Here is a 72,089-nt window from a genome sequence, read left to right on the forward strand (position 1 = left end):
ACTATGTGGAATTAAACCAAATTAGGAGGTTTTGATCTTTCTCATACCAAGATTCGAACGCCAGATTCAGATATCAATTGGGTTAAAGAGACGCCATACAAGGTTCTGTGTCATCGACAATACCAAGAAGGCGATAACGTCAAAGAATTGGGGCAAAGAGAGTGCACCATGGCAGATAATTGGATTTCTTAAGCTTGATCGGCACCATGCTGCCAATGTTTTGGATCGTGAAAGATGTGTTGAGAAGAATTAGGGTTTGAAGTGAAAGGATTGGGCACCAAATTAGAAGACACAGAATGAGACGCCATGAGAGATCAAGAGATACATGACAAGATCAAAGATCGAAGTACAAGAGCGACGAAGAAATCAAGCAAATTACAGAGAAATCAGATAAGCATAACAGAAGAGAAGAGGATCGAGAGAGGTTGTGAGGCGGTTGGTGATGAAACCATATAGAAAACTAAGAACACAATGTTTTCTGAATATTCCTCTTTCATTGAATGAATGATAATTACATCAATAGTCATATATATAGCCTTAGCTATTTACAATATTCTTTCTAACAAACGAAACAAACTTATTACACATGGCAAATTATAATTGGTTAACTAAAACGGAATATATGTCATGATTTGGCATCCTCATATTTATCAAGAAAGGTGATACCATTGATAGGATCCAAATCTCTAAGCCCTATTCAACCTACAAGTATCACAAGAATGACTATGAAGAAGAGGCAAGGAAGACAAAAGGAGCAGAGCATTGTTTCCTGACTTCATAAATAAATACCATTCTGCTTGACTTCATTTGGATCTTCATCCCTTTCATGCTTCTGAAATGCTTTTGAAAAACTACCATTCTGTTTCCTGACTTCAGAATGTCAACGTCTCCCTCGAGCACCATCGGTATTTCGCGTACCTCTTCAATAAGATAATGACACTCAACACTTTGATTTCTTGGTCAAGTTCACTCTATATGTTTTCCCCTCTTTTGAGCCGGTAGTCTATGAACGCGTTGATTCCGTAACATGATATCTGAGTCGAGGGCCAACGATGAAAAAATTGATAGTTTCACCATTCGCATTGTGATCAAGGCATGTGTGAGGTTAAGGGAGCTTACGTATGACAAAATAATACATGGCTTTGTGAAGACACATGACAAGGTTGCATTGGAAATATGGAGAAATGGGCAAGGCTGAAAAAGCGTTTCACGAGCTTTCGCATCCGGTCTGTTTTTGTGGGCTTCTATGATTACTGGATATGAGCAGAATGGTGGTCCTGATGAAGCATTGGAGTTTTTCCCAAGATGGTAATGGTGGGGCACGTTAATCTTGTCCAAGTGACGCTTGTTAGTGTTGTTTCAGCTTGTACTCAGTTATCAAATTTTAGACTTGGAAGTTGTGTTGCTGGTGTTTCTATTAGGAATGGATCCCATGTTGATTTATCTTTAGGTAACGCGTTGCTGAAACTCTATGCAAAGACGAGTTCTGTCAAAACTGCCGCTCGCTTTATTTTGAAGATACCCAAAAAAATGTGGTTTCTTGGAGCTCCATGATTGCATGTTACACTCTGGTAAGTGCATGTAAACTTTATGTGGTTATATAATTAAAACACAAACGAAGGAATTTTAGCTGACCTGATCATGAAGCAATAGCCATTGGAGATCAAACGAAGAAGATGAAGGATGCGGCAACACCAAAGTCTTCTACAAAGCACCTAGCCGGATACAACTACTTTATGGGAAGTGTTTGTTGTGTATCTAGGGTTTGCAGGGACCTTAGTATTTATACTGGCTAAGGCATTAAGGTTCCATCCATAAAGGAATCCCAAATCCCACTTTTTAGCCTATCAGTTAGGTATCATAATCACATAAAATCAAGGACTCCATCAATCTTACTTATATTGCAAGACACCTAATATAAGATTGATATCTTTAGGAAATAAATCACAATATCTACATTAATCTCCAATATTACATTCCTATTATATGTTGTAGACCATTTAAGGTTGATTTACATCGGAATAAATCCAACATTCTCCCACTGGTCTACACATATAATATTTATGTTTATACTTGAAATTGGAGATTAATGTCACTTTAATGGCCATGTAGTTGTGATAACATCCTATCCTTGATACAAGTTTCTGTCAAATAAGTCTTTCAACATGGAACTAACAAGGTTGTAAGGTTGACACAACCAAAAACCTTCATAATCACACATGCTAAAATCCTCATCCACATGAAACACCGTCAAATTATGATTGCAAAGATGAACTTTAATTACCTGAATGTGTCTCAACTTTTATCATCTCAGGTCCTCTTTAATGCAAACTTCTACTGCAGTTGCAAACAAAAACTTCATAAAACACAATTAATTCAACACCTACGAGCAAGATGAATTAACATGTTTTTGACACTAGTTCATATACCATATTAGTTACTTTCGTGAGAAAAAATTTCAACACTTATGAGCAAGATGAAAAAACTCTTACAACTAATACAACATATAAATCATGTCATGCCATTTTAAGTCGAACCAAAAGAATTAATCCACACTTACGAGCAAGTAGACTAACCATTCCTTTATGACTTAAAATGCAATTTGCTTAACTGGATATCAGATATATCGTCATCTGATAATTGACCAACACATAAACATGTGACTACATGAATCCAACCGGAGATTAAACTGAATAAATGGATTCAATCAACCATACATACCTTATAGGTCATCTGCAAATGTAAGGCATTAATTACATGAAACTCAAGCTCCCACTGATTTGCAACATCGTCACTTAATTTGCAAACACTACTTAAAACATACTTTTGAAATATGCTTGTGGGAACACCCTTACTTAGTCAATGAATGCATATCACTACAAAATTGTCTTTCTTTAACCTTTCCTTAACACCTTAAAAAGCATAATCTTAATGAAAGGTAAAACTAAGAGATTCACCGTTGTTTATACAAAACCATGCATTTCACAACCATCTATTTGCATTAATAATTCCATATTTGTGCTAAGTCCCCATGAGCCTCAAAATTCTTTTCTAAAGATTAACAAATAATCAATCAAGGCATCCAAATGATTGCAAGTAAAAATATACACATACACCAAGTACTCATTCTGCAACTTAAACATATTATTGTCATTCGAGTCATGGCATAATTCTAATTTCATCAACCAAAACACATATTCATGGAAGATAGAATAACACTTTATGCAAGTCCACTTAATGCTAAAAACTTTAGAACAACTCCCACTAAACTTTTAGAGTTTATACACTTATTGCAAATAAGTTAATGAGTGTGAAGCCCAATTTTCTTTCACTAATTCTCCCACTTGGGCAAACACTCATTCATATATTCTTTCAAGGATTTACCTAAACAAATTTGCTTCATATTTTAGACATAATTAAATAGACATCACAACCAACATAAAGTTGTCAAACAGAATTTCAGCAATGAGTTACACTTACTTTAGAATTTATCATAATTAATTTACAAGCTTAATTGCTACCAAAATTTTACATATCAAAATAGACATACTATCATAAAATAAAAATATAGGGCCGTTTTAGGTCAAACTAATTGTCTAAAGTGACGTCTCAAAAGACAAAAACAATCTGCCAGCAAAACTGTCTGTACGAGCATGGGTTACTAGTAAATTCACCATAATTACACTACATGGCAAAAATTTACGAAAAGTTGTAGACACATAGTAGACATATATATGTTGAACATATCAAAAATTCAGGTCGTTTGGTGATCATTAGACGTATCATTCACTCAATTTAAATCAAGACATGCAATCTGCCAGAAACAATTATGTGCATCTATCATGAATTTATACATCCATAACAATTCAATTTCATATCATTTCAATTTCGATGTCCAAGGGAAACTCTAGTAGTCAAATTTCATCATCTAAAACGACATCATACTTCAAATTGAAAAGATTTACAAGCATAAGACTTAAATAATGTGTACCTTAGCAATCCTTGATTAACCTTCATGGGTCCAATACTTTGCATCAACAAGTCTCATGAATAGACACAAAATATGTTATGATGCAACCGATTGCCATGCCTTAAAACCACAACCTATTATGGGGCTCATAGTGGGATTTTGTAACTGATGACATGGAACTTTATCCCCAATAAACTTCATGAAACTAGATTAATTTACACCTACGGGCAAGCAAATTAATTAGTTTCTAGTACTGAATTATATGTCACAAGAGTTACCTTCATAAAAAACTTCAACACCTACGGGCAAGATGAAGTTTTCACAAACTCCTGTGAAATAAAACTCATACTATGCCATCTTAATTAAAACAAAAGAAACGATCCACACCTACGGGCAAGAAGATTATCCCTTTTATTCTAATTAAGATGCAACGTTGATCAAAGTAACTTAAAACCATAGTCCCAGCATCAACTAAGCCGCTACGGCTTGCTTAGTTGACAAGACATTGATCATCTCCAGCCTAAAACAATACAAACGTCACATGGATTAATTAGCTGTAAGTGACAAAATTATGATAACATGATTCAAGCTTCGAGTCTTGCCAACAAATGGCCTTAATTTAATAATTTCCTTCATGACTCCCTTCGATATCCAATTAATCTCAAAAAACCTGACAACATACTTGAAAGGAGATTAATCGCATATAGATCAAGTTGTATAAGAGCTATAATATCAATCTTCCACCACAAGGATATCAACACGTATGAGAAAACATGATGGAGCTAATAGATTCAAAATGGAAACACTTTAAACAATATAGTCGCTTTTAATTCAAAAGCCAAATTGTGATATCACTTAAATGCTCTCTTAAGTCAAACGAGTTCCTTTCCTTTTGTACCTTTATTTCTGTAGTACAAGACTCCTAAAACATTAGCATCAAAATCGTGCATTAGCCTTGTAAATACCAAATTAAGTAAAGGAACAACCAAAAATTCTTTTCTTCCAAAAGAAAAAACCCCAATACATGCCATACATTAGCCTTGAATAATTTCTTTTCTTCTCCCCTTATGGCACATAAAATTGACTCATCAAAACATTGTTTAAATTCTTTAGGCATAGGAAAAACTAACAAACCATATACAAGTTTGAAAACTTATGCTTATCAATTTTAGTCATATGCTTTGAATGAAATACATACAGCATGCCTTCATATGTTCACCACTTCTTTATAAACATATATATAATCACATGGCCAACCATAATTCTCATATAAATAGATAAAATACAAATGAGAATTGTCACATAATTACTGCATACCTCATTCATTTGTATAATGTTCTTGTTCTTGTTCTTGCCACTGGATGCTTTATGTCATTCTCAGTCAATCCACAAATTATACATCAAATTTTCATAATTAACTAGTTATGTATAATTTATACAACTATTGAGACAGGAAAGCAAATTATAGATAAACCTGATTGATTAGTCACGCATATTGCCTGTGCTATTAATGGCATAAAAGTTCATTCACATATTGTGAAAATTAGTGGAAACAAAACCACAATTCACTATAGTTCAAAACCCATGACAATATTAAAAATATGTTATCTCATGCTTGAACCAAATTAGCCATACAAGCAACACTATACACGTCATTTGCTTAACAAATGTTGCTAAAATCTGTATGACTATAGGAATTTTATCAAATTCATTAACAGACATGTATATAGTTGACATGTATAAAACTTAGCATATGCTTCCTTGCAACACAATTGTAATATATGTTATTACAATCATAGGCATAACATATCCCAATAGTATTGATAACTTATAGGATATGACTAATTCCATCTCCTACAATTAGAAAGACGTCACGACATGGTTGGATTTTGCGGGAACAATATAACACTTCATGAATCCAACATAACCTTTCCTTATATAATTTATCATGAAGACCAAAAGGAAATATCATACCAGAATTTCATATACCGATGTAATACGAACCTCTTCATTGGGCTTGTTCGACTGAGGGATCTTAAGAAATTCTCCAATGCAAGGTTAGAACAAATGTAAATACATACACATGCTATGCGAACTGTAGATACATAATTGGCTTTAGAAAATTATGTATACTTGCTTGATCAAACAATTGCTGGCACTTATGCAATTGTTTCTTGTCACGTTAACGTATCACCGGTAGTCATTCATATAGAATAAAATTCATGGAAAATAATATTAGTTCTTATTCAATAAGCATATGCCCATTTAGATACGTATTGCCAAAATATATAAAAATTGGATCCATATTCATGACATACTTAACCGATACATGGTAATCAATGTATGTACATGCTCTACAATAATTAGCACATCACTCATGCAATTATATCTTTATCTTATTACCAATTTAAGCTTTCAGGGATCAACCCAAATATATATCAACCAAAATACCATAAACCATTATGGAAATCAAAGTAAATGAAACAAACCATTTTGTTTTGGTAGACGACTTCGTTCTGCTTGCTAATCGGAGGGACCTCTTCAGTAAGGTCAGAACAAATATAGCATGCTTACAAAAATTGAGATCATCAGTGGCACATGGTAAATCAATTCAACCAAAAACATCAGCTTTAAAATAGAAAATCTGAAATATGCTATGGTTTCCAGTCATAGTTAATCCAATAAACTAACTAATCAATTTTCTTTAATATCCCCTTATCAGAACTATTGGTGGTAATCAAATTTGACTAATCAAATTGGCTAAAAAATAAAAATTACATGCGCTTGCTTGATCAAAATACTAGCAATCTCTAGACTTTGGTGGTTCGACCCAAAACATATTTCATGCAATAAAGATGCCTGATAAAAAAAAAAAAACTATCAACTAAACCATATTATCTGCAATTAAAATAGGTATGGTTTAAAAAACTGTTGGGATTTGAAGCTTCTTCCATATTTGGATCATCACCATTATTTTAATTTTATGCTTCAACACGGTTTATAGGATTGATCCATGATTTGCTGCTATACTTGATAAAGTTTCCCATATTCATCATGCCATAAGATTATTAAAATTCTTGACTAAAACCGAATGGTTATATAAAGAAGTAATATTGTTAATAGGTTATATAACCTATTAACAATCATCAATTGTACCGATTGAAACAACATGGTGGTGTTGCCAAGTATATGCAATCATAACATGGATTAAAAACGCAGCACATAAAAATATTATGTAGTCCAACCTAAACCCTAATAGGTTTTAATCATATAACCAGTGGCTCTGATACCACATGTAAACTTTATGTGGTTATATAATTAAAACACAAACGAAGGAATTTTAGCTGACCTGATCATGAAGCAATAGCCATTGGAGATCAAACGAAGAAGATGAAGGATGCGGCAACACCAAAGTCTTCTACAAAGCACCTAGCCGGATACAACTACTTTATGGGAAGTGTTTGTTGTGTATCTAGGGTTTGCAGGGACCTTAGTATTTATACTGGCTAAGGCATTAAGGTTCCATCCATAAAGGAATCCCAAATCCCACTTTTTAGCCTATCAGTTAGGTATCATAATCACATAAAATCAAGGACTCCATCAATCTTACTTATATTGCAAGACACCTAATATAAGATTGATATCTTTAGGAAATAAATCACAATATCTACATTAATCTCCAATATTACATTCCTATTATATGTTGTAGACCATTTAAGGTTGATTTACATCGGAATAAATCCAACAGTGCATTGCAAGCATGCGCAGTGGCAGGCAATTAGAAGAAGGTAAGAAGATCCACGAAATCGCTGCCAGGAATTGTTTCGAGTTGGATGTCAAGGTAGCTACAGCCCTGATTGATGTGTACATTAAGTGCTCCGCACCCGAAGAAACAAATGATTTCTTCGATAGAATGCCAAAATAAGATGCGGTTTCATGGGCTACCTTGTTCAGCCGGTATGCTTGTAACGGAATAGCATACAAGTCGGTGGGGGTCTTTCGCAACATGCTATGAGATGAAACTCAGCCTGATGCCGTTGCTATGGTCAAGCTTCTTGCAGCTTGTCCGGAATTAGGCATTCTTCAACGAGCTCTCTGCCTCCATGCTCGAAATGCGGCGGCATAGACAATGCTGTATGATTATTTGCAGGGATAACGGACAAGGATGTTGTTATCTGGAGCGCGATGATTGCAGGTTATGGAATACTAGATCAAATTCTAGTGAATAAAATACTCATAGTTGATGGATCGATATTCATAAGCATTTGTTACATGCATGCAACTTGAGGAGTTGGTGATCTTGAATCTCCATAACATTTTAACTTGAAACTTGGTGGTGCAAAATCTCCAAAAATTTTAACTTTGGATTTACGAATATATATTTTTCTTTAGTTTAACGTTTGAACAAATACACAATTCTTTTTTTTTTTCTCTCTCTCTTTTGTTTAATATAAGCAATATTGAAAAAACAAAAAATCTATTCAACTTTTAAAAATGAATAAAAATTAGGGAATTTTAACAAAAAGCTCCTGGTACTGTTCATTTTAACGAAAAATCATATTCTTACACTAAAAAGTCAATCATAGTATATTCACTTTATTTTTTATTTTATCCTTATCATTAAAATTTAAAGTTTGAGGTACAAATACTTAACATACTAATTCTTTTTCATTTGTGTGTTCAACTTTTGTCGAAAAGCGACTTTCTACCATTTTAATATATATGCATGTATTTTGGATGTTTGAATTTGACAGAGGACTTCTGATGAATCCTTAAAAAATAAACCTCAAAATTAGATACACAATTTTTGACCGGGAAATAAAAAGAAATTTAGACCAACAACTACTTTTGACTTCTTTAAGCTTTGTCTACACGTAAAGGGATTCTTGTGTGAGGTCATCGTACGTGGCAGGGTATGTGTATTGTGTAAAAGAACATTGGATATAAAATAAAGAATAATGCTATTCATATATTTATTTTTATTTTTTTACACATATGTTGATTTTTTGCATATGAAATTTTCAATTCATTCGATTTGACGATAGATAATTAAAAGAGATTTGTAAGAAGTAAAAATTAATGTGTTGATAATACTAACCAAAATAAAGCTCGGCTGACAAAGTCATGAGGTGAGATAGAGGGTTATTTTTGTCTTTTACGCATGATCAAGCAAAATAGTATCATTATTATCTCGATGGTCGAGTCAGGAGACGAAGATTGTATTAAATAATTTATATTGACATGGTTGTATGCATCCTTATAGAATAATGGTATTAAATAAGAAAACTTTGTTTATACATCACAAAGCAAAAATATTTGATAAAGAAAAAACTAAATACAAATAATTATAAATTAATATTAAAAAATACACAGTAATTTACGACCGAGAACTCAGTCCACACGCGGGAAATCGGATAATTCTACACGGGTTTTAGGCGACGGAATACAACCAAACGACGCCTTCACCAGCGCGCTCACGAGGTGGGACCTACACCTGAGCGGCCGAAGCGGGCTCTTGTGGGCCTTACCACCATCGGCGGCGAAAGCAGCAACCAGCTCGCCTGAGTGGTCTCCCTCGGCGATCTGGAACATGGGCCCCGGTGCCAGCCGGCTCTGCCGCCTCTTGATGTCGCTGAGCTCCATTTTGGGCTGGGGCTTGACCAGCGACCCGATCAGGGCCGTCCTGTGCTTCTTGGACTTGCTGCTTTGGTACCGACAGCTGCCGGCGGCCGGCGAATTCGGCCTGAAGACTGACGATTTTTCGAGATCGACCGGCGATCGGACGCTCTGCGATCGTTTGAAGGAGTTGGTCTTGAAGAGGAAGAGGCCGTTTCGCGGGTCCCTCTGCACCAATTTCGTGTTTTGGGGGAAATCGACGTCGTCGATGGTTTTGCCGCAGAAGACGACGGCGGAGGAGTCGAGCTCGAAATCCGGGTGGTCGATGAAGAACTCGAAGAGGCTGTCGGGGGTATCTGGGTATTTTCGGGGGGAGGGAGAGTAGCTGTCGTAGTCGTCGTTGTAGAGGGAGAAGTCGCAGAAGGAAAGGGTGTCGTCTGCGTCGGACTGGTCCTGCGGGACTGCAGTGTTTTTGGTGTCGTCCATTTTTTGAGAGGGCTTGGTTGTTTGAGGGTTGAGATAGCAAAAGCTGGGATTGGTGTGAGAAGGAGAGTGCGGGGAGTGGGTTTATATATGGCTGATGGTGTTTGAAATTTGGGGTGATTAGCTTAATTAATTAGTGATTAATTGGGGAGGGAGAGTTGGTTTGGTGACAAGGCTTTCTGGAAGGGGAGGAAAATCAAATGCAAATTAGTTGACTAATGACGGGAGAGGAAAGAGTATATGTATATATATAATATATGTGATGGGATGAGCTACTAGAAGAGTGCAAATGAGTCAGCAAGGTAAACATTGGGTTTTTTTTACCAATATTTAAAGGATTAATGTTACAATGTATTCATCAATTTATTTCCTGAATTTGTGATCATTAGCCAATTTGCCCCCCCCTCAACTATCATAATTAACAATTTGCACCCTATTGTTAATTTTTTTAATTTTCCATCTATTATTCCATTAAGTAGGTATCCGCATGATTGCCTTTGAAGGGCAAAAAAAAGTCAATTTGCACCATACTGTCATTTTTTTAATTTGCACCCTACTGTCATTTTCTGTTAAGTAGGTTTCCCTACACCTTAACAGAGGTAGATGAGGCCGAAGGAGGAGGCGACGGGGTATGGGCAGCTGCAAACTGCAAAAGCAGCATATCAAATGGACTGGGCTGTGAACAACGAATGAAGGAGGCATTGGTGGTAGTCACGGGCTCGGCTTGGAGAAAAGGAAGAACAAGAGAAAGTTCGAAGAAAAGGAAGAAGATAGAAGGTGTAGGGAAAATGACTTTTTTGCCCTTTAAAGGTAGTCATGCGGATACCTACTTAACAGAAGAATAGATGTAAAATTAAAAAAATTAACATTCGGGTGCAAATTAACTAATTATGATAGTTGAGGGAAAAAATTGGCCAAAAGTACAGTTGAGAGGGAAAATTGACTAATTATGAGAGTTGAGAGGAGAAATTGGCCAAAATTAAAGTTAAGGGAGGAAATTAGCCAATCTTTACAAGTTCAGGGGCTAAATTGATGAATATCTCTAATGTTATTAATGGTAAATCTGTTTGACTTGATCCTGAGGCCCTTTTTCTTCTAAACACAAACACAAACCCTAACCCTACCCCTTCTTTCTCTTGTCATGGAAATGTGTAGTAACAATGGCTGGCGCCCTACCTGTCTTATTGTCGAATCGCCAATGACTCAACTGGCAATTTTTATTTTAAGATTATCATTCAACAATCAGGGCAACAAAATTAGTGAAACTAAATGTCGACATGTAGTCTTTTAATTATAAATTAATATTTATAAATTGTGTTTGTCTAGTTATTTGTTTGGAAGTGCTTTTAAAATAGTTGAAAGTTCTTTTAAGGAAAATATATTTGGGTTCAAAAATCACTTTTATGTGGTTCTTCTACGAAGCACTTCAAGTGCTTTTTCAGGATTTACTTGCGTTTTTACTAAATAATGGTTTCAAAAATATTTCCACTAATAATATTTTTAATCATTTTAAAAGTATTTCCAAACGACTCCATTAGTTGTGTTTGGGCCTGAAATGACAATTTGCACTGAGAATGGTTGACCCAAGGACCACAAACCTCAGCCAGTTTGCATCATTCAGGCCAATGGGCTTTTAGCCCATAAATAGGATCAGTTCGACCGAGTTCTCATGAAGGAAGAACTATGATGAGATCAAGTGTGGGTGGCTAAGTCGAGTTCTGTACGATTTGAAAATTGCCAGATATCAAATTGAGCATTGGATAAATAGGAATTATCTCAAGGATCAAAATGCATGAGTGATTGGATAAAAGATGAATGAGTCTCATAAATAAGACTAGATTCAAAGAGGCCGAGTCTAGATGGAGATAAAGTTTTGGCCACGAAAGGATAAGGGGAATATTCAAGCAAATGCTGAGTAAATACAAACTCATCATGACTCTGACTCGACATGTTTTTTTTTTAATTTTTTTTTATCACATATGCCTTACCTATAAATAAAGAAGGCTCTGCAATAGTAAAGGCCCCTTCAACTCCAATAAATAACTCAAAACGCTCTACACAAAACTCTTCTCATACCTGATAAAACACACTAATTATCCTAACCCTCACGTCATCTTCAGTTCGAATCGAACAAGTGAACAACACTGTGTTGGCAACTAGTGACACCTCAATTTGGATAAGTGAACATCACTAGAGCCGTATAACCAGGTGATCTAAAGCACCTTCACTTTGGATCAATGAACAATACTACTTTTGGTTGGTTATCTATCCAAGTCTCAGCCGGTGAAGAGTTTTCAACTTTTTCAATGAAAGATGTCACTTCATTAGTTTCTCAGCAAAGTGAAGTGTTCTTTGATTTGTTACTTTCTCAAGTGCATTTTTGCAATTCAGCATCTAGATGACCGAACCACATTCAACATAAAAATGTTTATCTCCTTTTAGTACATGTATCCCTACAGCCTGATACAATTTGGCACACATATATTCATACGAGTATAGTCGAAGTAGCCAAACCTGGTGCAAGAAATCTTGAACTTCGCAGTAGTCTAGGCAACCTTGTCTTCAAGTTCTAGAACTCAAGGCCAAGATGTGCTCTTTCCTTGAGCTGTAATCGCTCGAGAACATAAGTCATCAGCACATTCGACACCATCACCACCACATCTATTCTACTCGAGCAATCAAGCTCGGTTGCAAGTTGGCAAACCCGCATTCACAAAGACGTAGTTAACTCATAATTACTGGGCCTGCGCACCACGTAGGCTTTGTAATTTTAGGGTCAACAAGTTCATATCATTATATTACACCATCATTCTTATGCTGGTGAAAGAAAGAATGTATATCCACATGACTTCAAAATGAAAAGTGTAATTTGTAATTAAGGGATCAAGCACCTTTTAACGGACAAAAAGATGTATTACGCTTCTTCATCGCTTTCTTTATGCATTAAATTTCACTTTCATTAATCGCTTTGCAGTCATATAACAAAATGAGTTGGGGATCTTTTGTAAATTAATCTTTCTTTGTGACTAGATTACGTATGCAATTTTCTTTCGATAATAATTATTTTTTTTAATTGTAGACTAATAGTTTTGTACATGAGGAAGCTACAAAGCAAAAGATAAACAAATTTAAATTAATCAGTTGCTTGATTGCGCTTCCTAGTTCCTAGTCCAAGACTTGGAACCCACTAATCCCACGTCTTAAGTCCAAGTTGTCCAACGACGACCCAACTCAGACACGTGGCATACAACCAAGAGTCGCCTTAGCCAACGCGTTTAACAAGTGGAACCGACACCTCAGAGCCCTCATCAGCCGCCAATGCCCTTTACCGGACCCACTCCTTCCACCGCCTACACTAGCTAGCTCCCCGCCGCTTATCACAGGGAACATCGGCGCCGGAGTGCGCCGACCCTGCCGCTTTCTGATCTCATTCATGTCCATCTCCGGTTGGTACTTCACCAGTCCTATCAGCACCTTGTGCTTCCGTGAATTGCTCGACGGCGAGTGCGACCGGCAGCTCACAAGCTCCGATTCCGACCGGTGCGAGTGAGGGTGGGAGGGAGATGAAAATTTGAATGATTCGGATCGGGAGAAAAATGGGTTTTCGATTTGAGGCTCCTCGTTTCGAAGGTGGATTGGTTTTCCACAGAAAACGACGTCCATGGGGATGTATCCGCGGATCGGGTCTACCGGGAATTCAAAAAAGGCATCTAGGTCGGAAGAATAAGAAGCGGAGGCCATAGGGTTCTCCTCCGACTCCCCAACGTCGTCGTGTAGCGGGAGATCGCAGAAGGACAGTGCGTCTTCTTCGACTTCTTGCCGGTTGAAATCTGAGAAATTTTCCATGTCTGTGAAGCTGTGAACTGGGTGGTGATAAAGTTGATCAGTATGTGTTGCTGGATGTGTTTGGTGATTGGGGATAGGATCTGTGTGTGTATATATATGGAGGGAGGGAGTGAGGGCTTCTAGAAATAGGATATGGGTTGGTGGCGACGTGGCTTCGGTGGTGTTGGTTTTGGTGCTTCTGGAAGAACAACTTGGTGAAAGTGATCGAAAAATTAGGGGAAAAAGGACTAAGTGGAGGTCCACGAGAGCAGTCAAAGGAGGAAAATGGTTAAAACCCGCGAAAGAGAGAGAAGATGTTTGGGAGAGGTGGTTTTTCTAGAAGGACTCGTAAAACTGGTGGCTGCGTGAAAAAACCGAAAGCAGGAAGAAATCAAAAGAATAAAAAAAAAAAAAAAAAAAAAAAAAGAGTAAGGGGCATTCCGAGAATTGAACTCGGGACCTCTCGCACCCTAAGCGAGAATCATACCACTAGACCAAATGCCCGCTGTTGACTGAAAGGTTCACTTGTCTTTATTTCTACATAAAAGGAACATTACTATTACGTGAATCTCTATAATAAGACAACTAAACTTTTTTGTGTAATTGTAAATGTAAAGTAAGTCTTCGTATCCTATTGGTGAAACTAAGGTCATCTCCAAATGAAAGGGTTAAACATTATCCCTTTCAGAATTATAGCACTGCAAAACATTATTTTTTAATAAACAATGTTAGACCATACTTGTGTTTCATCTCCAATCGAATGAGCTAAACATAGTCCCTCTCAATAATTTATTATTGTTAAGTTTATACTTTAAATTTATTGGTAATTTAGTTAAACCACTGTTGGATTTTTTCAAATATAGCCGTAGAATTTGAATCAATTATTGCAACTAATGAGCCGAGTCTCAAAAAAGGGCTAAGACTAAATTTGGCAAACCTGATGGCCTTTTGGCCAAATAATGGCATGGTGGGCTCCACAGAAGTATAGCTCAGCCATCAGTTGGAGATGAGATTTTTGGCAAATCAAGCCAATTTTGGCTTTTGGACCTTTAGCCCTCTCCTTTGGAGATGACCTAAACCTAGAGGGCTAAACATAGTCCATCTCAATAATTTATTAGTTTTAAGTTTATATTTTAAATTTATTGGTAATTTAGTTTAACTACCGTTTGATTTTTTTTCAAATATAACTGTTGAATTTGAATTAATTATTGCAATTGATGAACTGAGTCCTAAAAAGGGGCTAAGAGGTGGCTACATTTGGCCAGATTGGTGGACTCCACATAATTATAGCTTAGTCATCGGTTGGAGATGAGTTTTTTGGCATATCAGGCCATTTTTTTTGGATTTTGGACCTTTAGCCCTCTATTGGAGATAGCCTAACTATTTGAAATTCAGCTGATCATTTGTTTTCGTCTTTTTTTTTTTTTTTTTTTGTGAAATAACTGAGATGAATGAAATTTTTTTTTCCATAAATTGAAATCTTCTCTACCCCTCTTATTATTTTAAGATTTTTTTATTTTTTATTAATAAGTATCTTTATCGATCAGTAATAATAGTGCCCTTAGCTTAGCATTCTTCAAACGGCTGGATCCAATCTCCTAGTCCTTGCGGAAAGGAAAAAGAATTTCACGCTCTTCCTTTCAGGAAGGGAGGTTTTGGAAAATTCTATTGGTTGCAGCTTTCTCCAGACCTTCGAATAAGCATGAAAAAAAGGCTCGAATAGTATGATCTCTTCGTCACCCTATAATGAAAGGGGCGATCTCGTAGTTCTTGGTTTGTGAAGATACGTTGAATTTGCATGACTTGTTGTGGGACTTACTCCAACGGAACTTCAACAATTCAAACTGTCTATTTTTCAAGTTGTACTTCATCTATTATCCTTGAAAAATGTTATCCAAAATCATAAATATTTGAGGTGTCCAAAGAAATTGACGAACATTATGTTCTAAGAAACATTGAAACTTTATCATGATAATCTTTAATATTAGAAAGCCAGAAGGAGAGTTTGGTGTTTTAAGGCTTCACCAAAAAAAAATGGACTATAAAGCCCCTCAAACAAAAAAAATCCACAACTAGCTGAAAATAATAGAAACAAAATAAAAGGGATAATTTTGTCAAAAATATAAAATTTGTTATATTTAGAGAAAAATACAACAACCAACGTGGGGAGAAAAATTATCAGAATTAGCACGTTTAGTTTTCAAACTGCATAGCAGTTTCCGTTCAGTTTTCAAACTCACACAACCTTTTATCATAACTTCTCCATTGCATTTGTTCAGTTACAAAATTATGATATCACTTCATCACCCTTCATTTCCACAGCTAAAGAAGAATTTGCGAAGGGGCAAAAGGTTGGATGCTTTGAATGTTTAATTGGTGGAGAAATGTATGGTAAGTTTTTTCTTTTGGCCTCTAATATTGATAGCTCTCCCTGAAATTTCCAACGTTATTATATTTTCGTTGGTGTTCTATCGATTTGGCTTGGCTTTACTCCAATAGCATTCTATGTGCAGCACTGCAAAGCATCTTTAATTTTGTTTCCTTTCTCCAAGAATCAAAGGTTTTCCATGTTTCGTTGATGATGCAATTGAAAGGTACGGAATTTTCCAAATTAAACGAAATCATGCAAATTCCCAATATTTGTGAAGTTTTAACTTCAATTTCTCTCAAAAAATTCTTTCGTTTTGATATTTTTTTTTTTGCAGGTCGGGAGAGCTGGTTGTATAGGTTGCCGGGATGCCTTCGTCGGTAGAATTAATTAGAGCCATGTATGAAATTTCTGCCACACCATGTGATTGGAATTCTCACAGGTTTTGCTACTTTGTTTAATTTTGGTCCCAATTTTCTAATCAAAATTTCTTCCTCTGGACATCAAGTAGCCTAAAAAAAAGGTAACTTTTAATCCTACTGAATTTCTGTTGTTGGTTATCTAAATCACATCATCCTTCTCTCCCACTACAACCCACGTCAACATAGTGTTGCTAGTGGAGAACTCCAGGAACTCCATTTGGTCTCCAAAGAGGTGAGAAAGGTAGAATTCATCAGATCTCTCTTTTTCATTGAACTTGATAGTATGTTATCGGAGGCTAGCTTTGTGCTACTATTGGCTCTTTTTTTAGTGTTTGCTCGAGTTCGTTTCTGTGGCTCTCGAGGTTCTTATTTTTAATTTTCGTTCTCTCTCAGTTTTGATCGCATATTTGCACTCAATTAATTTTTTTTATTTTTATAATTTTATGGACTTCTTGCAGCAAATTAACTTTCTCTGGAATTTTTTTTACACCATGTCTGAATTCACCTCTCCCAGACCCTGCGTAAAGCGGGAGCCTTGTGCACTGGGTACGACCATGTCTGAATTGTCTGTCATGTTTCAAATGCGACTGGTGCCTCATTTCATTTTATGTGTGTTGCCTCATTTCATTTTATGGTTTTAGTTCATAAGCAACTAATTCACTAATTCAATTACAAATAATGCTAATATTTGATTTTAACCAAACACATTAAATTTTCAACATAACAGAACGATATGAGTTCATGATATGTCTTGCTGTCAAGTGTATCAAGGTCAATTGAAGTTCTTAGATTGTTTTTATACTTTTTATTTAGCTTTTAATTGCAACTAAATTATAAGGATCTTCTCTGTTACTTTTTTTTTTTTTTTTTACATATTCTGGACAAAATACTTTAAATTCTTGTCTGTATTATTAGAGATGATAATTGCTTTTATTTTATATTTCTATATAATGAATCAATATTCGCATATAAATGCATCTAAAATGTGTAAGGCGCGCGTAGCGCCATGATTAAAAAAATGTCTTTTGAGCGCGTGCAGAAAAGCTTGTCAAATGGTAAATGGTTATGGATTGAAATTTTTTTCTTTTCAAAATATCAGAAAAATAAAGTCTAAGGGCCATTTTCGAGCTTGTCAAATGGTAAATGGTTATGGATTGAAATTTTTTTTTTTTCAAAATATCGGAAAAATAAAGTCTAAGGGCCATTTTCGAAAAAAAAAAAGAAAAAAAAAAGAGAGAAAATATTTCCCGATTTTTGGGGCCAGATTTTCTTTGAGGAAATGTTAAACCGCGAAAATTGGTTTTTCTTGGTAGATTAGAAATAGAGTGAAGAGAAGTGGGAGCAAAAATGACGAGGGCGGCTCTCTTTCAGTTGCTGCGATCACACTCCAGACAACTCACACCCTCAAACCTCCGCTCAGGTTCCTCTCACTCTCTCTCTACTCTCTCAAATTTCTCGACCTATTTGGGGTTTAGGGTTTAAGATCTCCCCCACGATTTCATTTTTTTTTCTTCCAATTTAATCGAAATTATTGAAGTATACTAGGAACCCAAAGTTCATGCTCTACCCAATTCACCACTTCACAAGAATCGCACCCCATATTTGTTTCTGATTTCAGAGACCATTTTCTGGATCTTCTTCTGCTAAATTTATATAAAAATTTGGTAAAAAATTACACACTTTTGGTTTTGGAAAATTCCATGTGTAAAATATCGATGTGAAACGTGTTAGTTGGCACCCAATTGAGGTTTCTGCTATTATTCTTCTTGGAAACCATGGTTTGCAAAATCAAGGTACTTTTCGTGTTGTAGACATGTTTTCAAGAAATCGGACCATTTTGTCGGTCTTAAAAGCCGAAAGATGAGGCCTTGCTAGCTTAATTACTATGCTGGAGTGTGTTACTGCTAGGTTCTAACACGGTTTTGGGTATGGTGACTGTAGATGCTGCTCCACCGCCAATCTTCAGTTTCCATTTTAACTTCTTCTACTATTGTATCAACTGGTGGCTTTAGTTTTTGGTTTGTCCTTGATAATTGTCTATATGAAGACTTCCGTGATAATTATATGATCGATCGTAGTTATTAATCTGCTTTTTCTCGTTCAAGTGAAGCTCATGTGTATGTAGGGGATAGGATCCATCTGCTCTCTCTCAAAACATGGAGAGAGGGCACCATAGAAAACAAAAATGGGTCAACATCTTATTAAGATCTGATTGTTGTAAACTTGTATTACTGTGTGATGCTAAAATACTCCCATAGATTCTCGTAGCTAGGTTCCTTGAGTTAGGTGATGTAGTAGTGTCGAAGCCCTCTGTTCTATTAATTAATGCTTAGCCGTTTGCATAGCGACGTTGTAGTTGATATGCTAGAAAAGTGTTAACATCTGTGATCCTTGGAAGCTGGATGGAGTTCAACCCATGAGATTCTGATGTCATTGTTTTAGTAATTTGCTTTGTCTTTAATGCGTGCTCACCTGAAAATCCCACTCACCCTCTCCCGCACTTTTAATTCTTTTGCATGTTCATCACATTTTCTAATCTTTTGCTATCCAAATTTCCGTCTTCCATCTTTTGTTTTTCCCTTCCTTATATCTGTCACTATTGTTGATGATAAAATGTTTTTCTTCAGGTTGTCAGCCATGCAGGTCTGCAGCATGGGCTGCTGGTCTGAACACTAAACTGAGTTTCCACTCTGGCTTCGAGATCAATGCTTCACAGAAAAGATGGGCATCCCATGCCACAACAAGAGAAGATGATGGCAAAATCAGCATTGGACCACGTAGGGGTGGTCAAGTTGGGGAAGATGAAAAGGACTCAGGGGTCGTTTATTATGGCCCAATCTCATCTACCATCAAGAAAGTGAAACTTCTCTCGCTGTCGACCTGCTGCCTTTCTGTATCTCTGGGCCCTGTGATAACCTTTATGACATCTCCTGATATGAATGTGATCCTGAAGGGTGCGGTGGCATCTTCAGTGATATTCTTGAGTGCTTCTACCACAGCCGCCCTTCACTGGTTCGTGACCCCATACATCCACAAGCTTAGGTGGAAGCCTGGTTCAGACAGTTTTGAGGTGGAAATGATGTCATGGCTTGCAACATTCATCCCGAGGACTATTAAGTTTTCTGATATCAAGCCAGCAGAAACTAATCGGCCTTTTGTGACTTTTAAGGCCAATGGAAACTTTTACTTTGTCGACGCTGATCATTGTCATAACAAGGCTTTGTTAGCAAGACTGACCCCGCAGAAAGCAACTCATGAATCGGCTTTTAAGAATTTATGATCATGTGATGCTGAGTCTTGGGAGTTTTGCTCTTTGTGGCTGAATTATGGTATGGATTTCATGTATTGCAATGAGCCTTTGTGGCACGTACCCCTTTTTTTTATTTATGAGACACTGGTTTCGAGTTTTTGTGTCAAACACCATTTGGTCGCAGTATCCTATTTCTTTCCCTTCAATAAAAGAGGTAAGAAACTACATTTCCAATTTACTTGTATTCAACTGAGATTTTTTACCAGTGTAAAGGCTTTACATATTCGTACAATGCTTTGTCGTACATATTCTAATGTTATCATGTCATTTCTTTAAACTAGTTTTTAGGTATTTTCAAAATTCGTTCTGCAACACTTTTTCTTGAAGAGATGAGCAATGTTCAAACTTTTGTGACATTTAAAGCCAATTGAAACTTTTACTTCGTCAAAATTGGCCACATAAACCAACACAAACAGAGCATTGAGCACGTGTGACTGTTAGGTTTCATACGTGGGACATCCGCTTTAATACCATGAAGAAGAAAAAATTGAGGTTACACAATAAAACTAAAGGAAAACTAACGAAAAGTCCAAAAAAAACTTCTATTTTAATGAAAAGTCATTTTTAAAGGTACAGTGAATAGTATTAAAGAAATGTATAAATGTGGTTTTTCGTTAAAAGTGAACAGTACCATGAGTGTTTTGTTAAAACTTCCTAAAACTAATTGGCAATATGGAGAGTTGTCCAATTACTTGTAAGCACATGCAAGATTCTTTATTTCCCAGATGTGAGATTGATACTCTCAACATTTATCACACTTATGCAAATAATGTATTTTCACCGTACATATTTCATACTCCGAATCATTCAAATTTTTAACATTCATTGGATGATCTCAAAATGAAAGTTGAGAGATTATATGTTGGAGTTGTTTTTACCTCTTGAAATTATGTTAACTTGGCTCTTCACGGACATAGGTAGATCTCAAATGAAATCACTGACATCAGCTTGTTCAAAATAATTTTGTTAATTAAAATTTTCATTCAAGAGGATGAAAATTGGTTGGAATTCTATTACAGCTTGTTCAAAATAATTTTGTTAATTAAAATTTTAACCAGTCTAATTTGCAATATATGAGAGTAATAGTTATAATCACCAAGCTGATTAATTTATTATCAAGATCAAATACTTAAATATCAATCATAAAAAATAGTAAAAAGCCACTATCAGGTTTGGGACGAAAACTATTTGGAATTAGAAGTTTTATATAACTTAGGCTTAATTACCTCGTAAAGGTACTATCAGTTCCTAATTAAGGTTTATTAAGTATTAAACTTCAGTTTTATATAATTTAGGCTTAATTTCCCTATAATCTTATACCAGGTGATCGTTATGTTAACTAGTAACTTTTCCTCTTCTTTAAAAAGAGTGACAGCTGGTGGTAAGCAACGATTATCCATTATTTCGGATCCAGAAAGTCTTTGAGGAATTTCACCCTGTCCGTGATCGCCGTTACCTATAATCCTCTCTTCTATGCTAATAAATCTTTGATCACCTTTTTATCCCAACAAAACAAGTCCAGAATTTTTAGTTTTAATACAACTATTACAAACCGGAAGTTCAGCACTAGTACTTACTCAACTAATACAAACCGAAAGTAAAACAGTATTCAGCCCATTCAAAACCTACATTCACTATGTTTAAAAAATAAAAAAATAAAAAAATAAAAAAAATAAAAAAAAAATAAAAAACCAACTGCATTTCAAGAACCGACCTTATATTGTTTTGTAGAAATCCGAATTGAAGAGATCAAGCGCGAGAAAAAATGACAATTGATGCCACATCAAGATAGTAAGGAGATGAAGTTTGAGAGAGAAGCTCAATAGTATTGAATTACAGAATTAGCGAGGAATGATTATAGACTTTATAATAAAAACAAAACTCATCTCTTACTTCCTACTACAAACTACCTTTCTAAGTGTCAAAACTAGCTATGGAGATGAAAAGCTTAAGAAACTAGGGGGAGAGAGAGAGAGTAAACTATGTAACAAACTTTTCTCATTTTAGTTGATGAATTATTTCAAGTGATTTTCACTATAAATACATATCAGCATAACTAATTCAACTCATAACAATCTAGTGACACATGTCACAATCCTAACAACTCATATATGATAACAAACCCCCTCAACCTTATGTCTTAGTAGAACCAAGCATAAGATTGGAACAATGCGTTGTAAACAAAGGGGAAAAGCCTTTTGTGAAAATGTCTACACATTGGTCTGCAGAAGCAGCAAATGGCAGAGAAATGACACCTTGTTGAACGCGTTCTCTCACAAAATGACAGTCCACCTCAATGTGTTTGGCTTTAGAGTGCAAGACAATATTGGTAGCTAAAGTCATGGCTGAGATGTTGTCACAATGTAACAATGGAGGAGAAGAAGTGACAATATGTAGATCTTTCAGAAGTTGTTGAAGCCAAACAATTTGTACAATGGTGGTTGCCATAGCCCTATATTCAGCCTTTGTTGAGGATCGACTAACTGTGTGTTGTGTCTTAGAGCTCCATGAAACTGGATAAGAGCCTAAGAATACAACAAAACCTGTAGTAGAGTGTCTATCATTGGGATCACCAGCCCAATCAGCATCTGTGTATGCTTTTAAGTCCAATGAGCCAGGTCTAAAAAAATGCCACATCCTAAAGTACCTATGAGATATTGTAAAATCGTCTTGATAGCAACATAATGAGATTCCAGATGAGAATGCATAAATTGGCACACTTGATTCACAAAATAAGCAATGTCAGGTCTTGTAAAAGTTAAGTATTATAGGGCTCCTACAATGCTCCTATAATTTGTAGGATCCGAGTAACAAGGGCTTCCATAACTCAAGAGTTTCTGATTAGGATAACATGGAGTGATACAAGGTTTACACTGCATCATATCTGTCTTAAGTACAAATCTTGGACATACTTTAACTAATGTACAAACAACCCCTAAGATGATAATCAATTTGCAAGCCAAGAAAGTAGTGTAAAATCCCCAAATCTTTCATGTCAAATTTTGTGGTTAACTGAGATATAATAGACTGAACACAAGTAGCAATATATCTAGTAAAGATGATATCATCCACATACAAAAGAAACACAATTATGTTTTTGCCATCATGGTTGACAAACAATGACAGATTAGCATAAGAATATTTAAAACCCAATGAAAGTAAGAAAGTAGTGAACCTTTCATTCCAAGCTCTAGGAGCTTGTTTGAGACAATAAAGTGACCTGTCTAATTTGCAAACATACTCTGGGTGAATCTTGTTAACAAAACCTTGAGGCTGGGACATGTATACCTTTTCCTCAAAAAAAACCCATGTAAAAACGCATTCTTGACTTCAAATTGCTTTAGTTTCCTACCCTAAGTTGTTGTTAAAGAAGGTATGAGTCTCACAATGATTGGTTTCACCACTGGACTGAATGTTTCATAATAATCCAATCCAGCCTCCTGAGAGAATCCTTTGGCCACCAATCTGGCCTTATATCTAGCAATGGATCCATCTAGATGTCTTTTGACTTTGTATATCCACTTGTAACCACTAAATTTTGTGTGGAGGTAATAGGACTAGATGCCAAGTTAGTTGATGAACCAATGCATCCATTTCTTCATGCATAGCTGTTTCCACTATGGAGACTTAGAAGCTGCAGTATAAGACTGTGGTTCTTTAATGGAATCAAAATGAACTATAACATGAAAAACCTGCTTCTTCTTAGAAATCCCATATTTAGATCTGGTCTACATTGGATGTAAGTTCTAAGAATGTAATGGCATAAGTTGTAACTCAGTAGCTTGAGAAATAGTAGTATATGGATTCAAGTCTGAACTCATGTAAGAATATGAGGCTGAACCCATAGAAGAGTCTGAACTCATAGAAGAATATGAGTCTGAACTAGAGATGGCAGTGGAGACAGGATCACCTTGGTTGAGAGTAGGGGACTGAGTAACATGACGAGTAATAGGTGTGGATGCAAGTACAAAGACACTTGGCAATGGAATTGGAACTATAGAAGGGTGGTTAAATGTATTGGTATGAGTCACAGAAGATGATGCAACTGGAGACAAAGATGAACTAGACTCTATGTGTTGTAGCTTAGTTGAACCAGGGAATTGACTTTCATCAAATATTACATGCCTTGGCACAATTAATTTGGTATCTTTGACAGAGTAACAAATATAACCCTTGTATTGAGATGCATATCCCAAAAAAAATGTAAATAGTGATCTTGGGATCAAGTTTGGTTGTTCTATAGGGTTTCAGAAATGGGAAACAAGCACAGCCAAAAATTCTTAAGTGATCAAGTTTTGGAGAAGATTGATACAAAGTTTCAAAAGGAGATCTCATGTGTAATGTGGAGGTTGGCATCCTATTTATGAGATATGTGGCAGTTGCATATGCATGATACCAAAACTTAGGTGGTAAGGAAGCTTGATGTAATAGAGCAAGTGCAATTTAAACAATATGCATGTTTTTCCTCTCTGCTAACCCATTCTGATCAGGGTTATAAGGGCAAGATTTTTGGTGTATGATGCTTTCCACCCCTATCACTTTGTAAAACCTTAACTTAAGTAGCAAAAAAGTTAAGTACAAATTATTGAAATTGAACAAAGTGACCAAGCACAACAACTTTATTGATTATTGGAAAAATCCATGTATACCTAGTTTGTCTATGAAAGACACATAATATATATACCCTTCAATTGACATACAAGGTGATTGTACCAACCCGAAAATTTTTATTTGGAAGCAAATACTAAGATAGGCCCAAAATTTATTTTGGAAGATAATCACCAAATTCCTTTTCCTAGACAATTTCCAAGAAAAGATTAAATCTCAGTTATTTTACTATGGCTGCATCTAACCTCGTTAGACTGCCTACGTACCCTACGAAGGGATCAAGCCATTCGTAGTTCACAAATTCAATTTCTAATTCATTTCCAAAAATCATTCAAGTGACTAACAATCACAAATTAGGTTCAAACAAACGAATCACACCAAATGCATTACAAATATGGATTCAGAATGTCGAAATTAGTTTTAAAATGTAGCATCGGCCCTTTGGCCAAGTGCCGCCGTGCGCGGTGGTTTCAGGCGAACGAAAACCCCAAATTCCGACGAACTCTAAAAATTACCTTATTTTACAGGGTTGTAGAGTTCAATGAGAGGAACAACTTTCATACCTGAGCTGAAATCCAATTCGGTCGGGAAACCCCTCAAATTGGCCTCGAACCGCCGGAAACCTTAGAAAATGGTGTTCTCAATTTGCCACCTCCGGTGCCCAGTCGTCCCAACCAAGGCTTGGGCTTTATTCCTAAGGTTGAGAGAAGACTATGGGTGGTAGGGTGGGCATTTGGAACTGAAAACCGAAACTTAAACATGAATCGAATCGGACCGCACCGAACGGTTTGGTTTTGCGGTTTTGAAACGGTTGCGGTTTCGAAATCGAACCACAACAAAGAAAATGGTTTGGTTTCGGTTTTGGGTTTTCAAAACCGCACCGCACCGAAACCGAAACCGCACCATATATTTTGAATGTTATGTTTTAACTTTTAATTAGTTCAACTTCAACTACACTATTCAAGTCACCATATTCATCTATCTTTCTCTGTCTCTCAAAACTCATCTTCATCTCTCTCTCAAAACTCATCTTCATCTCTTAAAGTATCAATTTAAGTTCTAAATTATTAATTTCTTTAGGCAATGCCTTGTGTGCTTGCCTAAATGTAACAAAAACCACGAATGTATCATGATAATTGGAGTTCAACAAATTTGGTATTTATTAGAAGAAAAGCCTCTGATCATTGATGAAGCCAAACAACTGTATAAAAAACACTTGCAACAAAATTCCAGAGTCACGATAGAGGTACTCTCATATGATTTTTGTTCATCAGAAGCATGGCTTGAGTTATGTAATTGAATTAGCAGAGTCACAGATAGAGACCACTTCTCAGGAATTAGCAGAGTCACAGATAGAGACCAGGAATTAGCAATTTTTCTGCAGTTTTTTTTTCCGCAGTTTTTTGTTGTAATTTTGCTGCAATGTTGTTGCTGTTTTTGCTGCATGTTCATTAATTAATATATGAGGAAAATAAAACCGTTTTATGCGTAAATAGGTATATATTTTAAATTGTACATTTTTTTCTCAAAAACCGAACCGAAACCGTTTGAAACCGCACTGCACTGAACCAAACGGTTTGGTTTCATTTCGGTTTTGCCTTCAAAACCGCACCGAACCGCACCATAAAAAGTTTCGGTTTCGGTTGCGATTTCAATCGAAACCGCACCAAACCGTACCGCACCCACCCCTAATGGGTGGTGGTGATGGACGAAATTAGCTTCAGGTTATGATGAATCGAAGCCAAACCCGTGCGCCTCTCCGTACGATTTTATCTCGAAATCCCCCAAAATTTATCAAATTTTCAAATGAAAATGGGAGAGGGATCCATTGGCATTGAGGTAAGGGTCATTTTGATACCAACCCCATCGTCAACGGTGACCAGAGCTGAGAGATGGCACCGAGTCGGGTCACGGATCCTTAAAGGGGTTTGATCTCCATTCCTTTTCTTTTCCTCATTTCCCTTCATTTCTCCCCTTTCTAATTGGGCAACCCCAATCCCCCTCTCTCCTTTCTTTCCTTCCCTTTTCATCTTAGCCACACACGTGGCACTCTCATTGCTCCAGATTTTCTGGAGCCTTCCAAATTAATGGGAAAAATCTCTATTTTGCCCTCGACTTCGATCGTTAATAACTTATTCGTTATAACTCCGTTTCGCAAACGGTTTTCGCCTACGCACTCGTAGGATCAAACTTTATCCAAATATGTCAAGAAACTTGACAAAATAAATGAGGATAAAATACATCCCCGTAAAATTACGTTTATTCAACGAGGGACATTTTCGTCATTTCACTTTCCGGTGAGAATTTCTACATAATCATATATTTGTAAATATTTCTAGGGTATTACAGTGATGGCCCCCATACATCTGAATGTATGACTTCAAATGAAATTACAGATTTTGAAGCATGTAAATGAAATGAAAGTTTGGGGAATTTGCCTTCCAAGCAAGGAGTATAAGATTGAGGTTCTGAATTACAATGAAAACGAAATGAAGACTTATTATGTGCTATCTTAACTATTTGATAATTAGGGTGACCTATTCTACAATGCCACAATGTAAAAGACACATTTTGACCAAGAAGTGCTGCTGGTAAGGCTTCTTGTTGTTTAAGTACATGTAGGGGATAAACTGCATGATTACTCAGTCCTTTAAACATTGTTCTCTCGGTGACCTTGTCCTGTATTCAATATATTCAAGTCTTCATCTAATATTTTGAAGGTCAATCTTCATCTAAACTATACTAGTCCTAGTCATATTTGCAAATCTCTCTCGAAGACTAGTCCACATCTCTTTAGAACTCTTGCAACCAATAACACAAGACAATGCAACAGTTGACAAAGTAGCAGTAATGAGTGTCATTAATGCTTTATCATGTATCTTCCAAACAATATAAGCATCATAATCCAACTCAGGTTTATCAGGACATGGAATGGAACCATCAAGAGACCCAAAAATGCCATTTCCATCAAGCAGTAACTCCATTTGGAAATTCCAAGTCACATACTTAGAGTCATCAAGTTTGACAGTTACAGTATTGCCCACGCTAGGAATTAGATACGAAATTGGCGAATGAGTTAGGGCCAATTGAGTAGAAATAACCATTTTAAACAAAAAAATCACAATCCGTGAAGCGCAAGTATAAGAAATTCACAGACAAAATTAATTCACAAAGTATAGCAGAATCGAGCAATTCGCAACACATAGTATGCTACAATCTTGCAATTAGCAGCAATTTTCAAGAAATAAATTGTAATACCATGAAAATTTAAACATATGAATTAGATATTCATAATTATGAATATGTGGAGAAAATAAAAAATAAATCGATTTATGGTTATGAAAATTTGATTAGAGAAATTTTAGAATTTTGTTTCTGGGCTTTATTATAATTTTCGTCAAAAAATTTATCGATAAATGGAAAAGAAGAAAATGTCCCTAGTTGACTAAATGTAATTTTACGAGGACGTATTTTATCCTCGTATATTTTAACGTATTTCTTGATATAATTGGATAGAGCTCGACCCTACAAAAGCGTGGGCGAAAACTGTTTGTGAATCGGAGTTGAAACGAATAAATTAGAGGTTAAAAAAAAAAGAGAAGTCTGGAAGCTGCAAGATGGCAACGTGAGAGAGGAGGGAGTATTTGTTAAGCCACATGTGCGGCTGTGGGGGGGGGGGGGGAGGAGGAGAGTGCCCAAAGAGAGAAGGGAGAAAGGAAGGGAAGGGAGAGAAGGAAGGAGCACCGAATCACTAGATCCTATTTCCTTTCTGCGACCCGACCCAACGGAAACAATGGTTTCCAACGTCTCTCCGGCCAAATTCCGAAAAAATAAGCCGTGAAACCTCCTAAGAAATACTCCACAACCCTCCCTCTACCTATTACAAGCCAAAAATCAGGTGAAATTAGTTTTGAAAATAAGAAATCCTGCAAGTTGGGTGCGGCGGCTTCGTGGTGGCGATACACCAAATTTGAATGTAATTCCGACCACCATCACTATCAATGGACTCCTAGTGAACCCAGGTACATGTCCTAAGCCTTGGTTGGGGCGGCAGAGCACCAGTGGCGAAGGATCGAACCACCCAAGTTCTAGGGTTTCTGGTGAGTTTGAGTGGAATTGGGGATTTTCCCGGTCGAATTGGACTTCGGTTCAGGTATAAAAGTTGTTCCCCTTGACTTTCTCTATATTTCTGTAAAATTTGAGAATTTTTAGAAATAGTGAAATTTTCCAGCGAGTCGGGGTGGCCGACCCGACCGCCACCCGAGGCGGCGCATGGTTAGTGAGCCGATGCCGTCTTTTTAAGCTAATTTCGATAGTTTGAATCCATATTTGATATGCATTTGGTGTGATTTCCCTTGTTTGAACCTAGTTAGTGATTGTTAGTCACTTGAATGTTTTCCGAAATGAGTTAGAAAATGAAGTGGTGAACTACGAAGGGCTTGATCCCGCTCAATGGTACGTAGGCAGTCTAACCGAGGTTAGATGCAGCCCTAAATAATCGAGAATTAATCTTTTGTTGAGAAGTTGTTTTAATAGAATAATTTTGGGGATTTAATTGATAATTTAATCGTATGTTTTGATAATTAAAATATGGATATAGTTTTGTGAGGAATTAAGGAATTGAAGAAAAGAATCGTGATTAATGGTAGTAAATCAAACAAGAGTTTAAATTGGGCCTATCATCATAATTATTTCCCGAAAATAAGTATTTCGGGGGCGGGGCGTTACTTTTCTTAAAGGACTTGGCAAGATGTTTGCCGAAAGTAGGATAATATGTCTAGCAACCAAAATTCGGTCATATTATATATTGTTTTGGTACAAAATCGGTTACAGAAAAGACTGCAAGGCTTGTAATGTATCATATTATAGTTGCACCAGACCTCAAATCCATAAAAATTTCCATTTCACCATAGTCGAGTAACTTCCCTAGACTTTCATTTGACTGTAAGAAACACAAGATACGTATAAGACAGTTTTAAAACCATGTAATACAATATATATGGAACATTGTGAGTGTGTGTGTATCAGGGTTTCCCCCCTATTTTTATCAGTAACTACATGGTTCTTACGGGATCCCAATCATCCCGTTTTTGTTACAATGGACAGAGAGAGGTTTTGCTAAGAAGGGACTTGACGTACAAAGTAATGTTATTACTATGTGGGTAGCTAGAAATTAATCAAAATTTACATATATTCCAAGTTGGAAGAGTAGTCATGTTGAAGAAAGGAATCTATGTAGCTGCTAGGTTGTTTGGATTTGCTTTTGCAAGAACCAAGGCTAGCTGCTCTTGCCAAGAAGGAATAAAGCATATTCAAAACGCCCTAACAGAAAAATAAGCCTCATATATGGTCATGGTCGGTTAACTGAATTGAGTGAGTGTAAAATTCAGAAATCGAGTTGAATGATCCCGAAAGTGAAGATATATATTTACTGAAATGTGGGCTTCTTCTTCTGATACCATCATCATCATCACATGTACGAACAACAGAGAGCAGTAGAAGGAATTTTCAGGGGCTCGGAAATCCAAGCCAAATATTTCTAACTCACTCTCTCATTGGGACTAAGATTCTCTCCTCTCATTTTTTTTATCCTATTTCATCCACTCCTCTCACATTCTTTATTTTATCTTTCTCTTTCTATAAAAAATTAATATAAGATGTTGACGTGGCTTAACCGTGACCATTCAAATATGAGGAGAAGGAAGGGGAGGGGAAAAAACATAGGAGAAAAAATCCTACTCCATTGGGACTAGGATTCGAGGGGAGAGAATCTACTCCCTCTCATTGATCCTCATATTGCTGTGACTGTGAGCCAGACACATGGGTTTGTGTGATATATCAGTGACATGCTCTCTCTCTCTCTCTCTCTCTCTCTCTCTCTCTCTCTCTCTCTCTCTCCACACAAAGAGATAGTGGCAGCAGCTTTCACTTTTAGCATGATGTCCTTGTTATAACAAAAATGTCTGTGTATGTGGATATAATCCACATGAATAGGTGCAGAAGCAAAGAAAGAGACTAAGATTCCAAGCTCTTCTGGGATATAGACCTCACATTCTCCCACATGCATTTTTTCTTCAATTATATGGGTACGTATATCCATAAATATCCTCATATAATTGGATGCTCAATCAACAACTCATATACACGTACGTATGTTATGAAATTAAAATTTAATGTCATTATGGTTGTAAAAGAATAAAATAAATCCTGGCGTAGTTATTAGGAGCAGCCCTTTACAACATTAAAGATTACCTGTGTCTAGCTATCAATAGTCAATGAGATATATAATTCCCAAGGTCCCCTATACAACACAGCGTCTCTATTTAGGTAAGAATAGCATCCTACGAAGTCATTTTCCCAACATTTCCAAAGAACTTAGCCATGCAATATGTAAATTGACTATTAATTTCAGGTCAGCACAACCAGATGCATGCATTTGGTAAAGTAAATTATTCCCAACCTGGGACAGTTAATTGAATAATTTATAGTCCCGGCGGATCTCTTTTCTCTTTGACAACTAACAATTTAATCCATTGACACTAGTCGTTTGTAAAAAACCGTGTTTACAAGAATCATGATTTAGGGCAATTTTTTTTTTTTTATTTCTTGATTTTTTTTTTGGACAGTTCATACCAAGGGCAAGAGTACAATTTAGGTTTGATCAATGAGATCTATTTGATTAGGTTTGACACCAAAAATATAACCGAAGCAACTAGTATTTAATTGTTTGGTTTGGTTCGATTTTGAGCAATACCACCATTGAAACAACTAAACCAAACCAAATTATTGTTAATCAGTTTGATTTAGTTTGATTCGGTGAGTTTAATCCTATTCAACACATAAATAAAGAAACGTTTTAACATTTCAAGAATTTTATCTTCTAAACCTCCAGACATCTCATGCATTATAATTGGATTGAAAGATTAACTAAACCTTTCTCAACATAAAAAGTTCATCATGTTAAATATAACTAATTAAATTTCAATTAAATAAAATCTAATGCTAGCAAACAATTTATTTATTACAACCTCACATAAGCATAAGATACATGTATATAAATCTCCTAATTGTTAATAATCGTTACAAGTTAGAATATGGGAATGGTTTATTTTGCACTCCAAATTTTCTATAATTAGAAAGAAAAATACACTTGTGAGGAGTGTAGAATTAGATTTTTAGAGTGCTAATGACAATTTCCTATAATATATGTTGAGATTTATAATATATGTATAATAAAGCCTTTAAATAACCTATAATAAGTTGACATGTGTAAAAAAAAAAATAATTAAAAGATACATGGTCGCTTTGATTTGGTTTTAGTCAATTTTAAAAATATCAAAACCGAATTAAACCAAAAGTAAATCTAGTCGGTTCGATTTTTAAATTGTTTGATTTTTTCTTGATCAAAATCAAACTAAATCGACCAATATAGTTTGGATCCTTCGGTTTGATCGGGTCGGTCGGGTGGATGCCACTCTAAATGAGATGTCAGGAGAATTCATACATAATATGTGAAAATAACGCGTGCATTTTAGCTTTGCTATAGAATATGTTGTTGTCTAGCTGATGATCAGATTGGATCAAGATTTACTTAATTCCTCTAGACTAGAGGTACAATTAAATTAATAGATGATTATATTCTTATTGATTAAAATAAAAGGTAATGGAAATAATAAACTAGGTATATAATATATAAAATTGAATTTTGTATAGGCTTAACCTTTTGCAAAGTTCGCTGTCGAACGTTGCCTAACAATTTTGTCGTCTGAGTATCATATAATATAATGGAATGGGGTACGTAAGTAAAAAGATACCAAATTATAATTTACTTTGCCAATTGCCATCCCATACATTGCATGCTGCTGATATATATAATCGTCTTAGAATAATTACATGATTTACAGGATTAAGTGGGGTCCCATCGAGCAAGTGGAATATCATTTCTAAGTTCAAACTCTTCACCCTGTACTTAGTGTAAATTATTATAGAATATCATTTGTAATCAAAACAATAAAGGATCTGTTTAGGTTAATATTTGAACATTGGATTTGAGTGAAGGAAAGCCCAAGGATGTCAACTAAAAGGGAACTTGCCCGAAGCCCAGCACCAAGCCCAAAGGCAAATTGAAGCCTTCTCAGCCAAATACAAGCCACGTGCTTACCATTGAAAAGACAAGTGATGGAGACTAACCTACTACCAGCCAAATAATACTTTCTAGTGGCATTCCAAGTAAAAAGTTAATGACTCACTACCCTCCAAGTGCTTTCGGGCAAGAGCAAAGCTACAATAGTCGGGCTAAATTGCCTATAAAAGGAAGAAGAGGCCCCAGAGACAAGGGCACTCAACCAATCACACAAACAAACATACAAACTCTGCTCTCAAGCCAGATTTGCATCCAAAAGCTGAAATCAATCCAGATTCAGTCCCTTTTAGCGACAAGCTATCTCTTGTCCAGTTTAAAGCTTTGCTATCTCCCTCAGTGGCGTAGTATCGATTCCCTTGTAAACTTGTTTACCATCCATCCCTTTTTAGCATATAAACCCCTGTTAATTCAAAGATAAGTGATTGCAAGAGGTTCAACCTTGTCAGACAAGGTGAAATCTTGCCCGAGGCTCTTTGTTTGCTTTCTAAATTTGTAGATCTATTACTTAATGCATTCTCCAGTATGTATTCAAGTTATTTCCATCAGTTTTCCTATTTTAAGAGCTCCATTTGCATATGGATCTGGTTAGTTTAATGGATTTGTTATCATTAAAGTCAATCAAGAACCAAGCAAACGGCTTAAAGGGGCCTGGACTACCTTCATTTGAACATACAAGAATATGAACTAAAAGTCCTTGTTTACAAGGCAAGAAAAAGAATTTAATGTGGACTTAACCCATCCACGACAATCCTTTGATAACAAGAAGTTCGAGTAACTTGGGGTGCAAGTAAGTGACTAAAAACACTCTTGTTCTACATCTTCTATACTGAGATAGCAGTGGCACGCCTAGCACTTAGTTAGTTTTGATTGCGAGCTCAAGGCCTACACTTAAGACCCCACAAAGGCACCTTTCAGAACTAACTTTGTCCTCTTCTTGTAGCACATCAACAAGCAAGAGCCCGACTATACATCCAAAGTGCCAATCCCTTGGGAAGCTGTGCTGAGGTCCGAGGATCCTTCTCCAGAGAAATCTTTGCCCGAACATGATCACATCCAAAATTTATCAAAAACAAGACCATTTTTACGATTTGAAAATTGCTTAAGAGACTACATTTATTTATACCCTATTATATGATATACAAACAACAAAAATAATTGTAAGTGGTGAATTACTCTGGCGGTTAAAACTTTTCTATTAAAAAAAGATAATTAAACTAATGAGTAGCAATTGATTGTGTTAGTTTATTTGATTGGAAAGCAATACAAATTATAAGAGCATCTCCAAGAAATGCTGCAAAATAACCAAAATTCTATTTTAAAGAGAAATTCAAAAAAATTATCTCAAAGAAATGCTGTTAAAGACTCTCTATTATAGAAAAATTAACAATCACTCTTTAAATTTAGAGCGCAACTATTCACTTGCTAAATATTAAAAAACATAAAACTCAAGGGTCCACCCTTGATCAAGGAGAAAAGAAAAAAGAGAGAAAATTGTTTTAGAAAATGAGTGGGGTTGAGTTTGAATTGTTAATAATAAAATATTTTAAGTTTGTGAAATAAAGAATGTTATTGGAGATGAAAGGTTAATTAAACTAAGTACCTAAAATAGTTTTTTGACAATATGCACTTGTTAGTTTAATAAAAAATTAGTATTCCTCTCAAAGATGCCTTTTGATATACGTTCGAAACTATTATTATAATTTAAAAAATGAGGAAGTTTCAAGTCCAAGACAAAAAAACCTCAATAACCTATACACTAAAATATTAGATCACATGCAACAAAAATACTGTAATACAAGTAAAAGCAAAAAGGGGAGTTCTTATACCCAATGTTGGTCCAAGGGCGCGGAGAAAACGCTATGTGTCAAGTCACAACGTGGACCGTCTCAAATATACATCCCATCTATCCATGTTCCTGCTACGCCTACGACCCTCCCTTCAATTTTCTTTTATTGTGTTTCAACTTTCTGGGACTGCAACACGTCTTCCTTCATTCATTGAGTATGTGGTTTAATTCGATGCAAAACAAAGAACCTTACCAGGACTTGACATACCGCAAATCCTCTTGAAAGGGAGGAGTACCTTTGGGAACTCAACACAGGTAGTGCATGGTTGTTGTCAGCTCGTGCCATAAGGTGCTAGGTTAAGTCCCCCAACGAGCAAATAACACACAGCCAGGAAGCTCAACAATAAATATTTTTCTCCACATTTGGACATGTTTTGTTTGTTTTTCTTTTTTATGTGTTGCAATTATTAGGGTTTGTAACCAAAAAATTTGTGTTGAACCATACAATAAGCCTGATATAATTATTAATTATCAAACTTTCCATCACAGTAAATCGAACCTAACACATCATTTTACAAGTGGAGAGATATTCTTCTGACTTTTTTTTTCATACAATAATGTATTTACACTAAGGGATTGAGGTAGTCACACAATGAGTCAGTCATTTTAATTGGTCTTGAACTCTCCATCAACATGAGTCGAACCTAACACCTTTTATTAGTAAGTAAAGAAGAATATCACTATATTGTTGTACTGTAACTGAGTGCAAAATATTATCATGTCTTTAGCTAGCTTGTTTTGATCCTTTTTGCTAGGGCCCGGACCTTTTACATGATTATGCCACATCGTTGTTTTAAGCCCGACCCAAAAGGGAAGATGGAGACTGGAAAAAAATATGGAAAACGTTGTCATGGCCACATCCCCTTCTTTTAAGCCCATATTTGACAAAATGATACCAAACCACAAATGAAAAGATGTCACACATCACAATTGCCAGATTAGTCCGTCTACTACGAATTGGATGTGCGTTCTTTATTAAAGCAATACATTGATATTATTGTAGTCAACAAAACGTAAATGACAATTGGCATGGTATTGATATTAGGGTAAATTACATAGTAGCCCCTCAGGTTTGAGGTCTATTACAACCTCATACAACAACTTTAAAACATTTCACTTTCATACATCCAGTACCATTTTATTTCAAAATAACAACTCCGTTAGATTTTCCATCCATTAGTCTGTTAAATGCTGATGTGGATGCCACATTTGTGCTTATGTGGCTGCCACGTGGCAAAAAATTAATTTTTTAATTTTTTTTAAAAAAAAACCTAAATCTTCTAAATATTAAAATTTAAAAAAAATTTAAAAAAAAACTAGAAAAACCCTTCCTTTGTCTCCCTTCCTTCCCCCCACCCTTCTGCAACTCCCAAAATCCTCTATTCTCCCCGCAACCCCCAAACCCATATCCCCCATCTTCATCTTCTTCCCTGCAACCCAGAAATGATAACCCCTCCCCCACCCCACCCCACCTGCGTCCCCCACCCCAAAACCAGAAACCCAGAACACCCCCATCCCCACCCCACCCGCGACCCTCCCTCCCTCCCTCCCTCCCTCCCTCCGCACCCACCCTCTTTCCCTCTCTACACACCCCCAACCCTTTTTCACTCACTTAAATTCACCAGGGCTTAGCCAAAGATGATGAAACCCTCTCGCAGTTGCAAACCCCTCCCGCCACCACCGAAATTCCCATCCAATCCTCGAACGCCCCAATTCCCATCACCCTTCACTTACCGCAATCCACCGCAGCCATCAAAATTCAATCGGCCTACCGGGCCCACCTCATCTGCACCCACTTCAAAACAATCGCAGCCGTCCACTCCGAGGCCGATGAGTTCCAGCGCCTGATCCAACGGCAAGAAACTGTTGATTCCGTCAGGACAAGCGAGCGCGAGAAGCTGAGGATGAACGAGTCCCTGATGCGGCTGCTGCTGAAGCTGGACTCGGACCCCGCGGTGAGGGAAGCGAGGAGAAAGGTGAGCCGTCGGATCGTGGGGCTGCAAAAGATCGTGGACGCAATCGTATCGGAAGACATGGATGGCTTCTGGGGTGGCAGAGACGGTGGGTTTGGGAGGAACTGGGACGACGTCCTTGCGGAGATGAAGGAGGAGGCGTGCAGGGACAAAGGAGGGGAAGAAATGGAGAGGTTTTGCACTCAGTATATGGGGTTTTTCTAGTTTTTTTTTTTTTAATTTTAATATTTAGAAGATTTAGGTTTTTTTTTTTTTTTTTTAAAAAAAATTGCCACGTGGCAGCCACATCAGCATTTAACAGACTAATGGATGGAAAATCTAACGGATGTGTTATTTTGAAATAAAATGGTATTGGATGTATGAAAGTGAAATGTTTTAAAGTTGTTGTATGAAGTTGTAATAGACCTCAAACCTGATGGGCTACTATGTAATTTACCCTTGATATTATTATCGATAAACATGTAGCACAAAGGACTTTTTTACCCGTGTCGTCTCGAAAATCATTTCTTTTGATTGTATGACTTATCTGTAGTTTTGGTTAGTGTGGGTGCGCTTGCAAAGCGAAACAAGCACTTGAGGTTTTAAAAGTAGTTTAAACCAATTGGGAGACGATGGTGGCGACTCGAGAACTTCAAGTTTGCAAGCTTCCGAATTAGGTTGGCGAGAAGATAGATGAAAAGATGTTGGAGTGATCCGATGATTGAGCGCCCCACAGGCCACAGACGCCTCCGTCGCTGTAGTGCCAAAATCTCTTTTCTACTTGATGTTGATTATCATTATTGCTATCCTTTCGTTATCGAGAACTAGGGAGTTCGAACTTGGAATCTCTTTCGATATTGGGAAGAATAGAAGCACTAGATCAGTAGCAAGTTGTAATTCAAAATCGCATTCAAAGCCTATTTGTTAATGTACTAGAAAGGGAAAGAGTTTATGTGTGGATAGCGAAAAAAGTGCTTCTAAAATTTAAAGTGCTTCCCAAGTATTTTTGGACTCGTTTGAAAATATTTTAAAAATAACTAAAGCAACTTTTAGAAAAAATATTTTTTAGTTCTAAAAGCACTTAGTAAGAATTTGTCCAAATATATTTTTATAATTTAGCCATTATTAACTTCCAAAATAGAAGTGATTCAATGTTTGGCCGAAACCAATAAAAGGTGTTCTAACACAGCACCATAGAAGAACAACAAGGGGATAAGAGAAAGCTTTCGCAAGTAGTTAGTAATGAAATTAAAAGTATAATATTTATTATTACAATTTCTTTGCAGGATTTCAAAGATGTGCTAGTTTGGGGTCCAAATACAAATGGTAAGTTCTTTATTAAATCGGCTAATTGGATTCAGAAAGGGACGCTGACTCAATCTACAAAGTATAAGTTAATTAATAAGATGTGGAAACTTAATATTCCTCTTAAAGTTTAGATGTGTGCGTGGTTGTTCATTCGTGATAGACTTCAAATTAGGAAAATATTAAGTCATATTGTCATTAATAGTGATAAGATGTCATTTTTGTAATTCGTAGACGAGGACCAAATGCATTTATTCTTTAATTGCGATGTTGCTAAATCGATTTGGGACCTTTTTTCAATTAATTAAACCGGGCAATTTCACTAATGCTAACTTCAACTCAGTAGTAGACCGGCTAAATTTTTTAAAGCATGTTGATAAGGAAGTTCCTAGTGATTTAAGCTTGTGTTTGCTTTTTTGCTGGCAAATTTCGTGTTTAGAAATGTTATGCCCATCTTGGCGAGATCTAAATTATTAGCTATATCTATGCATGAACGATATCATAGAGCCAATTGTAAAGCTTTAAGAAGGAATAGTGATGATACTTCCATGATTATTAAATGGCATCCTTCATATCAGGGTTATGTTAAGCTAAATTTTGACAGTTCGTTGGCTAGGGACGAGGCGGTGGTGGAATTTGTCTTAAGGAATCATAATGGGTATCTTATTGAAAGTGGAGCTTTAAATCTTGACAGTGCCACTATTTTAGAAGTGGAGGCTAAGGCTCTTAGAGAGGGCCTTCTTTTTGCTCAAAGAAAGGGCTATACAAAGATTATGGTTGAAGGTGACTCTAAGTTGGTTATTCAGTCAGTGTTGAATCGGGGCGCGACGCTGTGGAATCTGATTCCTATTATTGAAGATATCAAGTGGACTGTGACCAAATTTGCTTGCATCGACTAGAAACATATATTTAGAGAGGCCAACTTTGTGACGAATGCTCACTCGCCAAAACCTTCTTATTACTAATTGTCATATTTGATAACAATGATGGAAGATGTCCACATTCATCAATGCACAAAAAACTAACATTCACCGACTTGGTCGCTCCAACTAGCAGAAGGCTAAACGCACTTTTTCTATAATTTACCAAGCGTGTACATTATAATGCATCTAACATTGATATTGAGAGGAACGTAATTTCTAGACGGAAGTGCCATCACACACCTTCTCTTAATTTCAACTGTTAAATCGATTAAAAAGAATCAATGGAACAAAAATTAACAAGTGTTAGAGATAAAAATGTGTACAAGAATAATACCATACTATATCCAAATACCCTTTTTTACTTCTCACACAACCTTCTCAATTTTCAACCCTCTCAATTTTGAGTTTTGAATGAATAAAAGAAACCCAATGGACCAAAATTAACAAAGACGTGTAAGAGGGTAAAGCTGAGTTACTACCGATTTTAGGAAACAGCAGCAGAGGTGCTTCTCCGTCTCCGCGTGATGGGGTAAATTTCTCCATGAAATCACATCAAGTGATTATAGGGAAAAGCACATACTAACAAGTGATGACCGCAAAAATCAAACTTCTAACGAGTTTTAGTGCCTGTAGACAAAAGTTTGCACAAAGCATAACGTATTGTAGCAATTTATCGAGTAAAGAGGGCACATCAAGACTTTTGCCCATCACTAGTAACCACGGCTCTCCCTACACTAAGAGAAATGCTGCCACACTTTCATCCATAATATACCACGTCAACTATTAGTAAATCTAAGTCAATCACAAACTTGAATGACATACCTTGAGAACTGAAGGGTAAATATCCGATGCACAGAAAATATCGAACGTCTCAAAACATTCAAAATTACAAAGTTCATACCATGTCTAAAAAATCCCTTAATAAAATGCATGTCCAAAACTACTAGAGATACTGAACTACATTCATAAAGACAACCCTTCAAGTGCTCACTTCTTATCACCACCAGACCTGCACATATAACAAAACATACATAAGGCTAAGAGATTGTAGAACATTATGATTCCTCACCAACACACGGTATAAAAAACCATGAGCATTGCACAAACTATTTACTTAGAGATCAGCAAATTTCAGGAAGAAGTCTACAATTAGGCAACAGTGTATAGTAGAGGCATCATATTGCAACCAACGACATTTTGAGTGACACAACACAATCCAGTAGTCTAATTAAAAAGCCAACAAATGATATCACAAACAAGCTATAACAGATCAAGTTGAAAGCATAAACAAGCTATCACCGTCCACCGATAGAGAAGACTACTATAAATGTCAGCATATGGGGCTTGAGGCAATCTTAAGAACACTTAAGATTACGTTTACTGCAAACAAATTTCATAAGCAATTGTAGAGATGCCATGATTAATATTCTAACTAGTCAGTTTTCATAGCTTTGGTACACTTATATATACCAATTTAACTTATAAATTCTCAAATCATCGCTGTTTTCGTATATTTCCGCAAACTTGCACAACATATGCATAAGTATAAATGCAAATACAAGAAACAAACAGCTTCAAAGCAACAATATTCACAAAAATGGAACTAGTTCAAGACATTGAAATGTACACGCGAATCCACAACGGAGAAAACCAAAGAATATCTCACGGGTATAAAATATCGATGATATCAGAAATATCGGTAGTCCAAAAACACGGAAATTTCGATGGAAATATCGGGATATTATCAATATCGATAAAAATTGAATAAAAATCACGAAAATTGTAAAAAAAAACTTGGAAATTTTTATTGAAACTTTGCAGGATGTTTATTTAGTCAATTATCTATTAGTTTATCACAAAAAATTGGAAGAAAATGCATTGCATGATAGATATAACTGATCTAAGTTGATTGTAGAAAATATGTAGTAATTAATGAAAGAAGTTTAAACACATCATAATCATTTATATATAATGAATTAGTACAATATTTTACACTTTATACATTACATGGTAAGATACCTGAGTGACTTAGCAAGGTCTAAAATATCGATGATATCGGAAATATCGGTAGTCCAAAAACACGGAAATTTCGATGGAAATATCAGGATATTATGGATATTTTAGACCATGATCTCACCTCATCTTGCGGAGAACGTTGGACATCTCCTCTCTCTTCTTCTTGGCCCTCTTGTGGGTACCCAACTTTCGCTTGGCCACCTTAAGAGCACGCTTGTCCTTCCCGACCTTCAAAAGCTCGGTAATCCTCTTCTCATAGGGAGCAAACCCCGCAACTTCCCTGATCAAATTCCTCACAAAGTGCACCCTCTTGCTAGTTTTCTACATCCCCACAACCCCAAAACACACAAATCAGGACATTATTCACACAAATAAAAAACTCTTAAATCCAGAACCCCAAAACCCAAAACAAAAAATTCCACAGAAATCATATGAACAATCGATGGAATTAAGAAATGGAAAGAGAAATTACCCCCTTGCGGTCAGATGGGCGAGGAGGCAATTCACGCTTGGTGACGATGTGGCCCTTGTTGAGGCCGACGAAGATCCCACTCTTGGGGGCGGCGGGAGCCATTTCCTGCAAGAACAGATGCAATATTCAACAAAATTGTTCGAATACGAACAGATTAAAGGAGGAATGGTAATTAGGGTAGGGAAATTTTAGCTGGATTGGTACCTTGGCGCTGCTCGGAAAAAACCCTAGATGCTGGTGCTGGAGAGAAGGCGCTGCGACCCTAATGTGCTTACAGAAACTAAAACCCTCAGTAGTTTAAATACTGTGTGGTCTCGCTGTTTTTTATTCAGCACGTACGTGGATTCGGAAACGGCGCCGGCCCACATATTTTTGAGCAAGTCCACCTCTAAGGACTTTGGGCTAGCACTCAGTCCATTTATCCACTTCAGTGAACTGTAACAGACTCCAATGAACAATAATAGGCCAATGCATCTCCACCTCTAAAAAAATACGCTGGCACCCAGTGAAAAAATGCGCTAGCACAAACGATCTCCACTCCTACAAAATGCGCTCGCACCCAGCCCATTTAAAATATTTTTAAATTTTTTCTAAAAGAATAAAAAAAAAATAGTTTTAATTTCGGATAGGATTTTTAACCAATCTCGTCACGCCACGTGTCATTATCTGAACGTACTATTTTGTGAATAGATTTCCGCTAAGATTTTCAACCAATCCCAACATGCCACGTGTCACTTCCGTTTTACAATAATTTAGCCAATATTTCGATAATATTTTCAATCAATCACGTCATGTCACGTGTCATTATCGGAACGTACTATTTTGTGGATGGATTTCCGATAATATTTTCGACCAATCCCGACACGTCATGTGTCACTTCCGGTTTACAATAATTTAGCCAAGATTTCGATAAGATTTTCAACCAATCACATAGTGCCACGTGACATTGTCCAGAACCTCATCCTTTCTTTTTTTTGTCCATATAAACCCTACATCCCTACATCAATCCTCACACCAAGCTCAATCCTTCTTTTTAGCTCAGAATCCTTGTTTATCGTTTTCAAATCTTGAGTTTTTATTACAATGTCTTCTTCAATAAGAGTATATAAACAGTTGCAGGAGGTTACCGGAAGCATGAGAGATGGCGTTTTTCCAACAAGTAAATGATGCGTTGAGTTTTTTCCAATGACCTTGAAGACCTTGACTAGTTCTGGCGTCTTTTCCATGTACATCGCAAAACGCTTTCGTAATTTTACTCCACATTTCTCGCTTATCCATCTCATTACTCGTAATCGGGTCATGAGTAGTGTGAACCCAACATTCACACAACGTAACATCTTCAATGAGCTTCCACGAAGACATTTTTTTCTCTTAAAGTGTAGAAAATATTGAAATGTAGATAGTATAGAAAGTGTAGAAAATATTGAAATGTGGTGTAAAGGTAGAAGATGAGGGTTAGGTATTTATAGAAAAAAATAACATTTTAAAAAAATTTCTGTATTTTTTTTTTTAAATTCTGTATTTTTTAATAATTTTTCTGTATTTTTTTTATAGTTTTTAATAAATTTTAATATAGTTAATTAATCTGGACCGTTGGATTTGAAAAATATTCAAATCCAAAAGCCAAGGAGCTGCCACGTGGCCAACGGTAATAAATCTTACCGTTGGCCCTTTTTTTAATTTTTTATTTATTTTTGGGGGAAAAAACGTGGACCGTTGATCTGTGATCGGACGGTCCAGTTTAAAAGTAAAATTTAATTTTTTTTTACCGTTGGAAATCCAACGGCTATGAGCATGCCACATCGCTGATGGGCTCCGGAGCACAAGTGGGCTGACAACCCTCTGCAGCCTTGTCGGCTACTCGCGCCCACGCGCAATTGTCTTGCACGCGCCAGCCAAATAGACCAGCTCTTGGGTCTGTCAAAATTGGGCTGGTCTGTTGCCTGGCATGGGCTGGGTGCCAGGCAACTTTGTGGGCTGGAGCAAATTGACTGAGGGCCAGTTTGTTTTTTGGACCGAGGGCTGGGACATTTTGTTCCCGGTGGACTTGCTCTTAGGTTTTGCGTTACGGGTTGAACCAATTGTTGGGCTTTTGGGCTTTTGCTTTTGAGCCCAGAAAATGTTGGTGACTCGGTCCAAGAGAATTCATGGGTTTCAATTTTTGAAAGCTAATGCACCCAACAATTTGATCATTAGTTCATTACCATACCCAAAAACTAGGGTTTCAGACAAGACTTTATCAAAGAATCAAGATCACAGACACCAATTTGTGAGATATGAAGATGAACAATATCATCGTCCTGATGCAAAAAGATGAACAATCGCAGCTGAAAAACAGCTATGAAACGAAGAATCCCAAAAAAAATTAGGGTTCGCGACGAGAACCGACAAACATCAACGAAGTTCAATCGCCGACAATAGCAACAATCTTCAACACCAACAACGACGACAACAATCAGTATAGAGACGAATGAGTAGAAGCAAATGATCGTCAACCAAAGGTGTTACCCGTGATTGTTAGGATATTCATTTACGAGAATATTCACTCCTTATTTATCACAACCACCTCTGGTTTCTCAAGTCGTAGCCACACTATGGTTGGTGATAGAGATTGAAACCCAATATTTTTGTTTTGACCGATCGTAACTCTGATTCAGGAGATATTGATGCTCTTTTCATCCGACCAATGGGATCAGTAAGAGCCAACAGACATAACCATAACTTGTACTATTGGTCAATGTAATTTTAGTTTCTTCCAACATCTTAGTTAAGACTTGATTCCCGAAAAAAAGAGGAAAAAAACTTATTCCAAATATAAATAATGTGTACATAAAAATGATAAAATGCTAAAAATTTCTTGAGAATTGATGGCTTATTATCATGCGAAAGCATGCATGTTCCCATCAAATTGAATCTAAAAGAAATGAGGATACGCGCTCAAAACATGAAAATTAGTAGTTTTGGAAGTTTGTCATGCATATTCTATGGATTGTTATTTATGTCATTTCTTTAAAATGAATCGGAACCTTTCTATTTTTTTGTATATGAAAATGATAACCTTGCGGGTCATACATTTTAACACGTACTTCTGTGCTTCTCAAATATTTTAATTAACACCATTGATCACAGTATCCTATTTCTTTCCGTTCATTAAAAGAAAAAAGAATCTGAATTTCCAATTACTTCTATTCAGAAGGTTAGCTGAGAGATTTGTTGCATATATATAAAGGCTTTGGCATAGGAGAAGGATTTACTGTCACGCTCCGTGATGCGGGAGGAAGACTTGGAGAAAACAATTTGAAATCATTAATATGTTTTGGAATAATAAAGGCTTTGTATTTTAATTACTTAGAAATTTGTTAAGTTATTTTAGGAGTTGAAAGGGTGTCATGGAAACTTGGGGTCTATTAATTTGTAAATGCTTATAAATATTGTACTAGAAAGCCTTGAATGGCAGACTTGAATGAATGAAAATTTATATTTGCCTTGTGCATTTGAAGAGAGTGATTTCTCCTTCTAAAATCAAGCATTTGGCTTGGTCGTGTAAGCGCATCCACGATTAGCGACGTTGAGTGAGCTCCGTTTACCCCTGGTTGAGTGAATCTCAGGTAATATATCCCTATCTCCTCGAGACCTTTGGTTCTGTCTTTTGCATCACTCTGACCCGTGAATAAAGATTATCATGAGTTAGGGTGTGAGCCATATTTTAGCTATAGAAATAAATTTTACAACCAAGATATGGTGGAAAAATTAAAATAAAATTATTTGGAGTTGATTACATAATACATCCTATAACACTAGTTAACAACTTTTACATACTAAACGCTTGAGTTTACTACATAAAATTTATTGAGTACACAACGAAATAACTATAGTGCACAAATTAATTCACAACAAAAACTACTATAATTAAATTGTATCAATTCTTTCAAATGCATAAAATATATGCAAGTGAGATGCATGAATGGACTCACTCGCTTCTAATCCCGTCAACCCATACCTAAGGCACCCAAGACTGCACATCCCATACCATGCTTATACCACTTGGCTCTAAATATCTTAGAATATGAGTTAACTCCTGTTCATTCCTTAAACCCAACTTTTGTAATTAAATTCTCAGTTTCCACTTTATTATACAGACACTTTCCCCGACGTCTAATTGTATATTCAAGCCCTTCCCCCGACGCCTAACATATACAAGATTTCATTATTTTATAACCAACCGGTTGTATACTCAAGCCCTTCCCCCAACGCCTGACGTATATAAGGTTCATTAATTTATATTCAAGGCAAACTCCAGCCCTTGAATATCCTCACAACTCAAACACAACTTAACTCTTTTCTTACTTTACAAGAATGCTTATGTATATGCCATGTAACAAGGATATCAATAATCATATGCTCTAAAACATCTGCAACACTAATCAAACTGTTAGCAGCCAAAATCGTATTATATTATCAATAATATGTAGTGTGGAAAACACAGAACAATCTAATTGAGAAATATTACTTTACCATTTTACTCCATCTCTCTCTAGGTGATATGCATGACTCCATTTGAGTTCCATAGAGCAATTCTATTGGGTAAGCTCTCATGCATTTTATGGGATTTGTCCCCCTTATTTTATAGCATTCTCAAGGGAAGTAAGTGGATATTTTTGATGGTTTAGTGGGAGTGCTCTCATAACAATGATCTCAAAATGTAAATGTATAAACAACACAAGATTTAAGTGGTTCGCCAAATCGAATACATCCACTGGGGTTTGCTTTCATTGTATTTCACTATATATGAAAAACTAACAAATGCAATGAAAGATGGCTTAAAGCCTTAACAATATGTAAAAGAAAGATAAAGAGGTAATATGAAAGGGAGGATGGCTTTTTGTTGGAGTTGTTCTTTTTCGTTTTTTTTTTCTTCTACTTCCTCTTTCTTTTCTCCATGTCCTCCGTTGGTTCTTGCTCCTTCCTTATAAAGATTGCATGACACCTTCCTCTGCAAAAACCTCCACAAGTGTGTCAATAGAAAGAAATCAAGTGTTGTGCCAATCATTAGACATAAAATGTGTTCCAATAACAAAGCAACAATTGTTGTCCTAATCATTAAGAATGAAATGTGATCTATTAGAAAAACAACAAATGTTAAGCTAATCATGAACTAATGAATATCATGCAAGATGTTCCTTGCATCAAAGGCCACGTGAAATGTTCTAACCACAATAAGTTGTCATCTTCCTCTATTTAGAGTGGTGAATATCATCCTAATGATTAAGATTCCTATAGATTGATGAGTAAGCACTTCTAATACCTCAAAGTGTTGCCACCTACATGCAAATAGACTATCATACACATGCTATAGACTCCACCTCTTCACCCTAATTATTAGCTTCTAGACTCCACCTCTATTAATTACCAACTTCCACCTCATTCTTTGGAGAAAAAGTCAAGCTAACTCTACTAGAAAATTCTCACCTCTCGGATCTTAACTCTCCAACCATTTTACACTTCACTAATTAAAGATCAAAAAGGCTAGTAAGGGTAACTTAGTTGCTATTGGCACGAAAAGGGTAAGTAGAAACCCTAACAAATCAAACTAATGCATATATACATATAAGATACACAGTTACTAGACAAAGTTACAAAATTATGATGAGGATGCCAAAAAAATATAGAAACCTCTCTAGTTGGAGACATTTGAGTATAAAAGTATTAGTTAGGCACAAAAAATATATTTTTGTAGTGAAAGAATCCCTACTAACTTACATGCCAAAAATACAAGTTTTTTGTACTCATAGTATATATAAAGAAACTCAATAAAATCATTGCATAAAAATAATTACTTATGCACACACATATATATTGTCATTTTTTATATACGAGGTATTACATTTACGTGACATTGGAATACCGTTACAGAGACATTCCTTGTTAATAAAATAAAGATATGTAAGATTTTGTTCACATAGTCTTTTATCATTGGCATAGAACGCCGCATAACATTATACATGTGCCATATAAGCTATTCTCTGCATAAGACGCCGAGGCTTGTTACTATCACATATTGATCTCACATAAAAACATTGAAGACACTAGTGTAAATGGTGAACCATTGGAAAAAAAGTAGGGGTGGTTTGGTATGGGATCCCAAATCAAAAATGGGATCCCAAATCCCAAACCAAAAATTTTCAAGACAAAAAATTGAAGACCAATTCCAAACCAAAATTTCAGTATTCCCAATTTTCGAGAATCCCGAAATATTTTCGGTATTTCGGGATGGTTTGGTATTCCCAAATTTCATACAAATTGAAACAGCAATCATTCATATCAAGTTAAATTAGCATGCAACCAAAATAAAATAAGTTAAAAACCCAAAAGCAAAAAAATAAGTTGCAAACCTAATATGTTCGAAAACTAACAATACAATTTTTTGATTTTGTGTTGAAGAAATAGACACATTTGTGGGAGGTTCGTACTGGCAAATGTGGCGATAAAGGGCTATGGTTACTACATTAGACCACACCAATTATATTGCTACTAGTAGTTAGCAACAATTCAAATGTATAATAATACATATATAAATAATATATATATATATATATTATTTATTTTCGGTTCGGTATGGGATTACTGAAAGATTAAGTAGACATTACCGAATCCCATATTGAAATTTCGCAATCGGTTTGGTATTTCATCCCGAAAATTTGGTTTGGGATCGGAATTTTTTTTTGTTTGGTTCGGGATGTTCAGGAATTTTTTCCAGCGCTGAAAAAAAGGCATACAAAGTTTTAAAATATAATGTTGTAAAACAAACTATACTTTGCTCTTTACATATAAAGAGTTATTTCTCCTTTAACTCGAAAAACATAATTGCATTGAAAAGTCTCCCATGTTATCATTGGCGTAGCTAGAATTTTTAAATAATGGAATCATAATATCAACAAAAAAGCTTTATTGGACATTTCGTCGAGCACCTAGTAGGCACCTTTCAATTATTGTCAACATATGCCGATGCCAACAAATGTCAACATTAATTTGTAGAGACTTGTCGAAGGTGGATGCAGGATATATGAAGTAATGTTAAAGACTGCCAAGACTTTGTACCTGAAGTATTTCATACATGAAGAAAGAAAATGAAGACAAATGTGATACAAGAAAATAGAAATAGGAGGAGGAGGTTGTAATTTAGTTTGTCTTAACTGTTTATAGGGGGTCAAATACAATATACAAACAAATATACATAGACTTTTTGAAGTTGTTAGGGTTAAGAACAACCAATGACCTATACTAGCTCCACCACGGCACGTTATCATATTTACAATTTCTCCTTTTTTTGGTGATAATAAGTTTGGTATGTCAATTAATATCAGTGTATCAATCGTATGTGGAAAATTCATTTGAACCTGAAATTTGAGAATTCTTTGTTCGTCTTTTTCATCTATATGGAATATAATTTATGCATAATATCGTTTCATCCACGTAATGAGCCATAGCTGGCCCCAAAACTAAAACACGTGCAATATAATATCAAAACCTAATTACGTTGGAACCGTTACCATGCATGTCAGCTATACTGTGAGCTTTTCCTTTGTCTTCGTCAATGTAATTAGTAGTTTATATTATCATGAATATATCTAACACGAGGTTATGTAACGTATATATATAATGAAAATATAACGTTGGAACCCCATATATATAACTGAGTGCCACGACTCCAATAACAAACCAACACACAAAAAATAAGGATAACAAAATTATGTTGTGTCATATAATTTGTAAATGAACAAGACTATAAGATTGCAAGAGTTTTATGCACTCGAGAGCGAGATTCACAATTTTCAATTATAACATTGTGATGGCCTACAAGAGTACATTTATAATCATCATAAGTTTGATGTGAAATAGTTTCGTGTCATGTTGTCAAAATACAAATAACGTACATTGTTGATTACGCGTTAGTATTGTTGAATGTGTGGTCATAAATCACATGTTGATGACACTATTAATTGTCCTTAAATCTTTTTGTCAGTTTGGCCATTCGTCATACGACCTTAATCACCACCTATGTCCCATGTATTGGAATCAACATAGGGACTGGGGTGGTCTTGGGACGCTCCAGAGATCTGGAAAAGAGTGCTAGTGAAGGTCTCCTAGCGACCCCTGAATGTATGGCATGAAAGCATTTTATGCCCACTAATTGTTCAATGAAATGTCTTGTTCGGCATATCTTGATAACTTCTGGTAGGATGCATAGACACCACACAATAAGATGCATTGTTATCACTCTGCAAATGTTGACATTTGCTTGGCAAGTAGAGGACGACATGCACGCCAAGTGCTCAATAAAATGCCCAATTGAAAAGGCTAATAAAATAATTTTGCCAAACTCCGTGCTATTCCATTAAAAAAAAAAGAATAATCTTCTGCACTAGGACTCCCCGAAATTAGAGTTTTGGATCCACCACAATGTGTAAAGCAACAATTAACAACATGGACATATACTAGATATCATGATGAGTTTGTAGCTGTTAGTGTTAAAATTATTTACCCCATGCACGGCTGTACCAGAGGTCACAAGTTCAATTTTCTCTCTCATCTCCCAACAGGATCATTTTCAGATTCTTTTGGTGAGCATCTAGGAGATTCGTAAATCGTGTTCGTTCATTGTACATTATACGGTCAGTTTTTATCAGGTATTGTTTATATTTAATTTTAAATAAAATTATTTAAAATAATTTCTAATCGCACGATGTATGATGAACGGATATAATTTACGGATTTTCAGAATCCACACAAAGAGAATCCGAATTCCTCAGTCTCACTTAGCATATAACCTAGCTAGTAGCCTGAACATCATGTTCTTTTTCACCCTAAAAATATATTTCCAATCATCTTCTAGAAGGCATTAAAAAACAAAATAAACCAAAACCACTTACTTTCCCGTCAAAAAGGAAAAGTAGTCGGAAAACTTACCAACCACTTACAACGGCCAATCAATCGATGGCTTCAACTAGGCATGGCAAACGGGTCGTGTCAGTCGTGTTCGTGTCGTTTTCGTGTAATACCTGTTATCTTAACGGGTCGTGTCGTGTCACACCCGTTATCTTAACGGGTCCTTAACAGGTCGTGTCACTTTACCCAACGGGTAAAGTGACCCGACCCGTTATGACCCGTTAAGAAAAATATATTTTTTTTCTTAAATTTGCACATACCACACATTGCCACATAAATATTACTTCAAAACATTAAAACACATTTGTCATTTAAGTACTACATCTACACTCGAAAATAAGAGCCTAATAAAAAAATAATACATACACTACTAATCTATTACAAATTTTAAATGTGCAAGGATATGCAAATTGAAACAGTTTTTGTTTTCAAGGTTGTGAAATCATTCTCAAAAGTTTAAACCTCAATTTACAAAATCCTCGATTTACATCGATCATCATGAAATTGCATTGGAACTTTGGCTTGATCTATTGCCTTCAAGAGTTATGTTGATGATGTTTTCAGTAAGGTTTTCCACGTCATAACTATCTTCTGCATAAACTAAGCATAGAAAAACCAAACATTAAAAATCATTCAAATTATGAGAAGTTTACCAAAATAATTATGAAAAAAAATAAAACAATAGTACTATACCATACTTTTATTAAGTATAAACATAAGATTTTGTGGTATCCACTAGTGTAAATATTTTAAATTGAAGATCGAATTCAATCATTGTATTCATATAAGGTCAAGGAGTGTAGTTGTAAAAAATCATCAAAATCGGAGTTAAATTAACCGTTAAATCGTGATTTTTCGTTTATAACCGTCGAAAAGTTTTGTCCCGTTACGTGCTCTCTGAATGTTTGTTTTTTGCAATTTTTGGCGTATGCGATCTCGAAATATATACAAACATGTTTAACGATTGGATCATTGAAACTAGTTTCGTAGAATGAGTATCCCATCAAAACAATAGATTCACTAATACTTAAGAGTTTATTCATACTTTTATTAAGTATAACATAAGATTTTGTGGTTTCCACTAGAGTAAATATTTTAAATTGAAGATCGAATTCAATCATTGTATTCATATAGGGTCAAGGAGTGTAGTTGTAAAAAATCATCAAAATCGGAGTTAAAATGACCGTTAAATCGTGATTTTTCGTTTATAACCGTCGAAAAGTTTTGTCCTGTTACTTGATCTCTGAATGTTTGTTTTTTGCAATTTTTGGCGTATGCAATCTCGAAGTATATACAAACATGTTTGACGGTTGGATCATTGAAACTAGTTTTGTAGAATGAGTATCCCATCAAAACAATAAATTCACTAATACTTAAGAGTTTATTCATACTTTTATTAAGTATAATATAAGATTTTGTGGTATCCACTAGTGTAAATATTTTAAATTGAAGATCGAATTCAATCATTGTATTCATATAGGATCAAGGAGTGTGGTTGTAAAAAAACATCAAACTCGGAGTTAAAATGACCGTTAAATCGTGATTTTTCGTTTATAACCGTCGAAAAGTTTTGTCCCGTTACTTGATCTCTGAATGTTTGTTTTTTGTAATTTTTGATGTATGCGATCTTGAAGTATATACAAACATGTTTGACGGTTGGATCTTTGAAACTAGTTTCATAGAATGAGTATCCCATCAAAACAATAGATTCACTAATACGTAATAGTTTATTCATACTTTTATTAAGTATAATATAAGATTTTGTGGTTTCCACTAGTGTAAATATTTTAAATTGAAGATCGAATTCAATCATTGTATTCATATAAGGTGAAGGACTGTAGCTGCAAAAAATCATCAAAATCAGAGTTAAAATGACCCTTAAATCGTGATTTTTCTTTTTATAACCGTCAAAAAGTTTTGTCCCGTTAATTGATCTCTGAATGTTTGTTTTTTGTAATTTTTGACGTATGCGATCTCGAAGTATATACAAACATGTTTGACGGTTGGATCTTTGAAACTAGTTTCGTAGAATGAGTATCCCATCAAAACAATAGATTCACTAATACTTAATAGTTTATTCATACTTTTATTAAGTATAACATAAGATTTTGTGGTATCCACTAGTGTAAATATTTTAAATTGAAGATCGAATTCAATCATTGTATTCATATAAGGTCAAGGAGTGTAGTTGTAAAAAATCATCAAAATCGGAGTTAAATTAACCGTTAAATCGTGATTTTTCGTTTATAACAGTCGAAAAGTTTTGTCCTGTTACTTGATCTCTGAATGTTTGTTTTTTGCAATTTTTGGCTTATGTGATCTCGAAATATATAAAAATATGTTTGACGGTTGGATCATTGAAACTAGTTTCATAGAATGAGTATCACATCAAAACAATAGATTCACTAATACTTAAGAGTTTATTCATACTTTTATTAAGTATAACATAAGATTTTGTGGTATGCACTAGTGTAAATATTTTAAATTGAAGATCGAATTTAATCATTGTATTCATATAGGGTCAAGGAGTGTAGTTGTAAAAAATCATCAAAATTGGAGTTAAAATGACCGTTAAATCGTGATTTTTCGTTTATAACCGTCGAAAAGTTTTGTCCCGTAACTTGATCTCTAAATGTTTTTTTTTTGCAATTTTTGGTGTATGCGATCTCGAAGTATATATAAACATGTTTGACGGTTGGATCATTGAAACTAGTTTCGTAGAATGAGTATCCCATCAAAACAATAGATTCACTAATACTTAATAGTTTATTCATACTTTAATTAAGTATAATATAAGATTTTGTGGTATCCACTAGTGTAAATATTTTAAATTGAATATCGAATTCAATCATATTCATATATGGTCAAGGAGTGTAGCTGCAAAAAATCATCAAAATCAGAGTTAAAATGACCGTTAAATCGTGATTTTTCTTTTTATAACCGTCGAAAAGTTTTGTCCCGTTAATTGATCTCTGAATGTTTGTTTTTTGTAATTTTTGACACATGCGATCTTAAAGTATATACAAACATGTTTGGCGGTTGGATCTTTGAAACTAGTTTCGTAGAATGAGTATCCCATCAAAACAATAGATTCACTAATACTTAATAGTTTATTCATACTTTTATTAAGTATAACATAAGATTTTGTGGTATCCACTAGTGTAAATATTTTAAATTGAAGATCAAATTCATTACTTGTATTCATATAGGGTCAAGGAGTGTAGTTGTAAAAAATCATCAAAATCGGAGTTAAAATAACCGTTAAATCGTGATTTTTTGTTTATAACCGTTGAAAACTTTTGTCCCATTACTTGATCTCTGAATGTTTGTTTTTTGCAATTTTTGGCGTATACGATCTCGAAGTATATACAAACATGTTTGACGGTTGGATCACTGAAACTAGTTTTGTAGAATGAGTATCCCATCAAAACAATAAATTCACTAATACTTAAGAGTTTATTCATACTTTTATTAAGTATAATATAAGATTTTGTGGTATCCACTAGTGTAAATATTTTAAATTGAAGATCGAATTCAATCATTGTATTCATATAGGGTCAAGGAGTGTGGTTGTAAAAAATCATCAAAATCAGAGTTAAAATGACCGTTCAATCGTGATTTTTCGTTTATAACCGTCGAAAAGTTTTGTCCTGTTACTTGCTCTCTGAATGTTTGTTTTTTGTAATTTTTGGCGTATGCGATCTCGAAGTATATACAAACATGTTTGATAGTTGGATCGTTGAAATTAATTTCGTATAATTCGTATCCCATGAAGTTCAATGGTGTGTGTGTGTGTATATATATTTATTTATTAAGTAGATTTAAATCTATTTATTTTGTATGTATAATTATTATAGTTTTTAGGGGTATAAAATTTAATATATATATATATAATTATTATAGTTAATATTTTGGGTATAATTATTATAATAATTATAGTTAATTTAATATATATATATATATATATAATTATTATAGTTTTTAGGGGTATAAAATTGTTAAATTAATATATATATATAATTATTATAGTATTTTTTTAGGGTTATAAATTATTAAATTAATATTCTGCTTATCGTGTATCGTGTTACCCACGTGTATACCCGAACAAACCCGTTATCTTAACATGTGCTTATCGGGTTACCCGATAACGACCCGTTTCGTTATCGTGTCGACCCGAACACCTATTAATTTCGTGTCGTGTCGTGTCGGGTTATCGGGTCGTGTCAGGAATTGCCAGGCCTAGCTTCAACCTTTGTTTTCTATTGACACAACCCTGATCGTGTATATTAAAAAGAAAAGTTTATAACTTTTGTAAATAGATAATATAAAATATAAAAAACCACAACAACTTTGTCACAGTTTGTCAACTTCTCGAATCAGACCTTTTACTTAGTAGTGGCACATCTTTAATACAGGACATAAATATTAGGGTTTAATGGACCACACATATATTGTTGGCAGGTTGCCTGTGTATGGACTTGGAAACTACGACATATTCTACCTTGCTTTCTTCTGGAAGTAATATAATATTGATGATATAAAACGTTAGCATCAATACAAGTAGGAATGCTGGGCATGCAGATATATCTGTGGTGGACCAGTGAAACTACCAAGAAGAAGGGATTAGGTTAGGCTTGCTCACCAAGATATATCTATGGCTTCTATATATGCACATTGATTCTTCTCAGTGTGCATCAATGTGACTGGGATCTTCAATATAAAGAAACATTATTCTATGTCCGAATATAATATATATGTTTTATATATAGAACGAGATGTTGGCCTCGAGAAGGGGAGTCGTACACAAAATTCGAGCACTTGAATAAATATGTTTAACTTACTGAACGTATAAACTCCTTAATCTAGATATTATATGTTTGTAACATATATGAGAACAACTTATATTAAACGGGTTTACTGTCGTGTAGCTTTACAATCTAATATGCATTATCATTTAGAGAAACACTTGCACGTGATTATTGGATAAGGGAAGTCATGTGGTGGTGAACTCATTCTATGTAAGTCCTAAGATCTACCCATAGATTCCTGAAAAATGTGCAAAATTATGCGCGTTTATCAATTTTTACCTTTATCGATTAATTATAGGTTGTGTTATCAACTTCTAATATTATTTTTTGGGAAAAATTAGTATATGGTTCTTAGTTTCTAATGTTCATTGACTAAGATCTTATCAGTTTTTATATTTTAATCAAAGTCTTTAACATTAATATATTAATGAATTACATGTAAGTAACATAATTTTTATAATAAAAATTAGTAATTGATTTAGAGTTTTAATATTCATACCCTTATTAAACTCCTAATTAATTTTCAATTCAAATATTTCCAAAATATAAAAAAACAAAATTAGAATAAGTTTGTACCCATTAAATTTTTAAGAAATTTTTTCAATTTTTTAATCTTATATGTACCCATTTTTAAATAAACAAATTTGTTATATGAAAAATGTACCCTTTTTTTAAATATAAAATGTACCCATTTTTTATATAAAATTCATTCAATCTTTTCTCTAATCTATTTTTTATACTTATATGGATACATTCTATTTCGTTGATTTGAGAATGTATACATGTCAAGTTTAATAGAAGAAATTTAATAATGTTATTAAGCCTAATATCTTTTTGTTTTTGTTTGTTTTTTTCAATGTACCCATGTTTTGGTACAACAATTTTTTGTTTAGTTTTGATCAAGGTATTAAATATCGATGATATCGGAAATATCGGTAGTCCAAAAACATGAAAATATCGATGGAAATATCGGGATATTATCGATATCGATAAAAATAGTATGGAAACCACGGAAATCGTAAGAAAAACTTGGAAATTTTTATTGAAACTTTGCAGGATGTTTATTTAGTCAATTATCTATTAGTTTATCACAAAAAAATTGGAAGGAAATGCATTGCATGATGGATTTAACTTATTTAAGTTGATTATATAGCGAGCTGGCAAACATTGTGAGTGTAGAAAATATGTAGTTATTAATGAAAGAAGTTTAAACACACCATAATCATTTATATATAATGAATTAGTACAATATTTTACACTTTATACATTGCATGGTAAGATACATGAGTGACTTAGTACCACATAGAGTTCCTATGAGGTTCAAAATTTTCACTATCTTCGTCATCTCTATGTGTAGAGTAAGTGTATTTTAGCATATTTTCACAAAAACATAAGTGATATGGTGGTCATGGTGTTGAAGGAGTAAAATGGGAGGGGTTCGAATCCCCTTGGTGTTTTTTTAAATATAGAAAATTTTCCTAGACAATAAATATTAGCTTGCAAGCCTTGCAGACATCTTAAAAATTATATAAATATTACAGGCTGAATATGTAATTACAAACACATCTATAGCGAGTTGGATAAGGTCTAGGTGTGTGGTTGACAAAGGGAGGGATTTGAATCCCCTTGGTGTTTTTTTTTCTTTCTTATTTTCTTTTCCTTTTCCTTTTCCTTTTTTTCTTTTGTTTTCTCCTGCCTTTCAACTAAATAATTCATAATTTATATTTATATAACCTTTATATATATATATATATATATATATATATATAATATATCTCAAACTTTTAAAATTATAAAACACCCACGTAGTGTGGGTGGATCTCAAACTTGGACAACTTTTTAAAATATAAAGAACCCACTACGTGGGTTTTCATAATTAAAACATGACCACAACTTTTTAAAATACAAAGAACCCACTACGTGGGTCTCTCCCCTACCCCGAGACCCCATTTTCTTCTCACTCACTTCGACTCTCTCTCTCTTCTCTGCACTGTCTCTCTCTCTCGAAACCCTCTTACCTCTCTCCCTCTCTTGCCGTGACCACACACACACACGCAGCAACACCATCTGCTCGACTCGAGCAGATCGAGGAACACATCATCAGTCTTCTCTCTCCCGCCTCTGCGAGAATGGCGGAGCCCATAACTTTCCGACGAGCCTTCTTTGATTTTCCAGTTAGGTAAGTCTCAGATCTCTCTCTCCGTGTTAGTGTGAAGTTCAAATTAGTTCGATCTGCTGCACTGCCCTTCGTTCACCACCGCAGAAAGAACAGACAGAGAGCGAGCGAGCGGAGGGGAGACACACCACACCCATCCCACCGTGACCTCCACCACAGTGGCGCACACTCCGGCGAGCACCATCACCACCTGTGAGAGGCGCAGATCTTGGCAGAGAGAGGCACAGATCTTGGCAGCTGCGACGACGGAGCTCGGCTACTGTTCCGATGACGGAGAGAGAGCGATATTATCGATAATAGTGATAATATCGCGATATTATCGATAATACTAATATCGCGATATTATCGATAATAATAATATCGCGATATTATCGATAATAATAATATCGCGATATTTTGATGAAAACTAATTGGATACCTATTAAAATATCGGTACCGCGAAAAACCGATAATATCGGCGATATTATCGGCATTTAAGACCTTAGTTTTGATGAACGTACACAGACATATATATACATACACACACACACATAATATATTGGTGAGTATAATTCATCTTTAATATTTTTAATCTCATAAATTATGGGTTTTATTTAAAATCTCATTAATATAAATAACTACAAATTTCATTTTTAATTAAAAATATAATAACTTACATAAAAATACATTATTACACTAATGTCAGTGACACACCCCGACTGAGATCAAGGCATGCTGGCCATCACATGAGGGTGACGTAGCCATGTACACAGTGCGGAAGCAATAAAGATAAGAAATATGTGAATAATTAAAAACCGAAACTACTAGAGTGCACTAATAAACAGGAAGTGTGAGGAGTAAGCTACAAAAGTAATTACTCCTAATCAAAGCATAGCAAGTCTAGGTGCAGTCCAGTAGGACAAGTACTAGTTATACAGTACCATAAGATGTCCTACAATTATTTTATTATGTCAGAACCGCCGAAGTCTTCAAGGCCACCAACAGCAAGCTTACCTAAACCCTGGAGGGGTGCAAAACAGAAAACGTGAGTGGCCAAAAACAAATGTTTTACAAAACCATTTCAGTTATCAACATTTCTAACCCCTCGCTGTAAAACATGTATAATTTTTCCCAGAATCAAAATATAAGCATATACATAAATATATATGTAAATATATCAATTCAAATCATGCTTCACATAATCATATTCATATGTATGTCATGCCAAGATATAACAGAGTAAGTAATTCAAGTGAGAATAACTTCATAGAAATATATCATATTAGCCGGAACCCCTGTGGTAGTCTGTACGGCTGAATTCATAGCTCAAAAGTCAATCTAGCCAGAGTCACTACAATGACCTATACGACACTATACTGCACAAGAGTCGGAACCAAATGAAAAGGTATGTACGACAATACTGGGTGTACTATAATTATGCTTAATACTACTCTCACATAATAGCTGGGCGATAAATCACTAGTCACCTACGAGTCGGAACCATAGTGAAGGTCTTTACGACAAGATTGTGCACCTAAATTGGATCCAATATAAGCATATGGTGCGGGAAGTGACATTATAAACACGCATGTGCCATATCTCTGGCTAAATCACAATCACCTTAGGTGTAGTTTTATGAGCTCAACGTTATTCAATCACATATCACATCATTCATAATTCACATAACCAAACATAACTCACCTGAGCGTCCATTGCACCATAACTATATATAATGCATCATATACCAATTCATATACGAAATATAAATTCATATGCATGGCATTCAAGGCATAATATCATTTAAACATATTTTCTGGGAAAATATCAAGTATATAAATATATACTGAAAACCAAAAGGCCACTCACTGGTATGTCGAAAGGTCGTAGCCCCCGAGTCGCCCTTGAACATGCTCGTCCTCGGGATAAGTCTCACCTATATGCGAATTAACTATAAAAATGTTATTCAAAGCACATAGACAAAACTAGCTAATAACTTCTCATACAATGCTCAAATGGGGTGTTTGAATATACCAAGTGATCTACACAACTCCATGAACATCCCTATATTTTTAGAAAAATTTTCCAACAACCCACACGTCGGCCAAGGCACGGCTAGACCCTTTGCCCACGCGTGGGCATGTGCCAGGCACATTGACGGTAACCATAACGGCGTTAGGGAATATTCTGTTAAAAAAGTAGCATATACCGTTAATTATTAACGGCGTCATCCAACGCCGTTAGCATATTCCGTCAGTTTTGACGGAATATACCTTCGTCTTCTCCGACAAGTCGCGGGACGCCTGTGACTTCGCCGGTTTCTGGGTTAATTTTTAAAACCTTATATCTTTCTCAATTCTTAACCAAAGTACATGAAACTTGTCTCAAAATGAAGCTTATGAAGAGTAGAACAAATCCTTACCTTCCAAAAGTCCTAAAATCCACAAAATTTCGCCGGAGAGACCTCGACAATCCCGGCCAAATTTCAAACTCTTCGATCTTGACTTCCTAATGTCCAAATTTTTCCAACGAATCACCCCGAGCCTCGTGAGGACCTCCTAAAGCTCCCTATGAGCTCCAAATTTCTTAAAACCTTCAAAATTACGTGTGCATGAACAGTGCACAAAGTCGGGGTTAGGGTTTCTCGGGTTTTCGAAGCTTTCCATTCTCAAAATGGTACCAATGAACTCAGAAGCTTGCAAGGAACAAAAATCTTACCTTTTTGACGTCGATCCGTGAAGTTTGAAAGGGTTTTGGGTGTCGTCTATACGGTTGTACGGAAATAGCTAAAAATAGAGAGGGAGAGGGAAGAAAGAGAGCACAGGAGTGATGTGTGGGTGTGTGTGTGGTCCCAGTTTGGTTTCCAACCAAACAAAAACACTTTAAGTCCTAAGTGTTCCAAAAACTTAGGAAAAATAATGGATAGGTCTAAAAACTTAAACTTAAACCACACAACACAATTTAACGTCCAAGGGTAAAACCATCCTTTCACGTCCTCGAGAATAAAAGAATATATATCTCCGGGACGGGCCGTGACAGTCAGGTAGGGCTGGAAAAAAATCCCAAAAATCCCAAACCAAACCGAAAAAATCCCGATCCCAAACCAAAAAAATCCCAAACCAAAAATCCTGAAATTTTCGGTATGTAATCCCGAACCAAACCGATATTTTCGGTACGGGATTCGGTTTTGAATCTCAAATTTTCGGTATTCCCATACCGAACCGAAAATAAATATTATATAATATATATATATTTTTTTTTCTTTTAATTATAAGAGAATTATTTCAACCGTTCATTGTTTTAGATTTAATCTTTGCCGTTCGTATGTTTTTAGGTCAGAAACCATTTCACAACCATTTCACAAACTTCACTTTCGTTCTAGCCGACCCTAATCTCTTCTCTCGTCTCTGATCTCTCCCTCATCTAGCCGACGAGCCCTCATCTCATCTCTCTCTCTCTGTGACGAATTCCGGCCAGCCACCGGCCCACCACCACACTTGACGAATTGCAGAGTTCACTACTTCACTTCTTCCTCGTCCTTTCCTTCCACAACCCACGGTCCACCTCAGGCATCCTCTTCCTTCTTCTTCTTCCTCCACCTCAGGTAAAAAAGTTCGTAACTTCCGTGTTTCTTACTTGTAAATTTAAGACTGTTTGGATGTATATGTTGTTCTGTTTGAATTAATGTTTGGGATTTAAGACTGCTTGGTTGAACTTTGAACTCGCTGCTTGCATGCCCTTCGTTTCACGGCGGTCGCGGCGCCCTACCCTCGGCCGGTGGGCATCCCTCCGATCTCACCTTCCTTGCCGGCGGTGGTTGCTGCTGAAAACGACAACCGCCTGTGTTTCCCCTTCTGGGTTTTTCGTCATTTTTCAGAACACTTCGTTTTTTATTAAGCTGTAGGAAATGGTTACGGTTAAGCAGTTTCAAGATGGTAACTTTTTATCACAATGCTCTCCATTTTCTGTGCAAGGTTTATGATTTTTCTTGCTTTTGATTTGATGGGTTTGAATATTTGTGGTTGAATTTTATTGAGTAGTATCTGTTTTTTAGTTATTTTCTTGTTATATTTGTATTGATCGTGTTGTTTTCGATCGATTTATACTATCAGAAGGACTTCAAATTTTGTTGCTTTTATCATTCCCATGGATTTTTTTCGAGTATTAATGAAGGAATGTTTACAGGTATAAAAATCCCCTTGTACCGCTTCGGTAGCAATTCGATATTGGATGATGGTTGTGCTGGACGCATTTCGTGCGTGCTAGAAGGAGGAGAAGAAGAGAGTGTATTTTGAGTAGTATTTGTTTTTTAGCTTTTTTTTGTCCAAAAGCCCAAAATTATTTTTGGGATTCCCGATTTGTTCCGAAATCCCGAAACTATTTCGGGATTCCCGAAAATTGGGATTCCCGAAAATTTGGTTTGGGATCGGTATTGAAATTGGGATTCCCGAAAATTTCGGTATGGGAATCGGGACAAGGGTTTCGGTATGGGATCCCATACCGAACCACCCCTACAGTCAGGGACTTCGATCAAAAACTAAAAACCACGAAGGTTTCAATCAAAGAACATTGGTAGTTAGGGAACCGCATCCAAAAGAAGGTTTTGATCTAATAATACATTACCGTGTAGAGAAACAATTGCATGTGATAGTACATTATTAGATAAAAAAAATCACGTAACTGTGAACTCGTTCTATATAAGTCCCGAGATCCACACATAGATTCACGAAAAGTATGCAAAATTATGCGCTTTAATCAATTTTTACCTTTATCGATTAATTGTGGGTAGTGCCATCAGCATCTAATTTTTTTTTTTCTTTCGTTGACTCATTTGTACAAGTTGTAACATCAGTTTCCTTACTATATGAACCCTAATACTAGATTGGTTTTCAAAAGCAACGTTTGAAGCGACTGAAGTGCCAGTAAGAATACCTTCAAGACCACGCAACGGCTGCATTAGTTAACCAGTAAACAAGTTAACCAACAAATAAAGGTTGAACTAATTATTCTTGCTTAACTGCTTCACTGGGATACGATATGCTGCTTAATTATGTTAATTTGATTTCTAAACTTGACTAGTCTTTTTCCTCTCTGACGAGTAATTTTCTAGAAACAGCCACGAATCTGACCCAAATTACATAGTTGATAATTCATGAACGTTGAATACAATTGAGGGTAGTGTTATACATGCTTCTTTTTACTTCTCACACATTTATTAATTTTTGTTCATTAATATTTTTCAATTCATTCGATTTGATAGTTGAAAATTAAAAAAATATATGTTAGAGGTAAAAATGAACATGTGGATAGCAATATCCATAATTAATCGATAAGTACACGTATTATGACATAAATTGTTAATACACACCACATAACGGTCACATAACGTACACAGGAATGAATTCAAAATGTTTTCTTTCCTTCAACAGTTTTAAAATGGCTATGATATTGGACATCGTTTTGACCTTAAGAAACAAATTTTGTTGGAGAAAGTCGAAAACAGTGTTTTGCTAGCTAGATTTTCATTTTCTTCCATAAAATGTGGCATTGATTATGTACGAGGCTTCTTGACTATTGATCACTTTCGGTGCTTCGAAATATACCACAATTCTAGAATTCCAATTTAATCCACCTCCAGTTAAGTCTTTCTTATCTTTGGATGAGAGAAATTGTAATTTTTTTGGTATTTAAAAATGATTTATTTGTTTGTATTTGATTCAGCATAATTTTTTTTATGTAAAATTCCAAAGGCCATAAAATGAGTACCACACTACCATCCAAGTGGGGCCCATAGGTACAAGTTGCTGATAAGAAAAACCCGCTCGATAACGTATAGTAATAAAAAACTATTATTCTCCATTAATTAATGTTATCATTCATGGATACAATATTTTACTATTATTATTACTAGCAGAGAGCACACACTTTGTGTGTGTAAAAAATTTCTCTTAATAAATGCATTTTTTTTAATATTACATAATTACTGTTTTGTCCTTCTTATGTAAATATTGTGTATCAAAAGTGAGGGTAAAATTGAAAAATTAAGTATAAAAAGGGTAAAATAGGAAAAATAGAGATATGATTGTCATTTTGTCAAAACACAAAATTACTATTTTCCCTCATTTTGTCAATAGTGTGTTTCAAAAGTGAGGGCAAAATAGGAAAAAAAAGTGGCAAAAAGTTGACAAGGAGGGTTCTCTTAATAATCGTATAGATTATTATAAACGTAAATATTGTTATAAACTTCTTATTTAGGTGTGATTGTGTAAATTTTAGATTAGATTTTATTCTAGTTATTTTATCCTATTAGGACTTGTATTCCTTGGAGGAGAAGAATTTCTTCTCTCTCATTACTATAAATAAAGACACTGCGTAGAGGAAATAACACATCCTCTACACAACCCTACAAACACATATCTCTCTATTTTCTCTACGCAGCCGATCCCCTCTCTCTGTTAGTTAAATATAGACCACAACAAATATATCCTTTATTTATGTTATAACACGAAAATTAATAATATGCAGTTACCAATTTCTACCTTGAACTTTAATTTTAGCCAATTACCCCCTTGAACTTTTTTAATTAGCCAACTTCCCCCTTGAACTTATTTAATTAGCCAACTTCCCCCCTTGAATTTTAATTTTAGACGATTACCTCCTTAACTTTTATAAATAGCCAATTTCCTCCCATGACGTTATATTTTAAAAACTTTCATTGAATTTTCATCTATCCAATTTTTCATTATTTTTTCCCTCATATAGTTGTCATGTATTGTTTCTGTGATTAAGCTAGATGGAAAATTGGATGAAAACTTATAAAATTCAACACCACGGAAAAATTGGCTATTTGTAAAAGTTCAAAAAGGTAATCGATTAAAATTAAAATTCAAATGAGAAATTGACTAATTATAAAAGTTTAAGAGAGTAATCGACTAAAATTAAAATTTAAAGAAAAAATTTGCCCAAAATACACGATCACACATTTAAATTAGATATCAAAACTCATGAGTAACGAAATCTACGAATGAATAGGTAAGCATGAATTTTTCATTATGTAGTAACCTGGAGAGCGGAACTTTAACAGATAATAACAAAACAAACCACATCATCATCTTGGTATAGCCGTAGCTACATAGCCTCCTCCTCCTCATCTATGTTGACACAAGTAGAATCAACCACGTGGTGACAAGAAAAGCATCCCCTCACAAACATCCAAACGAAGCACCGAAAGAAAAAGGTAATGACTGGAGATTCAATTTGTAATCAAAACTTTACAAGTTAAAGAATATAAAAAATTAATGATTATATTACTTAAGCGTTATAAACATATTTATTTTTACTAATGATATATTTTTAATTTATAAATTATATCTTTAAATTTAATCTCGTTAGTATTACCCGAGAAAAAAATATTATCCCTCCGAACCCATCTAGAAGACTACAGTACAATTCTGCAACTCTCACCCACTATTTTATTTATTTCCCACCCAACTAATTACAAATAATACCTAGCAGCCTGCTCTTTCTAGAAGAGCAAGTAAATTCAAGACGTAGCGTCACACCGTCTTGAAACTTTCATTTATTAATCATTCTATTTTCCTATTTTATTTTGTGACTTTCCATCTAGAAGCCATCCCTGTCAAAAGTTCACAAATACCCCACAAAAGGCTCAAAGAATCTCAATTTTATTTATGAATATGCTGACTTATGAGCCTCTTATATATATATCTGGGTACTTGTTGGTCTCTCTCTCTCCACACAAACCCAGCTCAACAGAAAACTTCCATTTCAATTTTAACCCACCAAAAGATGGTTGCCCTAGAAACCCCGCAAAATGCTGCACCTCTAGAAGAAAAAGTAGAACAATTTCAAGACCAAGATCCCTACGAGGCAGAAGAAACCCTATCTCTGTGTGATCTTCCCACACACAGTGACTCCGCTCATTGGGAGGACTTCTCCAAAGATTACCAAAGCTCATCCTTCGACCGCTACGAAGACGATGACAACTTATTCGAGTTCGTCAGCGAGGAGTTCACCTCCTCTACGTACCCAGCAGAGAAGGACGACATAATCTTTTGCGGAAAACTTATACCCTACAACAAAGAAGCACCAAACTTTGCAGCGGAGAAATGTCATCAGAAGACTCAGAAGATCAAGAGACAAGAAACAGGAAACAAAACGAAAAGCTTTAGCTTTTCGAAGAAGAAAGGGTTTTTTTGGTCGTGGAGATCTTGCTCTTTCGGCAAGATAACCAAACCCTCAAACACGGCCAAGACTTCGAAGCCGAAAAATCCCAGATCGGCAAGTTACAGAAAGTGTGAGGTGAATAAAGTGTCTATACTTTCCAGCACGCCGTCGAGGTCCAAGTGGTATCTTTTGATGTTTCAAATGGCGAGGTTTCCAACGGAGATGGAGCTGAGGGACATAAAAAACCGGCAGAGCCGACGGATGCCGTCGACCATGTTTAGGTCATTTGATGAAGGCAGTGATGAGAAGGGTAATAAGGGAAGGAATGATAGTAAAAGTAGGGCAAAGGGGTTGTGGAGGCTGTTGAGGGCGGTGGGGTGTAGCAGTCCACATGCAGACGCCGTCGTAAAGGCAGGGCTTCTTTAGTTGGTGAGCTACAAGTTCCAGTTTCCACACGTGTAAATAAGAAGCTTGATTGGTGCTCAGCTCACGCGTGTGGGAGTTTTTCAGGAAGCCATGCTTGACCTTGCAAACTTAATTTGTGGCAGTGATGTAGGGACATGGTGTTTGGGATGTTCATTGTAATATACATGGGGATGGATAAGATAGTGACTTAAATATTCAATCACATTTTTGCAATATTAGAATCCTACATTTTTGCATATATATATAATATATATATATATATATATTTTTTTTTTTGAAATGGAGGCATGAATATCACTAATTGGAACCCCATAACTAAGAGAACGACTATCATTACATTTACTATAGTTATGTTGTCTAATAATGGCAACTGACTATGAGACGGGGAGCATGTCAGCTGACTAGGGCAGTGTCATCGTCTTCTTACATATTCACCGGTCTCTATAGATTAGAGTAGTTTAGAATATGATATGGACAAGAATTGGTGGTTTAGTACATAATTTGGTTGAAAACTTGATCCAAGGGTCATAAATAATTGGGACACTTTGGATGCGGTCCCTAGCTATCAATATTCTTTGATTGAAACCTTGTTAGTTTTTAGTTTTTGATTGAGGTCCATGACATTAATGTAATAATGTAAGTTACTATATATTTTAAATTAAAAACTAAAAATTGAAATTTTTAATTGTTTATATTAATGAGATTTTAAATAAAACCCATAATTTATGGGATTAAAAATAATAAAATATAAATTATACTCTCTATTATATTGTGTGTGTGTATACATATATGTATGGGTACATTAACAAAATTAACAAAAAAAGTTATTGTACCAAAACATGGATATATTCTCAAATCAACGAAAAAGAATGTACCCATATAAGTTTAAACATGGATTAAAAAATTTGAATGGATTTTATATTAAAAAAGGGTACATTTTACATATAACAAATTGATATATTTGAGAATGGGTACATTTAAGATTAAAAAATTGAAAAATTATATGAATGGATACATTTAAGATTAAAAAATTGAGAATCTTTTTATATATATAAAAAACTAATAGGTACAAACTTAATTTAATTTAATTTTTTATTATTTTGGAAATGTTTGAATTGAAAATTAATTAGAAGTTTAATAGAGGTGTGAGTATTAAACCCTAAATTAATTACTAATTTTTATATTAAAAAATTATATAATAAACATGTAAATTCATTATCACATTAATGCTAGGGACTTGAATCAAAATTTGAGAACTAATAAGGTCTTAGTCAATGAACAGTAAGAACTAGGGATCATATACTAATTTTTCCTAAATAATTTGGTGCAGTATCATGGGTTCTCAAAGAATGAGGATTCTCTCCGGATCCTCTTTGTGAGGATCCGGGGATCCTCCAATCACATCCGTTCATCGTATATTATGCGGTCAATTTTTTGTCATGTACCGTTTATATTTAATTTTAAATTAAAAAAATTACAATGATTTCTGACCGTACGATGTATAATAAACAGATGTGATTGAAGGATCACTGGGATCCTCACAAAGAGGATCCAGAGAGGATCCTCACTCCTCTTCATCGTTCAGAATATGGTATTGACAAAAATTGGTGATTGAGTACATAGTCTGGTTGAAAATTTTGATCCCATGGTCATACATAATTTGGTGCAATATCATGGCTTCGTTCATCTTCTCAAGCAGAAAAATGTAGGGGCTGAAGTACTTGTGATTCGAACAATTCTACAGAGGATCTCGTTGAAACTTATGCCATCTCTAATTGAAAAGAGCTAAACATAACCTCGTTCAGAATTATAGCCCTACAAAAATTATTTTTAAATAAACAGTATCAGGTCATATTTATACATCATTTCTAACCGAATTGGCTAAACATAGCCCGAAGATAATTTATTAGTTTTAACTTTATATTTTAAATTTATAAATTAATTTAATTAAACTATCATTGAATACTTTCAAATCTAGCAATTGAATTTGAATCAATTATTGCAAACGAGGAGCTGGGTCCCAGAAAATGGACTAAGAGGAGGCCTACATTTGGCCCTTTGGCCAAGTAATAACCTGGTGGGCTCCATATAATTATAACTCAATCATTTGTTGGAGATGAGTTTTTTGACAAATCAAATCATTTTTTAGTAGGTGTGGGCATTTGCAACCGAAAATCGAAACCGAAACATGAACCAAATTGGATCGCACCAAACGGTTTGCGGTTTTGAAACCGAACCGCAATGTAAGAAACGATTTGATTTCGATTTTGGCTTTTGAAAACAGCACTGAAACCGAACTGCACCGCAAATATTAATAAACATTTTAGTTAGTTGTTTGTTAGAGTATATACAAACCACACTAAAAATCATCATTCAACCACACTAGAATATCATCATTCATCATTTTCTTTCTTTAGTCTTCGACAGAATATCATTGTCCTACATCAGATATGGGATACTATGCAAACGTAAATTGCAAGGGAAATAATGCATAGCTTTCTCATAGATTTGAGGGTGCAAGTCTGTTTGTTGGGCGATTAATATACATCTGCCTTGACATTGGATCATTGATGTTATCTACTACACAGAGTATGTACGTAGTTGCAAACCGTTCATTCATTTCTTCTTCCTAAGCCTTCAATTTTTGCGTGGCAATTGGCACCTAGCTAGCTAAAAGACTGCTCTATGAGGACTTGTACTGGTTTTTAATGAGGGATTAGTTTCATTTCAAATATGGATTATGACATTTTGTAGCGGTTCGGTTGATATTGTTCCAATTTTAGATGAAAATAAATTATCAAAATATCACTCTATGCACTGATAGACATGCTTCATTAATTAATGTATTGGGTGGAAATCAGAAAATGAGACCATTTTATGCGTAGATAGGTGTCATTTTAAAATGTATGTTTTCTTCTTAAAAACCGAATTGAAACCGCACCGAATTTCGGTTTTGGCTTCAAAACCGCACCGCAAAAAGTGCGGGTTTCACTCCAAACCGCATCAAACCGAGCCATACCCACCCCTATTTTTTTAGCTTTTGGACCTTTAACCCTCTCTATTGGAGATGGCCTTAAGTCCCACCGCGTGCTCTAAGCGCTGAAAACAAGAGGTTTAACCCCAACGAGCGGCTATGAGGATATTCGATAGTCTTACCACTGAACCAACCACTCGTGAGTACCAAAAGCAAAATCTCGATTAATCTTATGCCTCCATACACAGAAAAAGGAGAAAACAATGGATCTTGATAAACTTTTCTCTTGTTCCATAGCTTGATTGAAGGATCTGGCTCCAAGTTAATAATATAAAACAGACTTGAAGCCCCTTAATAAAAAAATTAAAATATAATTGCAGATAACGCGTTATGTGCGCCTAAATACACGTAAATACATGATTTATTATAATAATTTCATCATAATTACGAAAACAGCCCAGATTAGTAGTGGTATTCATGTCAACGGGTATAAATATTAATCAACGTTAAGTAGCTTGCATTACTAACTTGGCCTTTGGTAAAGGCAAATGGGTGCCGAATGCCGGCCCTCTTACCCTTTGTACCTTGCCTTGTCTAGAACGATCGGCTACAAGGCAACACAAATATTAATTAGAAAATATGAACCCTAAAAATATAGCAGACAAAAGTCAACCAGTAAACTTGGCCAACAAGAAAACGAAAAAAAACGAAAGTCAACCATGATCATGCCTCTGAGATTCCCTATATAATGCTTTTTTCTTGATTATTTTTCCAAGTCAACGGGGAAGGGGGATACGAACTTAAGACATCTTCCGGCATTCGGAAGAAAAACACCGTTTTCAAATCACTAGAAAAAAATATATATAAGAAATGCTTTGTCATCAGTAATGGGAGTTCACCTCTGCATGTATGTTAAACAAAACTTTCCTTACAATATTACAAGCAACAGACTAGATGTCTTTGTTTATAAAGAGAACACTGACCTAAGATGTCTGTTCTGCCAAAAGGATCAAAACCGGCTCGGCGAGTCTGAGGAAGGTTCAGAAATTGACGATTTACGATTCAGACTTTTCTTTTCTCCTCATCTTTCCTTGTCTGCCACCGTTAATAGACGCATTGGCTTTTCTTTTCTCCGAATGTTTACCATTGGCACCTTGAGTTACCTTGTCATTTGGAGGCTGCTTTGTTTTCTTTTGTGTTTTCTTGTTGATTTTGTATACTTCAGAGAACTGGATCAAGTACCATCACAAGAGTAGAAATTTAATGAGATTGCTAAAAAAAGGGTTGATTCCAACTACCTGTACACCGGAAATGTCATTGTGCAATAGCTAAACTACCTCCATAGTTAACATTCAAGGTGCCATACCCAGTCAATCGGAAAAAGGTATAAGAACACAAAAAATAAGGTTAAGTATGCTGCACCTTTTCAAATAGAGCCAAATTTCTAGAAGCAGCCTTGTCGATGATGCTTTTATAGTATTGTGCAAACGGAGTATTGCCGCTGTGCTTTTCTAGCTGCATGTTGACCATTTAACATATAAAAAAAACAAGTAATATTCATCGAAGTCCAAAAAATAACGGTCATAATGGCTGCAGACCTGGAGAAATGATTCTACAGATTGTTGATCTTTTGGTGAAAAAGGCACCTCATCTCTCTTCTTCCGCACAAATTCAATGTTTTGCTCCACCTGCAGTGCAAGTAACAGAACCTTTTTGTCACATGACAAGGATTCCTAAACGCATTAACTTGATTGCCAGCCATGGAGGCCAAGGAAGTAGTTTATTAACAATGTTGGGGAGTTTGCAAAAGCCAACAAAGGAACCATTAATGTGTCACTGTCTTAGACATTCTTTGCCATATACTAGTTTTATTTGAATTTGCATAACAAAAACTGAGGACATTATGATTTTTAACTATAGATGCCACAGACGTAAAATAATATAAGTACAGCCTGCATTTAAAGACAGCCCGAATAGTGGGACTCCACAGGTTTCCCGTGTTTATCGAGGTACAACCATCAAGCAAATTTCTACTCAAGAGGATAAAAGAGACCTATGTCTCTGAGTGTCCCTGAATCCAGAAAATAAATTCATTCTCAAGGAGACAGATGCAAGTAAAAGACTAAATCTTCTATGAGACTGTACCTGATCAATAAAGCGCTTCACTATACGCTTGAAACTCTCGATAGTAGTTATCTCGTGGAACTTCCTCAAGCGGACAAGGGGAATAGTCGCCAGATCAGGAAAAGAAATATGATAGATCCACTGAGCAAAATGTGCTGAAAGCAGTTCAATAACAGATACAACACACTGTTCTTGAAAGTTCCTCGATTTTAACCAATTCTTTGGAAACTGCACAAAAAATATGGAATAACAATAATAAATCAAATCAGAGCAGATTGCATAACCCAATTCCAAACACACTTTTCTATCGGTAAAGTTACAAATTCCCAACCTTTACAGAACACATAATATTGGTGTCTTTTCCAGGTTTACCAACATCCTTGCCAATTTTATATTCCAAAACATCCACCACTAAAGAGGCAATAGGAATAAAAATTCCTGAGGAAGACGAGAGCTGATTTAACCATTGAATGCATTTGACTCTTAAAGGCAAATATCTAGGTCCAGAAAACAACACAGCCACTCCGTTTATAATCTGAATTATCATAAAGAGCAACGGCTGAAGATCATAATCAGGTATGTTAGCTGATATAAACGTAACCCATAGATCAATGCAACTAGTGTATTGCCAACCACATATCTTCTTGACAGCTTCCTGGCCATAGAAAATCAGGCAGAACTTCAGTAAATATCATTGGTACATCCGAAATACCATAACTTCTTATAAACTACACTCCCACAAACACATAAGCATATAACTTGAAAGAGGAAAAAGCTCAAGTTTCAGAATTTAATTAAACAAGCGCCAATAGGATTGAGTTAGTGGCAACACCTTCTTCTTTGTCAGCAGACCCTGCTTCAGTATTTTAGAAAGTTGTTTGATGGACACCATTGCTTTACTAGATGCTTTCTGCAGATCCACAGAGCATAGCTCAACAAAGGAGTTCCTTAGAAACTGTACGTGTTGAAATATAACAGGCTCCATAAATTGGCAATGACCAATAAATGATTTATATGTGTTAATAAAGCAGGTGTCAAAACAATCAGAGCGAAACACAGATGCCACATCGCGTATGATGAGAAAGGATAGAGATGATATAGTCCCTTTCCCTGTTGCCCACAGATGAACAGCAATCTGCAGTTTCAATTGGAAGTGTTAAGCATGAGTTGCATGACCTATATAACAAGCACGACAATGTATAAAGCACATGTG

At 35.5% G+C, this 72,089-nt stretch overlaps 5 protein-coding genes and 1 non-coding gene across 12 annotated transcripts in view; 3 read left to right on the plus strand and 3 right to left on the minus strand.

Annotated features, from left to right (window-relative positions):
• Positions 1 to 14,326: 14,326 nt before the first annotated feature.
• TRNAP-AGG (transfer RNA proline (anticodon AGG)) lies at positions 14,327 to 14,398 on the minus strand. Its single transcript has one exon. It is a non-coding gene; the product is annotated as a tRNA-Pro (tRNA).
• A 3,544-nt stretch (positions 14,399 to 17,942) lies between these two features.
• LOC126630606 (uncharacterized) lies at positions 17,943 to 20,271 on the plus strand. Its single transcript, XM_050300751.1, has 2 exons — positions 17,943 to 18,104; positions 19,312 to 20,271. Exons 1-2 carry the CDS (start codon positions 18,032 to 18,034, stop codon positions 19,962 to 19,964), a joined length of 726 nt encoding a protein of 241 aa, XP_050156708.1. The 5' UTR covers positions 17,943 to 18,031; the 3' UTR covers positions 19,965 to 20,271.
• Positions 20,272 to 35,608: 15,337 nt separating this feature from the next.
• On the plus strand, positions 35,609 to 36,768 carry LOC126630221 (BAG family molecular chaperone regulator 5, mitochondrial-like). The gene is made up of 2 exons (XM_050300332.1): positions 35,609 to 35,623; positions 36,217 to 36,768. Exons 1-2 carry the CDS (start codon positions 35,609 to 35,611, stop codon positions 36,766 to 36,768), a joined length of 567 nt encoding a protein of 188 aa, XP_050156289.1.
• Positions 36,769 to 39,526: 2,758 nt separating this feature from the next.
• Positions 39,527 to 41,598, minus strand: LOC126630828 (60S ribosomal protein L36-3-like). Its single transcript, XM_050301036.1, has 4 exons — positions 41,464 to 41,598; positions 41,260 to 41,364; positions 40,909 to 41,108; positions 39,527 to 39,780 (listed from the first exon to the last, which is right to left on the minus strand). The coding sequence occupies exons 2-4, from the start codon at positions 41,359 to 41,361 to the stop codon at positions 39,759 to 39,761; spliced, it is 324 nt and encodes a 107-aa protein (XP_050156993.1). The 5' UTR covers positions 41,362 to 41,364; positions 41,464 to 41,598; the 3' UTR covers positions 39,527 to 39,758.
• A 23,304-nt stretch (positions 41,599 to 64,902) lies between these two features.
• On the plus strand, positions 64,903 to 66,004 carry LOC126629485 (uncharacterized). The gene has a single exon (XM_050299534.1). The coding sequence runs from the start codon at positions 64,975 to 64,977 to the stop codon at positions 65,776 to 65,778; it is 804 nt and encodes a 267-aa protein (XP_050155491.1). The 5' UTR covers positions 64,903 to 64,974; the 3' UTR covers positions 65,779 to 66,004.
• Positions 66,005 to 69,004: 3,000 nt separating this feature from the next.
• Positions 69,005 to 72,089, minus strand: part of LOC126628664 (protein REBELOTE-like) — a 27,578-nt gene continuing 24,493 nt past the window's right edge. For 6 of the 7 annotated variants that reach the window (XM_050298439.1, XM_050298436.1, XM_050298440.1 and 3 more), the window contains exons 8-13: positions 71,709 to 72,011; positions 71,208 to 71,531; positions 70,898 to 71,104; positions 70,351 to 70,440; positions 70,175 to 70,267; positions 69,589 to 69,981 (exon numbers count right to left, since the gene is read on the minus strand). In XM_050298439.1, the coding sequence (XP_050154396.1) occupies positions 69,808 to 69,981; positions 70,175 to 70,267; positions 70,351 to 70,440; positions 70,898 to 71,104; positions 71,208 to 71,531; positions 71,709 to 72,011 (1,191 nt within the window). In that variant the 3' untranslated portion in view covers positions 69,589 to 69,807. Of the gene's footprint in view, positions 69,360 to 69,588; positions 69,982 to 70,174; positions 70,268 to 70,350; positions 70,441 to 70,897; positions 71,105 to 71,207; positions 71,532 to 71,708; positions 72,012 to 72,089 lie in introns of those variants that run through there. The other variant, XR_007625517.1, reaches the window with a different exon arrangement.

This window comes from Malus sylvestris, chromosome 7 (assembly GCF_916048215.2).
Source record: "Malus sylvestris chromosome 7, drMalSylv7.2, whole genome shotgun sequence".
Lineage (NCBI taxonomy): Eukaryota > Viridiplantae > Streptophyta > Magnoliopsida > Rosales > Rosaceae > Malus > Malus sylvestris.

Coding starts and splice junctions, on each gene's coding strand:
- LOC126630606 (XM_050300751.1), top strand. CDS start 18,032: ATGACGAGGGCGGCTCTCTTTCAGTTGCTGCGATCACACTCCAGACAA. Junction 18,105..19,311: donor ACCCTCAAACCTCCGCTCAG/GTTCCTCTCACT, acceptor GTTTTTCTTCAG/GTTGTCAGCCATGCAGGTCT.
- LOC126630828 (XM_050301036.1), bottom strand. CDS start 41,361: ATGGCTCCCGCCGCCCCCAAGAGTGGGATCTTCGTCGGCCTCAACAAG. Junction 41,109..41,259: donor GCCCATCTGACCGCAAGGGG/GTAATTTCTCTT, acceptor GTGGGGATGTAG/AAAACTAGCAAGAGGGTGCA. Junction 39,781..40,908: donor AACGTTCTCCGCAAGATGAG/GTGAGATCATGG, acceptor TTATATGTGCAG/GTCTGGTGGTGATAAGAAGT.
- LOC126629485 (XM_050299534.1), top strand. CDS start 64,975: ATGGTTGCCCTAGAAACCCCGCAAAATGCTGCACCTCTAGAAGAAAAA.